At 33.5% G+C, this 66,490-nt stretch overlaps 5 protein-coding genes and 1 non-coding gene across 8 annotated transcripts; all 6 read right to left on the reverse strand.

Annotated features, from left to right (window-relative positions):
- Nucleotides 1-521: 521 nt before the first annotated feature.
- Nucleotides 522-9,041, reverse strand: LOC131661867 (E3 ubiquitin-protein ligase SDIR1-like). 3 transcript variants are annotated; one of them, XM_058931509.1, is made up of 11 exons: nucleotides 8,841-9,041; nucleotides 8,295-8,461; nucleotides 8,121-8,175; nucleotides 7,963-8,015; nucleotides 7,648-7,876; nucleotides 7,365-7,479; nucleotides 5,663-5,708; nucleotides 5,077-5,220; nucleotides 3,145-4,906; nucleotides 2,942-3,060; nucleotides 2,229-2,857 (listed from the first exon to the last, which is right to left on the reverse strand). In XM_058931509.1, exons 2-11 carry the CDS (start codon nucleotides 8,370-8,372, stop codon nucleotides 2,336-2,338), a joined length of 3,123 nt encoding a protein of 1,040 aa, XP_058787492.1. In that variant the 5' UTR covers nucleotides 8,373-8,461; nucleotides 8,841-9,041; the 3' UTR covers nucleotides 2,229-2,335. The 3 variants fall into 3 exon arrangements, with proteins under 3 accessions (XP_058787494.1, XP_058787492.1, XP_058787493.1); XM_058931510.1 differs by lacking the exon at nucleotides 5,077-5,220; XM_058931511.1 differs by lacking the exons at nucleotides 2,229-2,857; nucleotides 2,942-3,060; nucleotides 3,145-4,906; nucleotides 5,077-5,220 and adding exons at nucleotides 522-824; nucleotides 1,579-1,704.
- Nucleotides 9,042-12,825: 3,784 nt separating this feature from the next.
- Nucleotides 12,826-13,993, reverse strand: LOC131658325 (uncharacterized). The gene is made up of 2 exons (XM_058927632.1): nucleotides 13,513-13,993; nucleotides 12,826-13,406 (listed from the first exon to the last, which is right to left on the reverse strand). Exons 1-2 carry the CDS (start codon nucleotides 13,991-13,993, stop codon nucleotides 12,826-12,828), a joined length of 1,062 nt encoding a protein of 353 aa, XP_058783615.1.
- Nucleotides 13,994-14,026: 33 nt separating this feature from the next.
- LOC131658326 (uncharacterized) lies at nucleotides 14,027-16,125 on the reverse strand. The gene is made up of 7 exons (XM_058927633.1): nucleotides 15,985-16,125; nucleotides 15,609-15,900; nucleotides 15,433-15,523; nucleotides 14,727-14,865; nucleotides 14,588-14,646; nucleotides 14,290-14,410; nucleotides 14,027-14,212 (listed from the first exon to the last, which is right to left on the reverse strand). The coding sequence occupies exons 1-7, from the start codon at nucleotides 16,123-16,125 to the stop codon at nucleotides 14,027-14,029; spliced, it is 1,029 nt and encodes a 342-aa protein (XP_058783616.1).
- Nucleotides 16,126-21,637: 5,512 nt separating this feature from the next.
- On the reverse strand, nucleotides 21,638-23,414 carry LOC131661868 (aspartic proteinase PCS1-like). The gene has a single exon (XM_058931512.1). It carries the CDS (start codon nucleotides 23,265-23,267, stop codon nucleotides 21,909-21,911), a length of 1,359 nt encoding a protein of 452 aa, XP_058787495.1. The 5' UTR covers nucleotides 23,268-23,414; the 3' UTR covers nucleotides 21,638-21,908.
- Nucleotides 23,415-41,030: 17,616 nt separating this feature from the next.
- On the reverse strand, nucleotides 41,031-43,223 carry LOC131661869 (probable E3 ubiquitin-protein ligase RHC2A). The gene has a single exon (XM_058931513.1). It carries the CDS (start codon nucleotides 42,834-42,836, stop codon nucleotides 41,529-41,531), a length of 1,308 nt encoding a protein of 435 aa, XP_058787496.1. The 5' UTR covers nucleotides 42,837-43,223; the 3' UTR covers nucleotides 41,031-41,528.
- A 17,032-nt stretch (nucleotides 43,224-60,255) lies between these two features.
- Nucleotides 60,256-60,329, reverse strand: TRNAN-GUU (transfer RNA asparagine (anticodon GUU)). Its single transcript has one exon. It is a non-coding gene; the product is annotated as a tRNA-Asn (tRNA).
- Nucleotides 60,330-66,490: the final 6,161 nt, after the last annotated feature.

Below are 66,490 nucleotides of genomic sequence, written 5' to 3' on the forward strand. Positions count from 1 at the left end.
ATCTTTTTAATCAATCATCTCATCTGGGGCTTAATCTCGGGTCCTATCATAGCCTAGTAATGATCTACATCAAATGCTTGATTTATTTTAATATTGTTTTTATTTATCAGTTTAGTATGAAGACACACTTGCTGATACTTGTGAAGTTCTTGACACTACCCATGAAGATAACATTCTCAGCACATTAATCATAGTCTATTAACTTAGTTTTTCATGTAACAAGATTCCATGGTTTTTTGTCTAATTTTCAAGACACAGATTTGATGACATGATGATTGATTGCATATGGTATTGCAGAACGCTGTCAAGTTGAAAACTAGCAGTTTCATTATTTAGAGAATAATGCTATTTTCACCTCCGAAACATACATCTTTGCGAACTAGGAAATACATTGTGCTAAATTGCAGCTTCCATTTTGAAATACATATTTAGTGCATGCATGAATTTGATTATGTGTGAGAACAAGGCATTAAAAATAAAACTGTAGTTGCAATTTGGTTTTGCATGGCGACACAAGAAACTTGGAAATCTATCGGAAACAAACTGTATATAACTTCTATGGTTGTTACAGGGTATTCTACCATTCCTCACATCTCTACATTAGGGTATTTACAAGAATACAAGTACTACAAACTTTTGATATATGACCAATTACAATTACAATATATTATGAACACAAACTCAACTCAAAATTAGACAGGTATTCAAACCATGTCAGCGATATCATTATGTCCACCGTCATTCCACCCAGATCCTGCTCGAAATTTGCAAACAGGGCACGTCCCTTGTTGCCGCAACCAAGGATCAATGCAATTAGCATGAAACTAGAAAACAAATGAACAGCATCAGTTAAAAAATTGAGATAAAACTATAAACAGAAAGTGTCAACCATGAGATTTTTGTATACTTACGAATAGCTTGACTTCTTAATATAATAGTTAATGTTTGTTTTGGGTGGGGGTGAATATAAAAGGTTTTCAACATACCTAGCTACTAAAATCAGTTTCTAAATTTAAAACTGGAGAATATTCCACAATGATGTTCAACTGCATTACAGATGCCTTTTCAATGGTAAACTCAAGATCATGATGGAACATCCAAAGAAAAATACTTTTCAAAACAAAGGCAATGCTAACAAAAAGTCAATATCCTGCACATCCAATTTCAACTGTAGCTAAAATTTTATAGGATTCCGACTACACTTTTATCATTTAAAATTTTATAGCAGAAAATGAAGATTAAAACATGACATTTTAAAAAGCCTGATCTCCTTTCTATAAAGTTCAAAGTGACTATTGTTTTTTAACTGTGTACGGGCGTGAGAGAGCGCGTGCAAGTCCAATTGTCCACCCTTGGTAAAACCCATATTAGGTGCCAACACTCTCGATTTCTTCTCTCAAACCATCAGTCTCAGAATGAGTGCCAACGCGCGCACACATTATTTGACTTCTCGCATATATTAGTGACTTAGATGAACATTAGCTGAGATGACTAAGTTGAACTGGCAGGGTATATCATCAAACAAATAGAAAACGAACTATTTGTTGAAATGTAACAATGCAGAGCAACTAAACAGACCTGATGAAGGCAGGGCAAGCTACGAAGTAGATCTCCAACATTAACCTGCTCCAAGCATACACTGCAGGTGAGATCATCATCTGAGACTTTGGTGTTTCCAACCAAATTTGAATTATCCTGTGTTTTCTGTCATAGACAAAAAGAAATTAATCATGCAAACCTGCCTTCACTCCAAATGAAAATATAGTAATTTTATAGTAGGGAAAATAGTCGATGTTGTATACTCAATATTTTGTTATTTATCTCTCCTATGGGAAACATCAAGTAGTGGAAAATTCCCCAGACAATGTCAGAGATGGTGGTCTATATATAGCCTAATAGCCATAATGGTCTATAAAAATGATAAAAAGATATTCAAGAAAATAATATAATGGCATATATTTTCAAAGTCCCCAAGCCCAACAACCATAAATGTGCTATTTATTTTAAATTCATCAAACAATATCAGAAAGGATTATCATCAAACAATATCTATTCAAAGTATTAAGCAGAGTTGTTAATCCCGGATAGCGGAGCGGAGCGGCCGACCCCCGGGAATGGGAATAGTGGGAATAGCGGCATCCCGGATAGCGGGACAAATTTTTATATACTAATAATTATATAGAAAATTATAAAACACATCACTCATAAAATATTTATAAAATCTAATGTCAAACAAAGAGCCATGCTTAATAATTCAAAACATAAAGATTCAAAACATATAGATTCAAATTCAAACTTAGTACTATAATATGAAAATTCAAGCAAACATAAAAAATCATGTAGCATCATCAAAATATTCCTCAACATCTTCATCTTCATCTTCTTCTTCTTCTTCTTCTTCTTCAACATTTTCCTCCAATTCTTCATCTTCTTCAACATCTTCCTCCGATTCTTCATCTTCAACATCTTCTTCAACCTCTTCTACCACCACTTGTTGTGCAATTGTTGCTCTTGGTGCAATTGTTGCTCTTGGTGCAATTGTTGCTCTTGGTGGCCTTGATGTTTGTGGGCGTGCCATTGACCTCCTAGTGTAGATTAAAGGCTCATTAGCCCCACTAGCATCGGCAACTTGAGTCCAAGTTAAATCATGATTTGGATCAACCAATTCTTCACCAACATCTCCTACCTTTTCCATCTCTCCCACCAACCATTCGGTGTGGAAATTAATTTCGCTAAATTCCATAGGATCAATTTTATCTCGAATTTCAAACCTCTCTACCAAAGCTTGATTATACTTGATAAACACCAAGTCTTGCAATTTTTGATGTTCCAATTTATTTCTCTTCTTGGAATGAATCTAAAATACAATAATTTGAAGTATTAATTTAATAATACTTGCATGTACGATACTTTAATATCCTAGTATAAAATTAATACTCACATGCTCAAAGATGCTCCAGTTACGCTCACATCCGGAAGCACTGCAACCCAAACTCAACACTTTAATAGCCAACAATTGCAAATGCGGAGTTTCGGCTCCATAAGACTTCCACCACTCAGCTGCAAGTAATTGTAAAAAATCATTCTATATACATAACACAAAGTATATCACATGTAAAACTTCAAAAAATCATTCCATCTTACCTGGAGCTAATGTCGACCTTTGTCTCATTGCCGCTTTTATACCAAAGAGACCTGAAGCACTCCGATATTGTGCCAATTCTACTGAAATCAAATCCTCCACATCTTCACTTTCACTAAGTCTCTCAATGCACCTACGGAGGCCTTTTACCAATCTAGCATCGGACTCAATTTCTGGTTTAGAAAAATAATATTCAGGATTGAGATAGTGGCCTGCAGCATGTAGCGGATGATGAAGTTGACACTCCCATCTTTTATCAATGATTTCAAAAACATCTTTATACTTGCTTGAATTTAAATTGAAAGCTTTTTCAATCGATTCCTTCGCTACCCCCATTGCGGCATATATGTATCCCATTGCGGGTTTCCTTTCATTGTCAACCATTCTTAACACATCTACAAGAGGCGCCATGCACTTAAGAGTGTAGAGAACATCACTCCAAAATGATACATTAAGAATAGTAGTAGCTGCCCTTTTTCCTTTAGGATCTTTGGCACACTTGGAACTTGTCCATTCTTCACAAAGGAACATCTCTCTAAGCTTTCCTCTTAGTTCTTGCATTCTTTGTAGACAAAGGAAATGGGTAGCAAACCTTGTCACTCCTTGTTTAACCAATTCAACATTGCCGGTAGTCTTTCTCATTAAATTCAAAGCAAAAGTATGGTTATAAATGTAGCCCACAACCTTAATCCCTTTTTGTATAACATTTTTCACCTTTGGAATTTTGCCTATGTCTTCTAACATAAGGTCTATACAATGGGCAGCACATGGAGTCCAAAACAAGTGTTTCCTCCCTTCACACAATATTTTACCCGCCGCTACATAGTTGCTTCCATTATCGGTGATCAATTGGACAACATTTTTTTCACCCATTTCCTCAACAAATGTGTCCAACAACTCGGCTAGCTTTTCACCCGTCTTTGCATAGTCGGAAGCATCCACACTCTTCACAAACATGGTCCCCGTCGAGCAATTGACCAAGAAATTGATCAATGTTCTACCTTTTCTATCCGTCCAACCATCCGACATAATTGAACAACCGTATTTGTTTCTTTGCACCTCTTGGTTCTTCAACAAACCTTTCGTATATTCCAACTCATTTTTAAGAAGTGGAACCCTAAGTTCATGATAACTTGGCGGCTTCAAATGAGGACCATAGCTCCCAACGGCTTCCAACATCAACTTAAAAGCTCTTGCATTTGCTACATTAAAAGCAACTCCACACGTATAAAAAAAGCGAGCAACATATTGGATAGTTCTTGCCCTCGCTTCTTTATCACAAGCATCATTGATACTTGTGTCCTTAGCCTTCTTATACACCAAATCTAATGGCCCTTTAGTCCTCTTGATGGCTATTGAAGAGGTCTCATTCTCGGCAATCCTCTTTCCGGTTCTAATCCTACTTATTTCCTCGATATCAAGGGTATCATCCGCATCTATTTGCACCGCAATTTCTTGTATTCCTTTCTTAATTTTCTCTTTCTCAAAAATGTCGGCACGTAATATAGCCTTAACATCCTCCGGTGTTTTCAAACAAGGAATTACATCGCCTTGAATTCCTGCTTGATGCCTTTTTGCTCTACTTATTCCTCCACTACTTGTCATGTTACAGAAATCACATGTGACCTTCTTCCGATTATTCAAATCCTTCAAACCATTATATTTCCATCCTATGTCTTTACTATTGGTTGGTTTGAATATTGCAGCACACGAAGCAACCGACGTAGAAGAATTTGGTGTTGAGGAAGATGCTGCCATATTGTTCTATCGACAAAAAACAGTGACATATACATTTAATAAAACAGTGGAGAAAAAGAATTAACAAAAAGAAGTAAAATAAAAGAAAACAGTGGGAAGAAAAGAAAAGAACGGTGGCTGGAAGTAAAATAGTGTAAAAGAAAAGAAAAGTGAAACGATGAGAAGAGTGAAGTTACCGTGAGAGGACGGTGGCTGGAAGCAGAACGGTGGCTGGTGGTGGCTGAACGGTGGCTGGCGGCGGAAGCGATGAGAAGAGTGAAACGATGAGAACGATGAGAAGAGTGAAACGATGAGAAGAGTGAAGTTTCGGTGGCTACTGGCTAGGGCAGAGTGAAACGAGAGTGAAATGAGATTATCGTGACTGAACTTTGAGGGAAGGATTAAAACGAGGGTAAAAAAGTAATTTTACCCAGAAAAAAATTAAAAAAAAAAGGAAAGGATCCGGATCCGCTCCGCCCGGGAACGATCCGCGATCCGCGATCCGGTTTCCCGGCTGTAGCGCCCGCTACCGCATGTCCGCAACCGCTCCATGTTTCGCGCGCGGGGGGGGGGCCGTTCCGCTCCGGAGCGCCGCTATAGCGGCCATAGCGGCCGGGAATGACATCTCTGGTATTAAGTAATAACATGCATAAAATAAAACCATACTCTCAAAGAATAGTCAGAGTTCTCATGAGATGCAATGTAATTAACCCGTTTAGGCTTAATGGAGGGCACAACTTTGAAAAAATAAAAACTAAAAAAGAACAATGATGCAGATGATACCTCAGCAGAAGTGGATGGGGGTGCTTGTTGCATTGAGGAGCTACTTCTGTAAGCAAAAACAGCTTATTGTCATAATCCGTAATATAACCTTTTAGTGCATGTAGACTTCGTAAATTTATGAATAAAGTAGTAACATTATCTATATGTGTGGGTTTTTGAGGGCAACTTGGCTTCGGTAATACTTTAACATTCCTACACTATTAATATAAACCTTATCATGCATTTTATTTTTCCAAATGTTAATTATAGCTAGTATCTATCCATTGTCTTCATTTTTGCATCAAATATTTAAATGGGATATTATTTTCATATTTTTAATTGTACATGTAACATTAATAATTGACACATATCAGTGCATTAAATTAAATAGTTTTGAATGGTAAAAAGTCATTGAATAGTGTAGAATGTACATGATAGGAATGGATCGGACCCCACAAGTGATGATGGGGATGTGTTAGTTAACAAAGATAATTTGGGGCCTAAACAATGGAGAGTATATGTGAGAAAGAATAAGAAAGGCCCAGTTAATTAGTATTCCCATATAAATAGGAGTTAGTTTAGATTTCTCATATAAATAGGAGTAAGTTTAGATTTCCCATATAAATAGGAGTTACTTTAGATTTCCCATATAAATAGGTGTATGGGGCAGTAGCTAGGTATATTATTATTATTATTACTTTCTGTTTTCAGATTAGGGTTGGGCAGTGAGAGAAGGTCGGACCAATTGATAGAACAGAGGTAAGATAGAATATGATAGAGAAAATTATTTTATTAATAAATGTGAAAACTGAATGAATTTCCAGAGCTACTGCTCCTCAGTCAGAGAAAGAATTCTCTCACTGCCCAACCCTAATCTGAAAACAGAAAGTAATAATAATAATATACCTAGCTACTGCCCCATACACCTATTTATATGGGAAATCTAAAGTAACTCCTATTTATATGGGAAATCTAAACTTACTCCTATTTATATGAGAAATCTAAACTAACTCCTATTTATATGGGAATACTAATTAACTGGGCCTTTCTTATTCTTTCTCACATATACTCTCCATTGTTTAGGCCCCAAATTATCTTTGTTAACTAACACATCCCCATCATCACTTGTGGGGCCCGATCCATTCCTATCAGTACACATACAACATAGAGATATATAGATTTGTTTGGATTAGCTTATGAACAACTATTTTAGGCTAATCTACTAATATAAGCATTTGTCTCACTGTTTGGGAGCTTATGACTTTAAGTTGGTTTTAGCTTATTTCGATAAGGTCTTCAAGATAACTTACAAAGACAACTTGCAACTTATACAAACAGTTTAACCGTATCGCTATAATTAGACATAACCAAGTTATTTATCCAATATATATAAAGCTTCGCATATCAGTCGGACTGATATGTGAAAGCTTAAGAACCTCTTCACATCACAGATAAAATGGCTACCCGACATAGATTAATAATAGACATCACTAAGGCTTTGTTTGAGAGATTTGAGGGGAAGTGAGTAAGGAGAAGGCTTTGAAAAGGGGAAAGGATTCAGTGGAAAAAATTGAGTGATTTGGATGTTAAGAGAGTTTTGGGGGTATATTTTTATTCATAATACAAAAAACACCTAGAAACTACTCTTAGAGATAGAGTTATTTAATGGAATGTCAAAATCCATTTAAAGGGAAGATATAACAATGATCGGACTATCACTTACTTTTGGGGAACAGAAACCTTGTATTTGTGAACTGGAAGAGCGTTTATCTCTTCTTCAGTCATAGAAGGTGCAGTAGAAACATTATCTGAATCCAGAGCTCTTAAAGTTTCATAATCTGAAATTTGAGAAGGAAAATTAAAAAAAATTAGGAATATTATTATATAATACACTTGAAGAGTAGTGAACACATAAATTAACTACAATATTTTTGAATTTCAGAAACTTGTAAAAGTTTTGATGTGAAACAAAGTAAGAATTTATATTATGAAAAGAACAAACAAACCTAGATCATCAAACTCCCGATCAAGAAGTGCCAGCTGAAGTCTGAGACCCTGCAGACGCCCTCGGCTTGCAAGTGCTATCGATGGAGGCATATGCAACCGCAGTTCTGTGTGGCCAAGAAGACCACTGGCTGCTGCTGCATGAGCTTGGGCCTGGGCTTGAAGCTGTTGACATGTTGCATACATCCTTAGCATTGTAGCCATCAAAAAAACACCAAGCACTAGCCAGAGCTACAAACAGAAGACCTCATAAATCATAAATGAGAATAACAATTTAGATTAAATTATATGCTTTGTTTAGATACATATGAACTTACCAGAAAATTTGGTGACATCTGGTGGGAGTTCAGTATCATGAATAACAGGAGAACTGAAATATATACGGATTAAGTTGTGAATGGTACATTGGAGAAGATACAAAAATGAAAATTATCTACACATCAAATTACAAAAGAAACTTAATGTGAGAACATACCTGTTACGAGAAAAGTGAGTGAGTTGGAATTACTAGGTCGTGCTGCATGAACACGCTGAAGAAAAGATTGAAATCAGTACAAAATAATACTTTATTCATCAAAGATAAATCAAAGAAACAATGAAGCATCATATTTGTGCAATATAAATAGTAATTGATGCGGGCAATACATACCAATGCACGCCTCTCGGGTATAAATCCTGGAAACCCATTTTCTATATCACCTCTTGCACCTCGAAAAACAAAACTCATGGCTCTATATATTTGAAAACTTCAACTAAAACTTCATGCGTCGACTAAAGACCCCAGACCAGAATCAACAATTAAAACCTTTCAATATTCTGAAATATCAAATAAAATGGTAGTTAGTAAACAAGAAATCAACACCAAATACATGATTGAGGGTAAAACATTGGTCCTAACATATTTCTGTTATTCTACTCAGCATTGATGAAAAAACTAGGTGCCAAGCTACTTCAAGCATTATAGACAAATAAACAATTTGCAAGATTCGAGAAAATAACATCGATCAAAAATCCCTAATCAAACAAAAACCCTAGCTCAATTTTGACACCGAATTCAATCGAATATCAGAAAGAAACAAATGCATCAGCCAAAAAAGAAAAAATGCATTGGAATAAACGGAGAATTTTGCGGCGATGAAAACGGAATCGGTGCATTGTGCGAGAAAGGATTCACAATGAGGGGATAGAGGCTTACAGAAATTGACGAGGAACAAAAGCTGAATCCGATCGAGGCTGTGACCGGAAATGGTGTTGCGATTTCAATCAAGAAATGAACGATGGTTTGGATCTTCGCTCTCTGGATTCGGTTCGAGGTTGAAGATCACGAGAATCGGTGAAAGTTTTTCTCTTTTTTTCTTTTTCTTTTTTGTTCAACAGCCACGTATATTTCGTAATGTGTTGGTTCGCAAATTGCATGGCTATAAAAAATTGTTCACATAAAATAACATAAATTTTTAATAAATTGAATTAATATGCACAAAAAATTCAATTGTAAATTATAATAATATTGACGTGATACCCGTGCTATCGCACGGGGCCGTTTGGATTTAATATTACGTGGATAATATATATCTTATAAAATTATTCCGTATATATTTAAACAATACACATATTAATTGGATGAATATCTATAATAAATTTAAACATGTAGTATCTTAAATAAAATACAGCAATAAAATATATATACATATATATTGTTTAAAATTATAAGTTTAACATGTATGAATTTGGACATTAAAAACAATGCATATAAGAATAATAATAATTGTTAAATAAATAAAAAAGACCTTTTAATTATTGAAAAAATAATAATTAAAAAATGTAATATTTTTCATAATAAAGAAATTAATATTTTATAACAAATTATACATTGTGGGATATAAGCAATAGATTACAAAATTATTTTATAACACGTATGTATTTTCTATAGATTACAAAGTTATCATATATGGATTTGCTAATTCAAAACAATGCATATAACAATAATAATAATAATAATAATAATAATAATAATAATATATATATATATATATATATATATATATATATATATATATATATATATATATAATCAATATATGGCTTTGTTATGATAAATTATTAACAAATATAATATATTTTAAATCATACGATGTTTGTAATAAATAAATTGATATATATAAAGGGTGGTAGTTATTTTTTAAATAAAATAGGAAACATATAAGAAATCCTTGTTACTAAAAATTTAGTTAAAGATAACATTTATTTTTAAAAGAATATAATTTAGAAAAAAAAATTGATACAATCAATTAACTAAATTTATACTTTGAATAACATATCAATAAAATAATAAAAAGATTATATTACATTATTTAATTAATAGTCATAAGTCAATATTTTATATAGTTAGTCAATTAATAGATTCAATTAAACATTAACGAAATTGGTGGGAGATTATATTAATACAAAGTAAGTTTGAAGCGTTATTTAAATACTGATTGAATAGTTTTTAAACATGGTTGAATATATTTAGGAGATTTCAACAGTTGCACGTTTACCTAATATGTCACTCGTATTTGGAAAAGTGGTGTCAATTAATAACCAATGCAATTATGAAGACGAAGCTGAACGGGTTTCAAGGAGCAAATACATTACGTTTGCAGAAGTTGTATCATTGGGATAAGTGTTGTAGCCTACAAATATATACTCCATAGTGCTTTCCGATAGACAGTAGCGAAAAGATCCATCCTTGGTCGTCTGAAAATGTCACGCTTATCCCAAATAGCCAAAGCATGCAGGTGAAAAATTTGTTTTCGATCAGCAATCTTATTCTTTCTGTTTCTTCTTCAATAGTTTTAATCTGATTTAGACCTCTTTCTACCTATGTAGGAGTTTAAAATACATTGTGGTTCATGATCACTGGGAAAGATTTGCGATCAAAAGGAAGCTCCGACGTTCATCTCAGGATCTCCGTAGGTCATTGAAATGGAAGAAAAATCAGGTGACCAAGTTGTGCGTGCATTTGGGTTTAAGGGTATCGGACAGTGATGCATGCATGTGGGAAAGGGAAAAGAAGTTGAAGAATATCGCAGGTGTGTGGCAACGAAAGATGACTGAAATCAACTGGAGGGGAAAGCATGAGGCAAAGAAGCTTGCTCTAGGGTTTGCTGTAGTTGAAGATGTTCAATCTGTGGCAGATGTTATGATCAGCGCGGGGCTTGATGTGAATCACAGAGTCGTGGATGTGTGTGAAGGACTGTCTATTGTGTATATCGATTTAGAAGATGAAAGGTGTGCCATTATTTTAATTATATATACGAATATTTACATCTTTTCTTAGATTGTGTTGTTCTAAATTCATGTTGTAATTAACTTTGTCGTCTGTATGATAGTGAATGGAAGGTCTGGTCAAAATTGGTTGCCAGCATGAAAAATTGGTATGTGATATGTGTTTCAGTGTAGTTATGGTATAACCCTGCCATTCAAGCCATCGTTAATGTGGTGATATGTAAGAAACTGCCATTTTTTTAACGTTTTTATGGTTGTCCAATGCAGGAATTTTTTATGAGTAAAAAATATCGTGTCAGTGTTTTGTTAGTCCAGCTTTTGAGAATGTTTGAAGGACTGCAGCTTAGCATTCATCTGTTTTCAGGAGATGTTGAATTTTGCATTCTCATTAGTTTATTTCCTTATTTGAAGTTTGTTTTAATTATAATTTAGGATTGGTATTGGACTGTAATGATTTATGGATTTATTGCTACACTATAATGGTGGGTTATATATATGGATTGTGTGATTTCACATATCTAGTATTCTTCTAATTGACATCATGTTTATATTAAATTGAGTTATTTTTTGTTGCTCTTTGCGAATTGTAATGTATTGCTGCTTCAATTGTTCCTCATTTGGTTCCCTTTAACATGTATATAGTGTTGTTGCTTATATACAATGTTTGTATGCTTGAATGTTTTTACACGGTGACCTTTCAAAAAATGATAGCAAATTTGTTGTATAGTTTAATTGAAATAATGCATGACAAAACAGCATATTTGAATTGGTTTTGATTTTAATTGTGAGCTTAGAAAGTATAACAATAAATTGCTTGTATCAAAATAAGATTTTTATATTGTTTCATTGTATCAGAATAATTATGCTCTGCTTGATTATCCCAATTCATTATATTTCCTCATATTACTTCAAAATTGTGGATATCATAATCGTGCACTACTTGATGGTCTCAATGTCATTGTATTTCCTCATATTCCTTCAAAATTGTATGCAATAGGGACAAACTTGATAACTCTGCTCCCTTTATAGGTATCCATCAAGGTGATCAATTTCTCATTATCTTTATGTTATTTGTAAGGATTGTCAGTCCCATATCATAGCTAATTAGTTAGATGCATAATATTGAAAGCCTGTGTATGCAGTGCACTAGGGACCTCATGTTTGTTATCTCATTTATGCAAACGACCTTACTCTTTTACCATATACCAGTATAGAATAGACACATTCTATCAATCTGTTACTGGACCAATTATGTCAAGCATTAGGATAAAAGAAAAACTTAGAGTAAACTACAGTTTATTTCGCAACAAATTCAGTTTTCCCACATCGAAGGAGATTGTGATTCACACATGTTTTAGAGAAGCCCATGTAAGGATTCACAAAAGTGCAGTCAAGCTTCATTGTAAATTACTGACCCCAAAAGCTGTTATTTATAGCCTACTTTTTATCTTCAATGGATATCAACCATCTATTTGGGATATCTAATATAATACAGGGTAAGTTTTTCAAAGCCTTGTTGTATATTAGAGTTTGCCTTTACTTCAATATTTCTTCAATCTCCAGGATACAATCCAAATTTGAGCAATTTCCATATAAGTTCAAGTGCAAGGGCAAAATGATTAAAAAGATACAATGAAGCTAGCTCACAATTGATTAAACAGTACAAAGTCTACAAAAAAACAAATACACCAATGAAATAAACATAATTTTCAATACCATTTAAAAAATACAATAAAAAACCATTTGTTGTAAATCTCGATCGTTGTTGACATCTTTTGTTGACTTCGTCTTGGATCTGAGTAAAATTAATGTAGGTTAATATATAAACAGCATGAGAAAGTAAGTATATATATAACTAAAAATATATATTAAAGAATTGAAAAATAATGGATTAGTAAAATGTGGATTACCAATTAATAAAGTGATAGAAAAACTTCCTTGTACACTACATTTGTAGTGGTCGAGCACGGAACACTGTCGTTGTCATGAATCAATATCTTTAGACCGTTTTTGTTGGTAACTCTCGATATGGAAACATATAATTGACCATGACTAAACACGGGAGTAGGCAAATATAATCCAGCAGTATCAAGGGATTGACCTTGGGATTTATTAATTGTCATGGCATAAGAGACAATTATTGGAAATTGTTGCCTAATCAACTTAAATGGCCACGGAGACTCTGACGGCGACATAGACATTCGAGGAATGTAAAAGAGGTTACCTATATTCTTGCCAGAAATAATTCTTGCCTCAATGACGTGATTGGCTAATCTTGTAACAATAAGTCTTGTGCCATTGCACAATCCTTGAGATTGGTCTAAATTTCTCATCAACATAATTGGTGTACCAACCTTCAATTTGAGAATGTGATTTTGTAGACCGGATGTTCTTAGATTACTCAAGAATTCAGGTGTTAGAACTTCGTAAGCTTCAGTGTAAGTCGCATCAGTTTTATCTATCTTGTCAAAACTGAGATATTCCTTTTCTTCTCCTAAAAAAAGAAACCGATTATTAAAACGTGGATTAATGAACGAAATTTTAGATATATAATTATTTGGCCAATCTGAACATTATTATGATAGGTTAATAATCGGTACCTGGTATTAGATCCAAAATATAATGATTGATTTTGTCAACAACTTCAATTGTTGATGCAAGAATTGCTTTGCCTTGTAAATAATAAAGACGATAATAATTCTGCAACAAATCCGGGTATGTGCTTTCAACGATGGCTTGAATGGGATCTTCAAAATCTGTAATTAATAATTCCCGAGGGATCTCTATATCAACCAATCCATCATTTGGTTCGGATATCCTACCATCGTCGACATCCAATATCCATTTCGAGAACTCTGTTATTTCATTATTGTTGTTATTACCTTTACCATTCTTAAGCCTCATGTTTTTTGTTAGAGTGAGGACCTTGCAGTAGTCCCACACATAAGATGAGAATATTGATGCATGAACAATATCGGAACAGGATGCTCTTGGAACAATAGGAAGAATCTGCCGGAAATCTCCACCGAAAACAATAACTTTCCCTCCAAATATTCTACTCGATAGCCCATTCTGGTTCATGAGGTCTTTAAGGGTTTTGTCTAATGATTCAAATCAATTTCTCATTACCTCTTCTGCCCTAAAATTTTCCTTAACTCTATTACGGGTTTCCTGGTCATCTCTGAAACCAATCACGGAGAGGCGTCCATTTTTGGGCTGGAATACAGCTCTGATAGCCAACTCCCGCTTCAATATTGAATCAAGTTCGTAAGGAAATTCAAGCGGATCATATTCACCAGCCTTGTTTCAAAAAAATAAATGTTAGAATAATTTTTTTGAATTATAGACGGATAGAATGATGAAGCCGTCTCATGTACCTTTTTTAGACCATTTATTATCTCAACAGCGGATTTGCCAACCAACTTAACACAATCGACGTCCCAAAAAATAAACTTTGCCTTGCATTTACCGTCAACAGCCAGTATTTCGAGTTTAAACCTACAACAATTATAATCTCATAAGCCATAATAAAATATACAAAACAAATAAAAACTACAGCAAAATCTTTAACAATACCTGGGCACGGGACGTGGAATTATGTGCTTTGCATAGCACTCAAGCTTTCCATCCCTCAGAGTCACACTTTTTGTGCATTCAACACATCAATCGTAATACCATCCAGCTTGGCCAACATCAAATTTATCCAGCGTCGCAACAGTTACACATGTAGTTTCCTAACAAATAAAACCAATATAGATTTACTGATGAGCGGCACAAAATTAATAATATACATCTAAAGTATGTGATCTCTTGCCTGTTGCAAACTCCCTATTTCTACAAGACTTAATATATCAGCTTTCCATACAAACTTATCGAAGTCTGAGTAGTATGAATTCTGTGATACAGTAACTTGCACACTTGAATCTGACAACTTTGGAAAATCACCTTTAAAACTGCATCAATAATGTGATAATGCAATTTAGAATTATATTTTCTATCAAGCGGTTAATAAGATAAAGGATAATGCACGTTTCAATTTGTTTAAAGTGCATGATGCAAATACCTTTCTTTTAGTTTGGAAACTTGTTCAAAGCTAATATCATTTATGAACAGCTTTGTGCCATTCCACACATTTGATACGTTTAAAGGAAAGTTTCCTACAATTTTATTTTAATTAATATCAGATAATGAAATTTTTTACATATATCGATATCACACTAATTTACAAAAATTTAAAAGCATATACCTTGAGCCTCCTTTATTCGAGCATTATCAGAAGCACAACCATATTCCCATCATCCTTATTATTTGTCCAGTACTCATTGAATTGGATTGCAAACTGACCCCATAACGTACACACAACAATGGATTTGCTGTATTAAAAAAGATGAATGATGAATCCATAAAAACGATAAAAATATTACATATAAGTAATAAGATGTATTGTCCAATATTATATTTAACTATTCTATTATTATTAAACATACATATTTAAAATATTGTGAATATATGGATCTTACCTGTTATTAGTAAATGAAGAAACAACTTTGCTCTTGCTATTATCAGAACTGACATGGGATTGAGTAATCTCTACAACTCCACCAAGAGCATCTGAAATATAACAACGTGCAATATAAGATAAGTAGATATATAAGTAAATACTCATACACGCTTAAATTGAGAGGTTAAAAATTACGAATTAGTCCAAGAAGATTGTTACCAACTAAAATATTTGCATGGAACTTTCCATCCACAATGTCAGCCAAACTAAGAAGATTGAGAAAATTAACAGGAATTTCTGGGTTGTCTGTTTTCTTTACGGAAGTAGATCCACAGAACACCAGCTTGTGTTTATGACCAGTGGACTTAAAAGAGAAGTCATTGGAACCTACTTTAAAATTCTGCATTACGTATGAACAACCATGAGAGAGATATTCCTTGAACTTGGTAACCAAGTACGGGGGTACAACAGCTTGAATCATAGATCCCTACATTAATTTAAAAATATGGAATCAGCATCTGCTTCAAAAAATTAAAAAATAATTTTACAGAAATTGAATAAGGATACAAACCTTGGAATCCACTAGAATCATTTCAATGTGTTCCTTCTTTGAAGCACTTGTGACTGACCAAATATGTTTGCACCTAACAGAAATCTTCCAGAGGTCCTTTGAGTCATTGATATCCCTCACAAACTCAATTGGACGCGCCATAAATATATTTTCACCCTGACCTAATAAGAAAGACGTTAATATACAGACGAAGAAGAGACATTAATATCACTGCGAAAACACAAATAACACCTTGAGTAGTTTTGGAAGAATGATTTTAGAAGGAATGGCATGTAGGTGAGGGTATTTATAGTGGATTTGGGCTTAAGGCAGTATCGAAAGTTGAAAGGTTAGTGTGGTAGGAAGTTGTGTCGTGTTATTGCATGATGATGCATATGGCTGCTAGGGTTTATAATTCCAACAGACATCGATAAATACAAAACAGATCACGTTAGTATCTTTAATCATTATCTTTTGTAATTCTCAATGCATGCAATGTGGAATAATGTGGAACAATAAAAAAAGGAAATTGAAGAGTGGGAAAAATTAATCGTGCAATTTTTTGTAGTGATGCCATGTCAGCAAAATGAAGATTACAATCAACCATATTGCAGTATTTTACAAATAGACTAATTTGCCCTTAATTATTAGATTAGTTTAAGTTAAACTCAATTAGGGTATACGTGGAATTTCCAGGTACTTTAACTTTTATATATTGTTAATAGATTAAGAATCACATGTTTCTAAAAAAAAAAATGAACTATTAGATTTTAAAATAAATTGTGCAGATTATGTGTTAATATTTTTTTCTCTCTCTTCCATTATTAAAATAAATGATGAAATAAAGTGAAAAAAATATTGATATATATATATATATATATATATATATATATATATATATATATATATATATATATATATATATATATATATATATAAGAACTTGTATACTTTATTAATTACAACCACATTGGATAAGTGTGACGCATCTTCTAATTGTGACATCATATTTATCCATTTTTAAAAATGTAAGATTCTGATCACCAGACTTCCTGTTCAAATGAACTAGAAATGAGAGGACAATGAATTTGTATCTTGTTACGATTTATCATTGCTTTCGATGCGTCAAAGAGTGGATTAATCAACAAGATTAGCACTTTAACGCTCAAACCAGTGAGAGAAATAAAAAATAATGTATGTACGAGTGGAAATAGATTTGAATACATGAACCAATACGTCTTACCTTTTTAAACTAAGAGTGGTTGAAATTGCTCGTGTATAATGTGGCGTGTTATGCAAACAATCGTTAGATTAGATAAGACAATGATTGATGTGTTGAAGGGCGAAATTGTATGTTTCATGTTATAATGAAGGTCTACCTACTTTGCGTTGATTGTGTGGTTCTCATTTCCCAATGTGCTAGATTGCATGGTTCCTTGTTTGTGGAAATGCATATAAGAAATTGTTTGACTATTAATCTTCTCTTTTTCATTGCCTTTAAATTTGAGAAACTCTTATTCTTCTTCCTTATTTTTTTATTTCTTCCATTGTTATTAGTTTCTGGCACATGCCTTCATCCTTAATAAAGTTGTGCTCATTCTTTCAATGTGCAGGCTCCTAAATTTGCTCTTTTTTAAGGTAATGCCTAGATTTCCTAGTCTTTAATCTTACTTACTTTATTGTAGTTTTTGGAGAAGAAGACTATGAGGTTTGATAGAGGAGATTATTATCGATTGGTGGTGTAGCGGGGAAAAATTAAGACCAAACCCATTTGATTGACTTGACTCATTATTTTAGTGAAACTCGACACCGTGCTTTATTGTTTCCAAAGAAAAAGGGAAGAGTGAAATAAACCCAAAGAGGTTTTTAAATCAAAATTAATAAAAAGCAAATATCTTAGGTACGGGGGTTGGTTATGCAAGGGGAAGGTGTTAGCACCCCTTACATATGTGATACTCCACAAGAACCTTTTTGTAAATCTGTGTGTTAAAAGAAAATAATTGTGTGCAAAAGAGAGTTTGTTTGATTTTAAAATATTATCGGCAAGATATTACATCTTATGCCTACATACCTCATGTGTACAGTGAAGAATTCAGAGGAATGTAGTTCCACTTAAAAGGGAAACAAAGGATTTTGGTTTAAAACAGGATAGACACTTTTATCATCATAGTAAAGAAAACTCAGTCAATCATTCTTGAACATGTGAACAAATAGATCATTTGCATCACAAATGAAAGAAGGGCTCCAACTTGGATAAATCAACAAGTATGCCACTAGCTCTTTCAAGTGGAAAAAGATCAATCATATCCATCAATATCAGGACTTTTGGGGGATTACATCTCCACTAAAACAATCATCCATGTCTATACTTTGAAATAAGAGCCACTAAGGCAAAAAAAAGTTTTATCAAAGAGTTTTAAAAGAGTTTGCATACATTACAAGGTTTTGAAAAAGTGAGAAGATTTTGAAAATTTAAGAAGATGGGAGGAGATGAAAGGACTATCCTAAAGCATAAAATAAAAGCTAAGGATAAGAACAATATAACCAATAAGAAGCCAACACTTGACATAAAGAAGTCGATGTAGATTTCTCATCCTTTGAATTTACACACCAAGCAAGCATAATACCAAGTACCAGATGAAATAAGCCTCAGATGAATCATAGATCAAGCAAAATCTTCAATGAATATAACATCTTTATATGAGTAGCTTGCAATCAAAACCTTAGAAATGAACCACAAGAACCTAAGACAAAAATTGGCCAGAGTAACAGTTGTATACAGAAGAATTCTCATTCACAATACCTTAGAGTAAACTCCAAAGACTTCAGACAAGGTATGAAACTCAAAATAACCTGCACACAAAGAAAACCAACCCAATGTCTTAGAGTAAACTCCAAGGACTCCAGAATATCAACATAATAAAGCCAAGGTATCAAAGTCTTAGTCCAATAGTCCATCCTCCAAGCTTAGGGTATAGTAACCAAAGTCCAAGTCCACATTAAATTTTTTTATGATTCAAGTTGATTATTAATGTTTTAAGAATAAAATAAAGGTCCAAGTGGCAAGGGAAAAAGTGCATTAGCATAAACATATGTCCAAGTAGACAAAGGGAAAATGAACATAAACATAAACATGGTGATGAATGAGGCATAATAACATAAAGCATAAGATAAAATAAAGCAAAATAATAAAAGAAGCATAAAATAAAGTTAGAAATTAGTAATTAATGGTTAGAAATTGGTTCTCAAAGTTAATGATCAATAATGGTTGAATAATGAACTTAGGTTAAGGTTGATAAAAAAAACTCATCAGAGGATTGATAGAATCAAAACCTCTACACAACAAGTTTTCAAGGGTCTTGAACCAATTGTCAAATAATCAACCATCATTGGGCTTATAAACATAGGTTTAGACCACAAATTATTATTTTTCGATACGGGACAAATTTAGCGCTATGTTAAGCAATTGCCAAGTAACTTATAGAGAAGTCACCCTACAACGAGACCGGTCAATAACAATTTATGTGTTTAAAAACAAATTAGAGAAATAATATGTAAATCATTCTCCTAAAATTTGTAACACATATAAAATAACAAACAAAAACAATAAGGGGATTGATATGAAGAGGGAGGAAAATGGATAAAAAATAAAACCAAGTGTCCAGATGAATTCTTTTAATTTTATGGGACTTCATCTTGATGATCCATCAGAAGAATGATAAAATCATAACCTCGACACAATGGATACCTCAAGACTTACACCCACAAATCAAGAGAATAGAGATTGAGGGAGAGAAAAAAACAAATTAAATATTAAAAAAGTTTAAAAGATTTTTAAAATAGAAAATAAGAAGCAAAAATCAAATCAAACATCTAAACACCAAATAAATTCAAACCAAAGATCACCATAGGTCAAGAACCATCATAGGATCATTTCCAAAATTTTCCAGAATTTTATAATGCTCAAAAACATTTTTAAACCAATTAAGACTCGAGAAAAATGAGAAAAAATATTAAAAATATCAAATGATAGAACAAAAATATGAAAAAATAGTCATAAATCAGAAAAGATTTAAAGTATTTTTTCATAATTTTTTAAAATAAAAATAAAGAGTTATGAATTTTTAAAGTTAAATAAAATAAAATAAAATAAAATGAAAAAGAAATAAAATCATAAATAAGAGGTGTGTTGAATCTGGATCTATTAAATGATGTGGTTAATCCAATGGACCTGTTTTAGCGTTGAACTAGGGGTGCTCAAAACCAAACCAACCCAATAGAAAACCGCAAACCAAACCAAACCAAACCGAAACCGCAAAAAACCGCATTTGGTTCGGATTAGTTTGGGTCATTTTTTAACAAAACCGCACGGTTCGGTTCGGTTTGCGGTTTGTATATTGTAAACCGAACCAAACGAATCAAACCGCATTATGTTACAACCTAAATTTTACTTAACTCACATCCAACCCAAAATTAAACCTATTATACATTAGCCTTATGAATACGAACAATTTTCTCATCCTTACACATATAATTTCAGTCTCGATCTTCTCAAATCTCTAATAACATTATTTCACCTTCTTTGCCACATACATCTTCCCTCTTCTTCTATAATCTTTACTCTCCTATATTATTTCTTTTTCACCTTCTCATTTGTATGTAAATGTTCCGTATTTCAGTTTCATTTTTATCGCACATCTTCTTCTCTAATCTCTCAACACTTTTTCTTTTTCTTTTTCACCTTCACTAATCTTTCATCTCTTCTATTTTTTTGTTTCATTATAATAATTTTATATTGTTTTATGCTATTATTTTATGTTTAATATTCCACTTTTGTCTAATTTAATTTTTACATATTACATGGAAAATTGTTGTCAAAATATGACGAGTTTTGTTGTTATTTGTTAGTGTATGAATGTCTAAATATAAAATTATGTTGTCATATATATGTGTATGTATGGCTCAATAAAATATTTGTAAAAAACCGAACCAAACCGCATTAGTTTGGTTTGGTTTGGTTCGGAATTTTTTTAAAAGTCAACCGAACCAAACCAAATCGCACTATTTTTTCTCTTACGGTTCGGATGATTTTTTTCGTCAAAACCGCCCAAACCGCACCGCGAGCACCCCTATTGAATACCATGAACTTTCACTGAAGCAACACACCAAGCGCAAAATAGACTATCCACTAAAAACATAACAATTGACACGCTCTTATTGGTTGGATGATGACACCTCATCATCTTCAACCTCAAGCTCCAAAGATTTAAAAGATTCTGCAGAAATTAGTGAATCAATCAAACTGTAAAATCAAGTGCTCATAGTGGTATCATTTGATTCGTCTCATCAAGACGATCTCAACCATATCCTTGCGAAATATTTATTCAAACTACAACGTAATGGATTTATAAAAATGAGTCAAGTTAAAATATGAAAATCTTAAGAACAAATGCATTAAATCAGATCAAATGAGTTTCAATGAATCAAGAGTTTCATGTTAGCCGAAATTGATCAATGATCTTTTTTTTTTTCCTCATATCAACACCACATAAGTCGATATAAGAATCCATTTCAATTACAACTTTAATAAAATTATTGTAGTGACCCTAATTCTTAATATTATTATGATCACTATAATTTACTAATACTACGTCACTGTACTTTGTCACCCATCTTCATCATAAACTGTCCAATCGACCAGCACAAGAATAAGAACCTCTCAATAAACATCATCATCATTAACAATAGTACAAAAGAAATATAAAATCATCATCTTCAACACTAACACCCAATCCACAAAACAACAAAAACCAGTACAACTGGTATCAAGTATTTACCTAACCTACCTGCCACAAAACTTAATCTCCACAGTTGTAGTAGGCCAAACATGTCCCAAAGAATCCAAAAAAAACCAAATACTAAAAAACACAAACCTACTCCATCTTCTAAGGAACCATGCCTAATCGTTGACTTGCAAGCTCACAACTAGTATCAGCAAATCCAACTCTAGAGTTGACCAAATCAAACTCCATCCACACGTTCATTTGATGATAATGTCCAATTACGTATGCCTCAATTCCCAACAAGTCAGAGTTCCCAAACGTGAAACAATACACCAAATCATTCTTCCATTTTGCCACGTCATCACTTACTCTATACAATAGCCTCTCCCCTGAAACACTCATCTCCGCTCCTTCAAACATAAGCGTAACCGCCGGTAACACCGGAAGACCCACCCGACCCGGTTTTTGACCCGACCCGAGATTGTAACACAAATCTATAGCTCCCTGGAAGACGAAATTCGTGTCGTTCAAAAGGGTCATTGACCCTTTTGTTTGAGCAATGAATTCTTCTCGTAATGCGGTGTAAACCGGTCCTAAAAGGAAGGTAAACTGTGTACCCGAATCCACCATTGTTTGACCCGCTCCGGTGTGATCCGGTGCGAAGATTGTTTTTGGTACCTGAAGTAATTTCTTCCCGACGCGTATTCCCTCGAGTCGCACCGTGTATGCGACTCGATCAAAATACGGTAATGGAATTGACATTTTGACCATGGGTGTGTATTTTAATGGTCCAAGCCAGTTAAAGTTTGCTTCGCCGAAAAGTAACACGCCGGTGGAGTCTTTGCCGGAGATACAGTACGAGAATTTAGGTAACCCCATTTGGGTTACAAACGAGAGAGAGCCACGGTTCATACCCATTAACCCGGTTGTTTTGGAGTCTTCGTTTGTGTTGGAGCTGAACCCGGAGTCCATACACCCGAATATGGTACCGGGTTGTGCTGACCCGCCGGCGAAGAAAGTCTCGGTGGCGAGGTTGCCTTCGATGTAGGAGGCGTCGGCGTAGGAGATTGTGGCGTGGCAGAGTTTTTTGGTATCGCATGAAACGGGTACGGGGAAGTCTCGGGTTCGGGTTTTACAAACGGGTGAGGTGCAGGGGGTGGGGGTGTATGTTGAAGAGAGGAGGGGGTTGAAAATGGAGTTTAAGTTTGGAAGCTTTTTACAGTGTAGCCATGAGAGTTCACTCCCTGTGTCGAGGACCATGGTAACATTCTGTGGGGGTGAGCCTAATGTAAGGGAGACTGTTAAGGTTACATTGTGTTGGAAAGAGAGTTTACGTGAAGAAGGGGTTGGAAGTGAAAGTGAGCCATGTGGGAGTGTTTGGAGTTTTAGTGGTAATATGAAAGGTTTTTGTGGGGGAGGTGAAAGAGAAGAAAAAGAAGTACTTGTTTGGATTTGAAGGAACATGATGAAAATGAAAACTCTAAGAAGAAGGAGAACATGGGGAGAGGTTGGCATGTTCATTGGATCAGTTGTTATTTGTTTGATATGGTTTGGTTTGGTTTGTGTTGGAAGTTTTGAATTTGAATGGAAAATAAAAGGGGAGAGAGAAGAGAAGTGTGTTGAATGGTCTAATCCAATGAGACAGTGAGAGAGTATGATGGTGAAGTGTACTATATGTCTCTAAATTCTTATATAGAAGGTGGTTTGAACTTTAATCATTTCATGACATGGGGGGAAGATGTGTTAGTATCACTTTGTTTCCTAATTTCTAGCCGACTTGGACTATAGAGGAATCTTTTACACTATAATGTTTATTCTTGTCATATGGTACTTGCACCCATAGACCTAGACTTGTATGTGGCTTCAAAATAGATTGATTATATTCACACTCATTGTATTGTTTGATATTGGAATTCAAATGTACACCTATGTGGAAAATTTGAAAATCATGATGGAAAATTAAGATAGGACTGAAGTTATACATATAAATTTTTCTAAAGTACGGTGAAAAAGACTTTAAATTTGCAATAAAATAATGAATTAATGGTTATCAAACATATGATAAGTTCTATTAGACTAGTGAATTATTTGTCTTTTTCATTTCTATATTTCTATGACGTGCGTATATATAGGTTTGAGTAGCACATGTGATTATGATTGATTTTGTGTTATCTAAGTGTTTCAAACTTCTTAATGTATGTTTGGTATAACCTTTTTTAGTGCCGCCGCATGTTTAGACAACAATTTACCATGAAAAAGAGAAGCTACAAAGTGTAACTTTTGGACTAGACATGCATCTATTTGTTTTTCACGGTAGAACCAAACATGTCATTAATGAATGAGTTATTATATCTATGTTAGTGGATTTCTTAGTTTAAGGTCGTACCGACCATGAAATTAACGGAGCTCGCTCTAGTTCTTTGAGTTCTTTCAACTTTGTTTAAAATCGTTCTAAACATTTCATTTTTTTTCAAGATATTTTGCCTAAACTCCTCTTTATAGGATTGGTTTTCCTTACCCCCAAATGTCACTATGTTAAAAATAGATATACGGGTACATATAAAAACAATGTGAACTGAATCAAATTTAAAAGATAGATATTCTTGAGCAGAAAGTGTACTCTTATTGAATGCTCTTAACCAACTCATATTAGCAGTAATGATCATTAGTTAATTCTCTTAATGAAATGATTAGTATGAAAGGTGAGAGCTAAAGGAAAAGAAGGAAGACAAAGTTTGATACTACCAACGCATCCTTCGGGAAAAAGGTCACTGTCTAGACGGTACAACCAAAACACATAAAGTGATGAGTTTTAATAAAATGGAGGGAAAAGTTACTATAGGTTTGGAAACAATAATAAACTCTCTTTCTTTATTATCCTTGACTCTTCAGCATTAAAAATTAATGCATGGTAATATGTAAGTGAGTGAGAGCCATATCAATTTAGGATACATGCTTTCAAACTTATAGTCAATACAATAAAATATGAAAAATTTCAACTTGATTTGTATTACTATTATTCGTTGAATTTGTATGAACTTTGACTTAACTGCCTTGAATATGATTAATTAATAATTTTAATTACAATGCCAGCTTTTGAAAGTAGAATTGCATTCATTCAACCTTTTCCAACACAGGGTTAGTACATTTTATTTTAGTGCCTTTTATTAGAGGTAATGGTTGTGAGAGAATAAAGTGGAAGATGGGTCTTGTTACATTCTTTTCTTTCACAAGAAACTTTGCATGATTATTTATTTGAAAAGCCTTTGTATAGGCTAATGAGTAATGATCATTCTGAAGCCACTGCTACACTTCAATAAATGAGGTTTCAAATGTAATTAACTTCTGAAGTGAACCAAATTAGGAAAGAAAGAAAAATAGGCACTGATTATTTAGAGAAAAGATGTGTATTGACTTTTCTCTCATTTTCTTTTAATTCTTGTGGGTGAACTAAGATCTTAAGAAGACTTTCTGATACTACTATACTACATACATAAATCTCTTTAGGTGGGTTCAAAATAAAATTGATTAGTACTTTATTTTTGTCAATAAAATGTAAGCAAAATAATTTTAAAAAAGTGAAAAAGTTTATTAAAATTATTTTCAAAATATAAATTCTAATATTTTAGAACTTCAAATATGCGTACATTAATATTGTAAAATATTTTAAAAATTATCCAAATTTAGTAAAATGAATTAAAAAAATAGCCATTAGTAGCAATAAGATTTGTCTTTAATTTGATGTTTTAATAGGAATGGGGACCATTAATATTTAATACCAATCAATCAAACTTCAGTTAGAAGAGACCCAAATTTGCTCTCTTTTGAAAATAGCATGTAATGACACACCGCTAATATACAGGTGTCGTAGACGAATCAAAGTCAGTACGATTTTACGGTGCTATCTAATTTGTTTCTTTGCAACATTGGGACAAGGATTTGGTATTAATAGTCTAATGACTTTTGTTCTATCACTTCTTTTTCCAATTCAAAATAATGCTTATTATCTTGCTTATATTAATTGGTCGGTTAAATTTGTTGATATCATTATTCTTGTAATAATAAACTAAAAGAAAAAAAAACCAAAGATTTGAATATTTTTCTTCGGTTGAGAATTAGAAATAGAAAATGAAAGTGGTAGAGTTGTGTTTTATTGAGGGGGAGTCATATATCTGATATGATAGAGTGGATGAACTTGCACGATTAGAATTTCAACACTTAAGTCAGCGAGAGATTAAGAAGTAATGTGAGAGTGAAAATAAATTTGAATATTTGAAATGACGTGTGTTCTCCATATATATCAAGAGCATTTGAAATCCTTCGCGCGTGATGTAGCTTGCTATGCGGACAATTGTCCGATTGAATTGGACGGTGATTGATGCGTTAGAGAGAAGAATTGTATTTTTTTCTGATTAGAGCGAAGGCCTACCTTTTCCGTGCACCTTTCTACAAGGAATTCGCTATTGGGTCTTTTGCCATGGCCTTGCAAACGACCCAAAACATTTGTCCTATAAACCCTTGTTCCTATTATGTAGAATGGGGTTTTCGCCATGCACACCTTCAGGTTGGTTGTTAACAGAAACAAGTGAAGAGTAGGACATCACTAGTATTGAGAACAAATGTATCAAATGTATTTCTCTTGATCGATAATGTTTCATAAGGAAGTCCTTATGATTGTCCTTACGTCTAATGATAGTGATATTCTCTCTATCTTATGATACTCAAGTACTCTGAACAAGTCACCTTTGTTGAGACACACACATATATAGAGTTCTTGAACTACTAATTTCTCTTTCTTTGCCATTTGTGAATTTCTAAACTCTTCTTCTCTTCCACCTACAATATTTTCTCTTGGGAGGTACTCTCCCATGGGGAAGGTAAGAGGATATGCAGTTAATATGATTGGTATGTCATTCCTATTCATGAATGCCTATTTTCTTTGATAGGTTTTCACATTCCTTTCAACTACTTTGAGGTTGACATTCTTAATCATTTATTAATTGCTCATTCACAATTGCATTCGTTAAGATGGACTTACGTCAAAGTCTTTCAATATTGGTGCAAATACAAGAAAGGAGTGATGACTGTAATGCTTCTCTTCCATCTCTTTAAAGCCTAACACATTTCCATCGATTCAACGCGAGGTCAAGGCCTGATATCTCTCGGGAAGGTTATTAAGATGTTTGACATTTACTTAAAGAGTGTGAAGCATTTCAAAGACAAGTACTCTGTGGTTCCTCCTTTCACCGAGACAACTCATGCTAACCTATGTACCATAAAACCCGTGTCACCTTATTAATGTTTGGATAAATTCTCCAAGTTCTTGCATTAGAGCCATTTTTTCACGGACTCTGAAACTTGGTCTATAAGATGGATGCGATGTACCTTGGAGGGGTTCTTTTCTCTTGGAAGACCACTAGCAATGGATGTCATGTACTGATGCTTTCCTTTCTGATCTTCCTATTCTTTGTTGCTACAACCTTTTTCCATGGCTCAAGTCACAAACTCAATAACTTTCTTGGGGGATGATTTATGCCTGTGAGGGGACCATTTCTTCCTTGGTGATTCTTCTCACACTCTACACTTTCTCTTCTTCTCCTGGCCACCTTTACAATCACCTTTTCGTGTATACTCGGTAAGTCATCCCTTTTTAATCATTTCTTCTATTGCATTCTTTAGATGAATGCACTCATTGGTATTATGGTCGTGACTTTTATGGGCATTCTTCAGATTAATCACCTTTCTTCTTTTTATATGTGACCCTACTGAGTACGACCATGATTTTGGGTTGCCACTTTTAGGCGGTGGATTAGGCAGTGAAGGAGTCACATAGATCCTTCCATGAATCTATACTCCTACCTATAAATCTTTTTAACCATGTCATCACAACTCTAGTGAAGGCCAGTGCGAATAACTTTCACTTCACGACCTTGTGGGTATGGTATTAATCTAGACTGTTATCTACATGTTTAACATGTTAGTCCGGATCTCTATTTATGACATAAATTTTTAGCTTTAAATATTTCTATAGAGATCTTAGGATTTTTTTCGAGGATGCAGACAAATAACAAGTTATTTTTTCACTCTAGAGGTGGCACATATGTGTCAGGTCTTTCCCTTCTTCAGGAAATGATGTGCAGGTGAACGACGAGGATGACGAACTTAGGGAAGAGTATGGCTACCACTCCTCCATTCAGAACTGGGCGGAGGAGTCATGTGTCCTCGGTGTTGGTTGTGAGCTGATGATCTCGGGCCCTATCCTTATGGCATTACTGTGCCAGCGGAGGCTAGGTCTGCTATGGCGGCTTGTTTGCCCCCGAGAGGCTTCCTCCTGTATAGTATTATCCTTTGGTGGGGCGTATTGTAGATCTCTTTAATTCTGAGTATCTTGCTGGCCAAGAATTTTGAGTTTTTTTGGTGTACTAGGTTGTAGAAAGTATTCAACAAGTCGATGGCTCCTTGCATTCCAAGATTTGCTTGTAGTAGCTAAAAGCTTGGGATAATTTATTATCCAAGTACAACATGTTGTGAGGGAAGTCAATGTGATGGTTATCCTTGGCAATGAGGTTGTATAGGTTTGAAGAATGGGAGAGCTTGAAATGTTCCTTAACAAACTCTTGGAGGATTTAAATCTTTTTGCATAGGGCCGGATGGAGATGCCACCAGAATTAAACCATTTTCCGTTGGAGAACGGGGGGAGAGGTGGAGCTTTGGAAACTTCAATGGCAACATTAACATCTTGTTGTTGGGCGGAAGATTAAGTGACTTTGGATGTCATCATTCTCAATGAGTTTGATAATAGATCTGTTTATGAAAGAGATTGAAGCTTCAAGAAATGAGAACAGTGATTTGGATCTTTGGTGGAGAAAAATGGGTTTTCATGAAACTTATCAAGAATCAGAAGTCGTTTCCCATAGAAGACGATACTGATCGGTTAGGAACTAAAAATGGAAGATAATGTTATGGAGTTGTGTCTCACTTGTTGGACAAGTTAATCCAAACACAAGAGGGTGGGGTGGATGAATTGTGAGGGTTTGAAAAATGGTGTCCTAGTTAAAATATTTCATAAAATCAGAGTTTGAAATAGGTTTGTAAAACAAATTATGTAAAAGTAGTGGAATAAAGTAAATTATAACGGAAAGAAAGAAAAATGGAGGAAGTAAATAAATGACAAAAAAAAAGTAAAGAGATAAGTTAATAGATGAAAGCGCCAAAGCTTTATAGAGGTTTGGTCTAACTATGTGACCTACTCCTGTCCCTAAGAATTCCTTCTTAAGAATATCCACTATGATCTTGTTTGAGCTTTACAAATGTTTTTCCCAGGAACCTACTTACTAAAGGACTGGATTTTTAGACAGGTTATCCTCCTAACCAAACACTCTCCCAACCAACAAGATATTTTGCCGCCTGAACAATCTCGAACCAAGAAAGAGAGCTTTTACCATCCGGATGAGCTCACAAACCAATCAGAGTTTTAACTACGAAAACCTCCCAACTTAACACAAGATTTTGATAGGCTAATATCAGAAATCAATTAGAGGTTTTACCAAGTTCACATCAACAACCAAACAAGAGATTTTAAAATGTTTTATCTCACAACCAAATACAATATTCTCACAAGAGAGATATTACAACAATGCCCTACACCAGAACCAAATACCTCACAAGATAAAATATTTACTCTCAAAAACACTAAGGCAAAAGTATATATATATATATATATATATATATATATATATATATATATATATATATATATAGAGAGAGAGAGAGAGAGAGAGAGAGAGAGAGAGAGAGAGAGAGAGAGAGAGAGAGAGAGACATAGATAGGGAGAGAGGGGGGAGAAGGTATTTAAAACATATATTCTGGTCTATATTGAAATGAGGGGAAACCCTTTATTTATAGAAGAAGGTGTGGCTCAAATGGAAACAATCCATGGGCTTTCAATGTTCCTAATCGATAATGCAAATCGTATGATAAATATGTAGTACAAAAATTGAAGGTTTTTAAATGGCACCTTCTCTAATTGATAATAAGCCTTAATAATATACTATGAGGCATTACATAAAATATAATCGATTAAGCATACAACTCGCATTGGTTATTTAGTATAAACTACACTCATAAAGGGTTATTTAACCTAGTAATCAACTAGTCATTTACACAAAATATTTTTTTGATGATTTTCACGAAGCATAGAGGCTTTCCAATCATTCGAAAGTGCGTGTCTTATTTTCCTTAGTAAATTTAAGAGCTAATCTTATACCTTTAACGATATAGATCACTTAACACAAAAACAAGGAGCTTTCACAACTTTCCCTCTTTCACATCTACGAGTGTTTAGGATCTCTTGCTAGATTCAATAATGATTCAACACTTCATTTGAGACTTGACTCCAGTTCTATCTGACGAGGCTTGATAAGAATTCTTGATAGATACCATAATCATATAGATTGCATGACTGGGATCTTCACCGACTCTACCGAACACCGTTTGACATTTGGTGTTGTCCCTCAAGATAGACTTTGGCGTATTGATCTCTAAGAAATACAACTTTATCACCACATCTTATGAATAATTCACATCATAACCGTGTCATCATCAAAAATCAAAAAGACTTGATCATCACTTCAGATGAGGACTTTACACCATACTGTTTCCATCATCAAAACCAGATAGGCTATTTGTTTTCTACCTTCATTATACATGCAAGCACATAAATCCTCATTCTCTTCCTTTTTGTTGATCACAATGCATCTTTCAGCGAGGTAGACAAAAATAGAAAATAAAGGTGATTGATTGGAGAAGTTAAACTTCCCAACAAATATAGAGAGTATATCATACTCCTTCTAAGAGTATACTTCTCCTCTTGATGACTTGTACTTAAAAACTTGCATGGGTCTTCAAGGTAATATTGGAATATGTTCTAACAACATTGAAGGATTTCTCCCATTATTTTAATGCTTCTATCCCACAAGAACCAAATTCTCCCAACATCTTGTTTGTATTCATAATGTTTGTATTTTCTTTCTTAAATGCAATGCCATCATCCTCTAGGTATTCCATGTTCCCTTTTTCACCTCACAATAACAACATTTTGTCACTAAGTTCACTTCTGCACCACATTCGATTAACACTTTGTTTATTTTCATGTCATCAACTTCAAATTGAATGACCAAAGGCTTCAAATGACTTCTCATTTGATCGTTTGGCCAATGAAAAGACACATAATTCAACACCGGATTTTGGATTACTCTAAGAACATAAGTTATCATGCATTAATGTGTCCACAACAAGAACCAGGTAACATAAATGTTTGTCTAACTAACTCTTAAAGTCCAAATACCCTATTAATATATTCTACTAGAAGGACTTAAATGACATTCTCACTATATATGTCTTGTAAATCATCAAAAGTGTTTTTTCATAGTTTTTCTAAACTTCTTTGTTATTTTCATATTCTACGAGTTTTAAGTTACCCACCTTGTTTTCATATATTTTGTAAAGTATCAATAATTAGTATCATTTTGATATATAATTTTACAATCCCCTTTTGCTTGAAGGTGACGGTCATGAGTTTGTTGTAAATTTCAAAATTCTAATACACCTCATTTTGAGGGTGTTGAGCCTTTTGAGTTTAAGCTTGAAACAAATTCCTTGTCTATTCTAGTTTGGGTGTCTATAGATATAAGGCACTTTATCTTTTTGATAGGATAACTGAATTGGTGCTTTTATGAATTTGAAGAACTTCCTTGGAAATTTAGTTATCTAAGAACCTCCCATTAAGAATGAATGCCTGCTCCTAATGTGTCTATCTCCTTTGAACAATTATCCTATAAGAACACTACAGGGAGGCGTGGAAATGATTCTATCCTTGAGATGTAAATAAGTCCTTGTATTATTAGGAAGCTCATAGTTCTTTCTCGAATTTTGGTACTTTCTTTGATAATATCTTGAATGGAAATTGTTTCTTCCTCTATTCACTTCCTTTTTAGCCCATTTCTATTTGAAGGATTTTTTTTTTTTTTCCTTTCAGATCTCTCACATGATTAAGCGACAACTTTGTCAAATACCTAATTACAACAGGGACATAACATAACCTATTTATTGGTATTTCACTTCTTCTACAAAAAAATTCCAATAGCAACTCATCAATCTTGAGATAAACCTTGTTAAATGTTTCCTCTTAGAACTATTATATCACAACATCAACGATTTTGTTCTCTATGAACACATATTCTATGACAGTGATGTTTAACTCAAGTTTATCATAATATGTAACCACATGGAAACTTTCTTCATATATTTTCATTGGTGCTTTTATTTTGCCACAGGACATAATTCTACCATATTCTTTGGCCTTTAGAACTATATCCCTGAATCAAATATTTGAATTAGTATGATGACCAAATGTGCTATGAATTTTGCTGCACCCCTCAACAATTTTCTTTCTTTTTAATATATATAATTAGTGTTATATTAATAATATTAAATTAAAATAAGTATATTATTTAGATTTAGTTAATAAGTTAAACATAAAGAAAATATATATGAGTTTGTCCTTTAAATCATGCATAATAGTACAAATTGTGTATTTTTTTAAGTAATATTTATAAAATATTAATTTTTATTGTTATAATATTATTAATAAATTAATTGTATATTATTTTAAAGTGATGCAACAAACGGAAAAATATGTAAATTATATTATATATAATATTTTAAATTATAATATTTTAGTTAGTTCTTATAGGTGGTTAGATTTAATTTTATGAAACCATTCATATTACATTGGATTTTGAATCAACTTTTTTAATTCGATCTAAACGACCGAATAAAACCACATACATATATTTTAATTTGATACAATGCATTAATTTATTATTAGTTAATATTTATTTTGTGTTAATACTATTTATTAGTCATGTTTATATTTTAAAATTTAATATTTAATTTGTTTCAAAGTATAATCGGTCTTTTCAATAACTAATAAGAAAAATATAATTTATAATTTGAACATCTAAAAATCAATTTAAACTAAACTGCATGAAATTAGATTGAATCAAATGAATTTTTTTAATTAATCATTCAAAATCGAATCAAAAATAATTTATTTTGAATTAAATGATTTTTTTTTCAAAACTTATCTAAACAGTATCATGAACACCCTTAGTATTTACTGTTCCCTTTAATATTTTGGGAAGGATCCCCCACTACTGCATAAAATATTTTGTTTTAGGGTTAATAGTAATTCACCCCCGTAATATTAGCGAATTTTGCTTTTCCCCCTCCCTACCTTTTGGCAACGATTTTTTCAAAAAAACTGTTGCCAAAACCTGCATTTGGCAACGGTAGGTGAGAAAATTGAAACACGCTCATATTACAAAGGAGTAAACTACTATTAACCCTTTGTTTTATATTCTTCAAATATTTATAAGGTATTCTTCGTGTAAATATAAGTAGGAGCTGTGGACTCGGCTAATAAATATTGTTTTTTCATCAATATCCCTCAATAAGACTCCCTCGCGCAATGCACGACGTACGGTTGTAATTTAGTTTATTTATTTTTTATTGAATTTTAAATATATATTTTTGACAAAATATAATTATTAAGTTTATATTATGATAATTTATTGTGAATTATAATTGAATATATAAAAGAAATTATTATGAATTAATTATATATAAAAGATATATTTTATTTAAAAGAAAATATATGTTTATAAATTGAGAGTTACATATTTAATTATTTTTGCAAACTTAAATAATTATAAAGTGGTTTTTTGTCTTGTCATGATTCTTATGTCTTTTTGGTACTTATCTTGAATATAGATATTTAATTTTAAGTTGTTAAAGATATTTTGTCAAAAAAAATAAAGTTGCAAAAAATATGTATTTATTTCTAGTATTAAATAAAATTAAAATTTTATTTGCAATTATTTTCAAATCAAACTTTTAATATCTTTATCAATTCTATGTCTATTTTTTCGAATTTTAGATATTTTATAAGTAAAGGGTTGAAAATGCTAATTTTTATATTGTCTTAATTGTTTTTTAATTAATTATTTTGATTTTTTTAATGAGATTATAAAAAAATGTATTTGATTTTGTCATTAATATCAATTGAAATATATGAGTGTTCTTTTTTTAAGAGAGTTATTATGGTTGTTTTTACTATATAATCTCTATGGACATCATAATAAAAGAAAAAGTAAACTATAATTCATTTAGGCTCTGTTTGGTAAGCCATGTTTTCGACTTATAGCTTATGTCTTATGTCTTATAAGCTCATATGATAATTTAGACCCGTTTGGTAACAGTCTTTTCATCACGAGCTTATAGCTTATTTTACTAACTTATAGCTTATTTTTCAGACGCTATTTCAAATAGCGTTTTAGCTTATGTCTTATAGCTTATCATTTTTTCTTCTTTTTTATCCTTATTATTTTAATTAAAATCCATTTTTAACCCTTATAATTTATTTTAATTTAAAATAAAATAAATATATATTAAATATCTTTTATGTCATTTTACATTTATAAGTTAATTGAACCGCTAATTTTATCAAACACTTCAATTAGCTTATAAACTATCAGTCTCAACCATCCGCTATAAGCTATAAGTCATCAGTCATCAGCCATCAGTCATAAGCTATAAGCTATCAGTTAGCTTAATAGTCAACCGCTATTTTTACCAAACAAACCCTTAGAAAAATTCTATTTTCCCATATATGGAAAATAAAAAATCTTGTTCTCTGTCTTTAGCTTATTATTTGATATTATATAAAAAATATAAAATTAAAGTATATAGACACGATAAAAAGTGTTGCATACTTAATTATATTTTAAAATCACCGTTACTTTTAAATTTCTTGTAAGAACTACTTTAAAATTAAAAATATTTGTTTCAAAGGTTACTACAGTATAAATATAAAAAGAAAAAAAAATTGTGTTTTAGATTCACACATCTCTTATTTAAGAAATTTAGGGGAATATTTTTAGTTGAAGTTACTATTAGAATAATATAAATAGTTGAAGTTCTTGATTGACTATTTTATTTAAAATAAGGTTTTTTTGTCTTTGCGAAGGTTCGAATTTATCACCTCCAATATAGTAAAAGTATTACATTTAATTTTTAAAAAAATTAAAAGGTTTAAATGCAATTTTGTTCCCTCTATTTATATATTTGTTTCAATTTTAGTCCCTTCATTTTAAAATCGGTATTATTAGTCATTTTTTAAAGATTATTTCAGAATTTTAGTCCCGCTTTCATTTTGAGACCAAAATTTAATGACATGCCACATTTTAAAAATTTAAATCCATGTCATTTTCTTTAATAATAATAATAATGTTATTTACTAAAAATACTTTATTATTATTAAAAATCCAAAAATAATAAAAATAATAATAATAATAATAATAATAAATTTTAATTGAATTAAAAAATTATAATTAAAAAGGATAATTGTAGAACATTAAATCACCAAAATAAACTATTAAAAAAAATTAGATCCCTAAAAACTACCATCTTCATCGTCAACTATTATTATATCAAAACTCCAAAATTAATTTTTTAAACCTAAAACTTTTTTTTTTTGATGAATGTGTCTTAAAATGCTCTCCAAATTTTGAATCCTTCTCCACCACTTCTTTCAAAAGCCCTTTCTTCAACAATCACAACCACTCATAGTTTGAGTTATGTTCTCGGCCATTCCCTTTTCTTGTCTTCTGGGTGATTCCAACATACTTAAAAGTTGAAACTAAATCCAAATATTTGTTAAGCATTCCCTATTCTCAGCCATTCCCTTTTATTTTCTTTCGGGTTATTTCTTCAATAATTTGATTTGTTTTGATTTTTGGTAGAGTGGGATTATTAATTTGATTTAATTATTCTCATCCATTAATTAATATTTTAGATTCAACATTTAATTAAGTTGGATTTGATTTATGTATAGACTATTTAATTAAATCAATTTGTTTTATTGAGTAACCATTATGAATTGGTCTTGAGTTTTCCAGATCTACTTTTCCCACAGCCAACAACAAAACTATAATTTATTTTTTCAAAAAGAAAGTAATTGAAAAACATGGGTTATTGAAATAGCGTGGTGGTTGTCAATGTTTATGCGTTACTGGTTCTTCATTTCCATTTACATGAAGAAGTAAAGATTGATTGATAGATGGATTTACTCCTTTCATTCTTCATCGGAGATGAACTAGCCACTTTAGGTTTGGGTTTTTACTTATGGTATCTTTTCTTTTGGTATCTTTTCTTCCAGATCAAAAACTTTACTATTAAGCTTTGAATAGATTTCGTTGTTTCATAGGTTTTAATTTAGAAATTGGAATGAATAAATTTATAATTTTGTTGATCATATTTTTTTGGGTTTTTTAGTTTTAATTTAGAGACGAGAATGAACAGGTTTAATCTGATCATATTTTTCTGGGTTTTTTAGTTTCAATTTAGGGATTGATATGAATAAATTTAAATATTATTAATTGATTTTTGTATTTTTAATAATAATAAATTATTTTTAATTAAATAACATAATTGTTATTATTAATAAAAATGACATGATATAAATTTGGTAAATATGACCCTGACACATCATCATTTTAGTGCCATGTCATTAAATTTTGATCTCAAATTAGAAGGGGGACTAAAATCATGAAATAATTTTTAAAAAGGGACTAAAAACACAGATTTTAAAATGAAGGGACTAAAATCAAAATAAAAGATAAAAAAAGGATGGAAATTGCATTTAAGTCAAACTAAAATAAAGTATTACATAAAATTCTGAAATGATGATACAAACGGAGTAAAAGTGTTAGCATGAGAATACGTGCCTCTATTGGAGTAGTATATTATAATGGATTTTTTATTCAAAACTTTTTAAATTTAGGCTGTCAAAACGGGTCCGGTCTTGGATATGTCTGTTTACGGTGATTTCCGGTAAATAACCGCTAGTCTTCCAAACTATAATAAATATGATTTGGTTACTCGCAGGATCGACTAGATTGATCCTAGGACATAGTCAAAAAGGTTGTTATTCATGATAGTTCGAATTATGTCTATGATTGATGTGTCTCGAAATAAGAAACACTTGAACAAAGAAATAAAGATTAGCAATCACCTTGTTATACACGTAAATATAACACCAGTAAAAAGTGAGTTAAAGACAAAATATAAGACAAAACTGTAAAGGTGCAAGAATCTTAAAGTGCAGAAAAGTTAAATGCTTCGAAGATAAATGACATGAAAATAAAGAGTGCGGGAATGTAAATGACAGAAAGTAAATGAAACGCAGTAATATCGAAAGATACTTGAATAAAGGAAAATACACATGTATTTAAAATGGTGTTGGTGTCATACGTACATTTCTCAGCGAACTCTTTCTCTTAACACTTGATACTTGAGCAATATGTGAGTAATTTGTACAAAATGAACACACGGAATCCTAATACTAAGACCCTTATTTATACTAGTTTCGACCCTAACGGCCCTACACTAATCTAATGCCACGTTGCCCGCAGAAAATCCAGGGACGCCATCTGTCTTCGTGCGGTTACATAAACCATTTTGAAATTCAAATCATCCCGCCTGAATCACCCTTCGACGCGTGACAACATAATCAGAGTCGAGAATGCCACGAAACCACGCTAAGCTTCAGTACTTCGCATATTTCGCAAAAACGTCTAAGTCCCAAAGACTATTCTTTTCGAATTTAACTTCAGTGCTAACTATCTTTGTTCCAACTTAAACATCATTCTCGAAGCATGGCCATCAGTAGCCATTTTTATCTTCAAAGATGATCATCAGTAACCATCTTCCTTTGAATTCCAAATCTTCGAAGGACATTCTTCTCAAACGAAATCTTCAGCTAACAATGTCCATCTTGTTAGCATTTTTGAGCAGGACAGATCAAAGTTTTAAGTCCTCACCCTCTAGTTTGACCGTTCCGTTCCACCCTGTTTTTTAGGCGGGCACATGCACTAACATAAATTTTGTATTTTTTGACTTAAAAAGTGTAGTGTCCACACGCTTATTCCACCCTGCCCTCCTTTTTTTACGAGGGGCAACCAAAATTTTAGACTCACACCTCAACTATGACAGCTCCACCCCGTTTTCTTGCGGATTTTTACGAGACGGATTTAAACAAAGCGGACATGTCTGTTTGTCACTCTTACAATATTATATGCATTTATCTATGATAGAATCGTGAGTAATGTAAAAATAAGATATTTTTTTTTTGCCATTTTCAAATTTTTAAATTATGTATTAAAAATCTGGTTATCTTACAGAGGACCGTCATGTTACAAGAAAAAAAATGAATATTTTTTATTAAATTTAAAATTTAAGAAAAAAAATTAGACTCTAAGAACTCGTTCAAGAGTTTATAAGTTTTTGGTTTTTGGTTTTAAAATTCATTTTTTAAATAAAAGTCAGTTCAACAAAAAAATAAATTTGATATTTACTTAATTAAAAATAAATTAAATTACTATTTTTATTTTAAAGTTAAAACAGTCGATCACTATTCCAACAATAACTATGACCACCGTTGACGGGAACCACCGACCTCCACTCCAATCATTAATTCAATCACTACTATGGCCATCATTACGACATCTTTGACCATCGCCAACTACTTTTGACCATCGTCTTTAAACGCTTCTAATCACTATTTATCCACCTTTGATCTTTAATCTAACTGCCACTCTAATCATTGTTACCCTTTACTCTAATCACCACCAACCACCTCTTTGATCGCCACCAACGATCATGTTGCCCACTGTCAGCCACTATGTTGACCACCGTCAACCACCATGTTGACCACTCTCGATCACCTTTTTGGCTTCTAGCCACTATTATCAACTACGATTCTATCCATCTACTCCAAACAACTACAAATCTACCACCTCTCTGACGACCAACAATCAACATTTGTACAGGTTTCAACCGACAATCACAAATATAAACTTTTATATTACAATTTAATTTTTTTTATATTTATAATATTTTAATTATTTTCAAATTTGATAATATAATTTTTTTTGGATCAGATATGTTTATCATATATATTAATTTTTATGTTTAAGTTTAAAATTCATTTTGTTGTTTGAAAGTTTCATAATCAAAAGAAAAATTAATTTTGATTTTTGAAAATTTTAAAATTCAAACCAAAATAAAAAAAATTAAAATAACAAACAAAAGCTACATAAAGCAAAATCTAAATAAATAAACCGTTGCTATTTTGACACTGCTTTTATGTGCACCAATATTCTACACTGTATAAAATAACAAAACCAACATTAAATAAATTTAAAAAAAAATTTGATAAGTTAACGTGTCTACCAATCAGTTACTCGGACACTATCAAACTCGAGACCTCAAGGGGAACAAACTCTTGGGACCGCCCCTTTCCGCTGGACCAACCATCTCAGGTTAATAATACTCTTTCTGATTTAATATATATAAAAAATTATTTTAAATTTAGATAATATATAACTCAAATACATTGTTTATTCAATAAACTAAAACCTATATTATTTATTCAAAAAATTAAAAAATAAGATAAGAATATTAGTGATTAAGAAAGATAACCTACTTCTTACAAATATCTATCAATATCGAATCGAATCAATGTGATAAATTTATTCCCTATACTAAAAACAAATGCTAAAAATGTGAATAAATTTTGGTGCCAAAACATCTTTGATAGGCATTTGCATTGTGAGCCACCCCTTTTTTCGACATTGAGACAACTATTTGACTGGTGGTAACAACCGGCTTAAGACGGTGACAGATCAGATACATTGTACCATGTTGTCTTTACTCAAATTTGTAGATATACCAAATTTAAATTAAATTGGGAACATCACTACCTAAACTTTAGTTTTGTCAAAATATCAATTTTTGAATGATGGTATTCTTATATCAAACGTGGCAAGATATTTTCCTCAAAAGAAAGGAGGCAATTTTAAATTATAATTCACACATACTGTTGATATTTAATTATTTTTTCTAACTAATGCATGGCTAATCTTTTTAAAGAGAAAATCGTTATATTGTAATACTAATTAAATGAGACAATTGAAATCAGTAATTAATTTTGCATTATAAAAATAAAAATAATAGTATTTAATTTTTAGTAGTTAAAATATCATTCTTTTATAAAAAAAAAAAAAAGAGGATGGAGAATCTGTTATTTATGAGCAAATAGATAGTTTTGAAAAACTAAATTCTTGAGTGGAAAATGAACTAATAAGGATCCATTCATTCAGCACTACACGTGCAATTATTTTCTTCTTCTTACTAACATCGAACTCAACTTCTTCCTAGCTGTCTACACTTTTGGTTCCATACGCCAAAGTGCCAAACAGTTAGGCCACCACAACTGAACTATCTCTCCAAATAATAGTGCTTATCCAAACGTATACAACTCAGGAATTCAGATAAACTCTTTTTTTATCAAGCTTAAACTAGTAATATAACATGTCATACGAATGGCACTTAATCCATGGCACATTTTTATATTTTTAGTTTGCTTACAATCATATCATGTTTGCAAGTTGTAATCTTACCAGAAACTCAGAGAAATAAAATAGTATAATCTTTGATGAATTCTAGTAATACAAAACTATGACAGTTATTATTATATTAACTTGAAGATTCTAAAATGCTCAAAATATGTAGAGTCGACTAATCATAGATATAAAATACTACCTATTCTTGAAGCAAGTTGATCCCTAAAAGTCTTCTATGAAGCGAAATCAAAATGCAAATTTGTTCAATATTGTTATTGTTGTATGATGCTCTCCAAGGCTATGATTGGATATTGCAGAATTGACCGAACGAACTAGAATGTAACAGAGCGGAACAGATCAGAATAAAATGTCATTCCATTGTTTGAGTATTTCATAATAGAATAAAACAATTTTCTCATTGTACTCGAATCAGAGGGTACAAAAAATAAAGAAAAGTGATACAATGATATGGAATTCCTTCATATTCTACTCCATTTCATCTTTCTTTTTTTTTTTAACTAATCCAAACAATGAAACATAGTTTTATACCATCTCATCCCCTCCATTCTATCAATCGATTCAATGTTCATTAGTTCTTCAACACAATTCGAATAAATAAAGCGCGAACTAAAGCAGATAATAAAAGAGACAAATGAAATTGATCAACAAAATTTGTTTGACTTGAACTAACAGAAAAAACAAGCAATGTACTTATATGCTTCTTGAACTTATGCTCTTGAAGGAATCAAAAACAAATAACCAATGAACCATAATTTGAGGTACAATAAAACTGAAGCTAGATGAAATTTATCAATGATAATAATGAACACAATAATAAACAATGCTTATGTGATTCAGCTGAATCAGTTCATTATCAAAGTAAAAACAAGGTACTGATAATCATTCTCCCCACCCCTTTCCCCCCACAAAAGATAGACAAATACCGCACAGGTGGTTATCATCATTCTACTAAGTTCTCCTTCATTGATTTCTGACTTTTCTTCCATCGATGCTGCTTTGCTTCACATGTCCATTGTCAATTGTCAATTGCCAACTCAGAATGAGGAAACATAGAACTGAAATTCACCACCCGACATTACAAAATTATCTGCAGCAGAAAATGTCATGATGGTTGCATTGTACACTTTGAATTCAATCGTGTTCATATTATGTACTTCGACTTTGACCAATTAATATGAAGGAAGCTAAAAACTAAGTTACAATTTTTAGCTTCCCCAATATATGATCAATCTGGAATCTACCATGATCTCATTCCACTGTTTACATCCATAGACCAAGTCCTACGCGACCGTGGAGACGGATCCATACTCGAAGAATGAGATGAATTAGTCCTCAAAGATCTCGTCTCTCTACTCGAAAGACTCGAAACAGTGCGCCGATTCTCAACTCCACCGCCGCCAAAACAACCCAAGAAACTCCCAAAAAACCTTCTCAAACCACCACCTCTCTCCCTCCCTCTACTCCCAATAGAAGACCAAGAAATCCTCCTAGGTTCACCACCATTGTTAAACCCACCATCCATTTCAGTATAAACAACAGGAAGTTCCCTCTCAGCACCTCTTCTTCCACCCGAAAATCTCCCCACAGCAAAACCACCACCCGGTAATCTCCATATAGTTAACCCAACATTACTCTCTTCCTCATTCAAACCAAGTGATTGCGACTGTGTTAGTGTTTGTGATTGTGTTTGTGGCAGTGGTTGCGATTGTGATTGTGGTTGAACATTTACATTTGTTCCAGCATCCGAATCCGAAGGTAACTCATGACGACAAACCGGGCAAGAATTATGAAGTGCAAGCCAAGGCAAAATACAGTCAGGATGATAAATATGCTTACAAGGCATTTCTCTAACAACATTAGTTAACTCAAAAGCTTCTTTGCAAACCGCACAGTGCGATTCCATTTCCAAATGAGTATCATCAATTTCAATCGTCGGTAAAGAATCAATAGCCGATTTTGTCGCCGGAGGATGTTCATATCTCGAAATCCCATTGATTTCAATCTGAGAAAGCTGCTCCAGCAATCTATCAAATCCAGATCCAAGAAGAAACTCTGACATACTCGGAGGCAAAGGCCTTAATCCCGAACCAGCACCGTCATCATAGAAAAGCTCAAAACCACGGCTCTCTCCACCTCCACCACCTCCTCCAATACCAACACCAACACCAACACCACCAACACCGCCGTTGTTATTGTTATTGTTACCTCCTTCTGTTACCTCCATCGATCCACCACCGCGAAGGACAATAACCGGATTGAAAGGAGATCGTTCGCCACCGTTGCGGCGAGTTCTATGTAGAGAAGATGGACGGAAACTATGAAAATGATCGGAACCGGAACCAGAACCAGGACGTTGACCGATCATGTACATGGCGGCGGCCGGAAAACGTCGGCGGCGGGAGTCTACATGGAGAGAGCGCGACGGTTGATCAACTTCCTCGAGAAACCCGCTGTCACAATCAGGGCAAACCACCGTTTCTTGTCTCCCTAATCTCACAAAACGACTGCATCGGTAACACCAATAAGAAACCGTTTCTGTAGACATAATAATCCAGATCTCAAATAATCAAAATCAGATTCAAACCTAATAACCCAAAAATCATAAGCACTTTTCAAAAAATCAAAAGCACTTTAAGAAAAATGAAGGAAAAAAAAAAAGGAGATTATGATTATTGTTGATTTTCTAGGTTGGGAGGGTTTCCATGGGGAGAGGGGTGGAACGAAGATAACAGAGAAACCGCCTTGTAGTTTTTCTTTTCTTTCTCTTTAGCGTGTTTGGAACGCATTTATTATGTGACACGTGGCTTTATGTGGTTGGATGGTATCAAAACGACAGCTTGTTACAGATGAAACGGTTTCCCGTTTCAGCCGAATGAATGAGCCGTTGTGTGAGAGAAGTTAATGAAGCAAGCCAGCCACAGGGTAGAAGCGACTCTGTATCTTTTTCTCTTCACCCTAGTAACCTATTTAAATTGAATTGATAGACCGAAAAAGGTAATTAAATTGAGTTTGATTTGTAACTGATTTACTTACCGTATATGTAAAAATTTAATTTATTTAAATTGTATAATTAATAAAATGATATAAAATACATTAAAAATATGATATGCATTAACTTTAGTTGGAAAGTGAATATGCTTTAATTGAAAAATGATACTAGTTTTGGATACTTGGAATGAAAAATGGGAAATCTTTTACCGACATTACGACATACTATTCTTTTCGAATTTATTCCAAAAATACAATTTTTATATTCATAATTCTTAATACCATATTTTCAAATGTATTTTCCTATCAAATTTCTACCAATTACATGAGGGATCTTTGAAAAATGAAAATTGTATTGAAAGTACCCGCTAATTGCTTTAGATGGTCTTTTATAAACTTTTTTATTTTGAATTTAGTTTTTATTTATATTAATTTTATAAAATTATAATATTATATTAACTCTTCTTTCAGAAAAAATGTAAAAATAATTTTGAAATTTTTTAATAATTAAATTTAAAGAAAGTAAATATGTTATAAGATAGATTAAATAAATATTTATTTATTAAATGATAGCAAAATTATATAACAAAAAAATTAGCTAACGTCAATGTTGAATGGGTTGTTCAAAGTGATCGTCGATTCCATATTGAGTAGATGCTCTCTATCGTCCAATCCTTCAAAGTGCTCATTGGTTCTTAGCATTATTGGGTGGCCACTACAATTCTACTAGGATACTTACAGTTTGTGACAATTTCATCGAATAACGAGTCATTAATCGTCGCATTTGCATATTTTAATTTGTTTCTTGTTAAATTCTAGTATGATTGGTTAGTATTATAGGTTAACGTTTCAAAGAAGGGCATGTAGTGTGGTTGTGATGGATTCAAGTGATTGGTTGTGATGGATTCAAGTGATTTGGGGTTTAGGTGTTTGGAAGTTGTTGTTTTGTTGAGGGATGTGTTCGCTGCATGAGTATGGGTTAGAATGGGTGGTGTATGATGTTTGCTGTTGGGAGTAAGGGTTAAGTTATGGGTTTTGTTGTTTTGGTAGTGTTGATTTGGGGTGTTGGGTTGTAAGGTGAAGGTAGAGAAAAACACAAGAAAGGGAGGTTTGAATTGGATTTTCTAAAAAACTTTTCTTCTTAGAAAAACTATTCACAATAGTCAATGAGATAGTTAAGAGGGAAAAGAAAAATAACATGTTCGGTTATACAAGATCCTCTTAGAAAAGGCTAATCCTGTCCACCCGCCAAGGTGATTTCTCCTTAGAAAAGTACTTAATCCACTAATTTTGAAAGATTACAAATAGCCTCTAAGAGTCTAGAAAGACACCTTAGTCCTCTCAAGTATACAGACTAACAACCTAGTCACTTAAGGAATATAAATCTCAACAAATTTACAAATGATAATGTTTACAAGATATTGCTTCTTAACAAGCATATTGAAACATAAACTCTTAAACACAAATGTTAACACAATTTAATGAGCAACAACTCTTGTGTTCTAGAGATTCTTAGAAATAAGATTTCTCACAATGAAGTGTTTAGTACAGTTTCTCTAAGATATTTCTTTCTCCTTTTCTCTTTGAAGTTTTATTTGCTGAGTTTGAAATATAGCTTGAATAGCGTTGTGGTTTGGCAACTTCTTCAAATGAGAGTGTCTCATATATATAGTCCCGTGGAGAAGGTGAGTGTTGAGAGAGGACAATACGTAGTTTTCCTTGATGTAACGAATTCAAAAAAATCGTGGGGGACAAAGAGCACACCAAAGACAAAATCGTACAATATGTGTTGCAATAGTGGAAAAGGTGATGTACTGTTGCACCATATTGCTTTTATTGCAAGGTTCTGATCATTCTTCTTTTGAGATGTACTTCTTATTTGAAGTAGAGAAAGCATGAAAGAGATCATGTAACATAGGCGTTTCAAGAGAAAATATTCTTCAGAGCCAGAAGGAAGTCTTTAGAGTCAAAACCAGCAGCTTATCTGAACGACGTATTTTGTTTTTCTGAGCTACAAGCAAATGCGTATCTGAGCTGAATTCTGATCTTGAAGACTAGCTTAGCTTCTAATGTGTGATGACGCTGATTTTGATGATTTTTTGGACAACAATCCTAATCAATCAAATTAGTGAATCTGCACACTTAGGAAACTATGAGAGTACAAAATTGTTACATAACAAATATATGTATTGTTATCATAAAAAATTAAAAATTGAATGTAGAATCAAAACTTGTTCTAACAATTCCCCCCTTTTTGATGATGACAAAACCATGTATTTTGATGAACAATTTTACAAGGTAATATCACAAAAATAAACAAATCAGAGTTTAGATAGAGGAAACTCCCCCTAAGATGTACAAGCTCCCCCCCGAATCAAAGACTTACTGATTTTAGTAGGAAGGGATATCTGAGCATTGTTTGAAAGACTCCACATGAGTTAAACAATCTCCCCCTGAATTTAAAATTTAATACTTTTTCAGAAATGTATGGTTTTCTGAGCTTTGTTCCCATTTTCATCTGATGTTATTATAAGTATTCACTTAATCAAAGCATCATATATCACAACACTTAGATCTTTAAATATCAGAGCTCATGAATTTTCATAAGTCATAGTACATATTTCTTATGTAACTCAGAACTTGACGAACCAGATTAGAGCATGATAGTTTCAGACCATGTGATTTGTAGTATTAGAGCACTGCTGATTAACTAGTATCAGAGCATTTGAAAAAGTGGTATCAGAGTGTTTATGGATAAATAGTATCAGAGTCATTGAGACTTGTGAACTAGATATTTCTGAACATCAGAGCATGTGTCATCAGATATTTTTCTTATCAAATATTTCTAACTGACCATCAAAAGTTTTCTCATCTTTATCAGGATATAATTCATTAATCGGAACTAGTGTATTCCTGAATCTTGAATTCATAAATCTCATTTTTTAATGAAAATGTAAGCAACGAGATTTGTTAAGAATTAGATATAGATCAAAATCATCATTATATTTCTCCTATTTTTTTCAAAATCAAAAAGTGTAAGACAATATTAATTGATTTTAAATTTGATTAAGCACAATTAAAAAGAATAGAGAGAGAAAAATAAAGACACAAACTTCATTTGATTGAAAGATGAATTACATAATTTGAACCTCAAATGAAACACAAGAAGAACTCAGACAGAATCAAAACCTAAGAGAGTAAATAAAAAAGAGTAAAAGACAAAATGAAATTTCATTCAGATCTTGCTATCAGAATAATTTCTATTTGTATTAATACACCCTTCCACTAGCTCCCACAATGGTAGGCCAACCTTCATCATCTGAATCAACATGAAATCTGAAGGAACTTGTCTTCAAAGACATAATCTTGGATACAAAGACTTTTCCAGTTTTTAAAGTGCCAGTGGTAGATCCGATTATGAGCAAACTTTTCGAAGGACCAGAATTGGGTAAGGAGCACTGTTTAGAAGAACTCAGATAACTAATAGAATTATGTAATTTAATTTTCTTTTCATGAGAAGATGTTTATGACGCCATGATAGAAAAGAAAACGAGAGGATAAGATAACACTGAAGAATTGATGAAGGGATAAAAACAAATGAAACAACAAGGACCCTCGTAGGAGGGGAGAAAACGTAACTGACAAGGGAATTGATTTGTTATGAAACATCTCAATCTTGAAAAACTTAAAGTAGTTAAAACAGATTTTGAAACAAGAGAGAATAAAAGGACAATCATTTCCAAGACAATTATCAAAGAAAGAAATACAAAACGATAAAAGAAGTAGGAAAATAGATGGTCGTGCTTAACCAGGTTCATTTTCAATTAAAGCTTGTCTCAACAATTCCATTCATAAACATATAGGGTAGGAATAGAGATAATTTTTAACTATTCTCAAAGATAATTCCCACTGCTTAAGGTTATGTTCAAATAAATTGATATGATACAAGTGACATAAGTCAAATCATACACTTTTATTTGAGAACCTGTGACTTAATGTTCTCATAGTCAAGAATACCACCAGGTTTTTGACTAAAGATGTTTCTGATTAAGATATCTTCTAACTTGTAGAAGTATCTTTGACAAAAAAACAGCTTACATAAGATCAATATCTCATTTTCCCCAGAAGTATATAGCACATATAGTTAAGACTCATTCTAGATAAAACTCCATTTTTAGGTGTTTTATAATTAACTTGGATTTACCCATGTTAAAAAATTTTAATACCTCACATCATTACACCTGCACAGGAATGATTAAATTTTCTTTACCAGAAATTTGATGTAAAAATCAGTATGAGGTATAAGTGCCACCAAATTTCTAGAAAACTTTTGGAAGCCATTTTATTTAATATTTATTAGGAAAGATAAAAATAAAATTTATTATATTAGAGTTCTCAAAATCAAACATTGGATCCACCGGTATTGACCTATTCGAGTAGCAGATTAACCTTAATTTTCAGATTTTCCAGATTCATGACTTCCAAACCTTCCAACGTTGGTTAGATCTAAAGTTACTCATTTTTTTGCCTTACAAAAAGCTATTGCTACTACTGTTGCGCTTAAGTGTCAAAATACTCAATTACCTCCTCATCCTTCTCAAGGTATTATAGACAATATGTTGAATCCAAATCTACTCCAACATCTTGAGATCACAGGTTCTACTCCACCACCTCCGCTCAAATCACTAGTTGTTAGAACAAGATTTGTTCTGATCAATATTCTTAGTTTTGATGATAACAAGGATATGAATTTTGTATGAGATAATGTGGTACTCTAATACACTGCAATTTCCCTTTCAGGAAATATATAAAGAGTATGCACAAATCAGCGCTCAGAAGCTTTGACTCAGAAGGTTCAGCATGCAACATCAGAATATGGTCTGGCAAGACATCAGAAGATGGTCAAAGCAGAATCAGAACATGGGTCTATGGAAGCATCAGAAGAACTTGAGATCAGAAGCAGAAGCACTGAAGTGCTCATGGTATCACGCTCAGAAGCACTTCAAGGTCAGAAGACAAGAAGATGCTCTGCACCAAGCTGTTTGACTCTGATGATATTCAAACGTTGTATACACAAACGTCAGATCAGAAGCAAGTACAAGATGGCAGGCTACGCTGAATGACAAAAGGAACGTTAGAAGCTATTAAAGGCAACTTCAGTAGACACAGCGTAAACAAGGCTCGAGGTAGTTGATAAAAGAGTGAAACATTAAATGCAATGCTGTACGGAATACGCAAAGCATTAAATGCTCCCAACGGTCATCTTCTCAAGTGCCTATAAATATGAAGTTCTGATGAGAAGCAAAGTTAACCGATTCTGACGAATTCTGTGAATACTAACTTGCTGAAACGCTGTTCAAATCAAAGCTCACAAACTTCATCTTCATCAAAGCTCACTACATTGCTGTTGTAATATATTAGTGAGATTAAGCTTAAACTTTAAAAGAAATATCACTGTTGTGATTATAGCTTTTCAGAAGCATTGTAATACTCTTAGAATTTGATTACATTAATTTGTAAGTAACTAGAGTGATCAAGTGTGATCAGGATACTCTAGGAAGTCTTAGCTTGTGTCTAAGCAGTTGTAACTAGAGTGATCACGTGGTGGTCAGGATACTCTAGAAAGTCTTAGCTTGTGTCTAAGCAATTATTCCTGGAGTGATCAGGTTGTGATCAGGATACTCTAGAAGACTTAGTCGCGGACTAAGTGGAAAACCATTGTAATCTGTTGAGATTAGTGGATTAAATCCTAAGGTGAGGTAAATCACTCCAAGGGGGTGGACTGGAGTAGTTTAGTTAACAATGAACCAGGATAAAAATAATTGTGCAAATTGTTTTTATCGTTCAAGTTTTTAGACTACACTTATTCAAACCCCCCCTTTCTAAGTGTTTTTCTATCCTTCAATTGGCATCAGAGCGCCGGTTCTAAGGTGCAAGCACTTAACCGTGTTTAGAAAAGATTCAGGAAGAGAAAAACGCTTCAGTAAAAGATGGCTGGTGAAATTCCAACAGACCCACCTGCATCTACATCTGGATCTGCTGAGCAATACAATGGTAACAATGGTTATACTAGACCACCAGTATTTGATGGTGAAAACTTTGAATACTGGAAAGATAAACTGGAAAGTTACTTTCTTGGTCTAGATGGTGAACTATCGGATCTTCTGATGGATGGTTACAAACATCCAGTGAAAGCCAGTGGTGTAAGGCTTACAAGGCAAGAAATGGATGATGATCAGAAGAAGCTTTTCAAGAATCATCATAAATGTAGGACTGTTTTGCTGAATGCTATCTCTCATGCTGAGTATGAGAAGATATCTAACAGGGAAACGGCCTATGATATATATGAGTCATTGAAAATGACCCATGAGGGAAATGCTCAAGTCAAGGAGACTAAAGCTCTTGCTCTAATCCAAAGATATGAAGCCTTCAAGATGGAGGATGATGAAAACATTGAGAAGATGTTCTCGAGATTTCAAACGTTAACTGCTGGATTAAGAGTTCTGGATAAAGGCTACACCAAGGCTGATCATGTAAAGAAGATTATCAGAAGCTTACCCAGAAGATGGGGTCCAATGGTAACAGCATTCAAGATTGCAAAGAATCTGAATGAAGTTTCTTTGGAAGAGCTTATCAGTGCCTTGAGAAGCCATAAAATAGAGCTGGATGCAAACGAGCCTCAAAAGAAAGGTAAGTCTATTGCATTAAAATCTAATTTTAAAAAATGCACTAACGCTTTTCAGGCCAAAGAAGAAGATCCTGAAGAATCAGAATCTGAAGAAGAAGATGAACTGTCCATGATCTCCAAAAGGGTAAACCAACTCTGGAAGAGCAAGCAAAGGAAGTTCAGAGGCTTCAGAAGTTCAAAGAGATTTGAACGAGGAGAATCTTCTAGTGACAGAAGATCTGACAAGAAGAAGGCTGTCTGCTATGAGTGCAATGAGCCTGGACACTTCAAGAATGAATGTCCAAAACTTCAGAAGGAGAATCCCAAGAAGAAGTTTCATAAGAAGAAAGGTCTTATGGCAACATGGGATGATTCTGAATCAGAATCAGAATCAGACTCTGAAGGAGAGCAAGCCAACTTCGCGCTGATGGCTACAGAAGATGATGGATCAGAATCTACATCAGAATCAGATTCTGAAGAGGTATTTTCTGAACTATCTAGAGAAGAGTTAGTTTCCAGTTTAACAGAACTTCTGGAACTCAAGGCTCATCTTAGTATCAGATACAAAAAGCTGAAGAAGCAGTTTGAATTTGAAACTAAGAAGCTGGAAGTGGAAAACTCTAAACTGAAGGAAAAAGTTTTAAATCTATCCAAAGATAGTGGATCTCCTTCTGAAACAGAAAAATCCATTCCGAGTCTCAATCATATTCTGAAAGAATATGACTCGAGCTTCAGAAAGTTCTTATCTAGAAGTATTGGCAGAAGTCATCTTGCTTCTATGATATATGGTGTTTCTGGAAACAGAAGGTTTGGTTTTGGCTATGAGGGTGATACCTCACATAAATTTGAACCTATTGATGATCTGAAGATCACATACAAGCCATTGTATGATCAGTTCAAATATGGCCATGCACATGATATTAGGTTACTTCACATGCACAGAGTTTTAACACTGTTCACACCAAGAAGCATGTGACACACCCTAAGAAATATCATGCTGACAAACCTAAAGAATATCATGATGTTCCTCCTGTTAAATATTATGCTAAACCCAAGTTCAATCAGAACTTGAGGATAACTAACAAGAAAGGACCCAAGAAAATGTGGGTACTTAAGGAAAAGATTATTCCTATTGCAGATATCCTTGGCTGCAAAGAGGACAAAGCACAACATGTCATGGTACCTGGACTCTGGATGCTCGCGACATATGACAGGAAGAAGGTCTACATTCCAAGACCTGGTGCTTAAACCAGGTGGAGAAGTCAAGTTTGGAGGAGATCAGAAGGGCAAAATCATTGGCTCTGGAACCATAAGTCTTGGTAACTCTCCTTCCATAACTAATGTACTTCTTGTAGAAGGATTAACGCATAACTTATTGTCCATAAGTCAATTAAGTGATAATGGTTATGATATAATCTTCAATAAAAAGTCTTGCAAGGCTGTAAGTCAGGAGGATGGCTCAATCCTATTTACAGGCAAGAGAAAGAACAACTTTATAAGATTGATCTTTCAGATCTTGAGAAGCAGAAGGTGACATGCCTTATGTCTGTTTCTGAAGAGCAATGGGTCTGGCACATAAGATTATGACATGCTAGTTTGAGAAAGATTTCTCAGATTAACAAACTAAATCTGGTCAGAGGACTCCCAAATCTGAAATACAAATCAAATGCTCTTTGTGAAGCATGTCAGAAGGGCAAGTTCTCCAAACCTGCATTCAAGTCTAAGAATGTTGTGTCTACCTCAAGGCCGTTAGAACTCTTGCACATTGATCTGTTTGGCCCAGTCAAAACAGCATATGTCAGAGGGAAGAAATATGGATTAGTCATCATAGATGATTATAGCCGCTGGACATGGGTAAAGTTCTTAAAACACAAGGATGAGTCTCATTCAGTGTTCTTTGAATTCTGCACTCAGATCCAATCTGAGAAGGAGTGCAAGATCATTAAGGTCAGAAGTGATCATGGTGGTGAATTTGAGAACAGATTCTTTGAGGAGTTCTTCAAAGAAAATGGTATTGCCCATGATTTCTCTTGTCCTAGAACTCCACAGCAAAATGGAGTTGTAGAGCGAAAGAATAGGACTCTACAAGAAATGGCCAGAACCATGAAACCAATATGGCTAAGCATTTCTGGGCAGAAGCAATAAACACTGCATGTTACATTCAGAATAGAATCTCTATCAGACCTATTCTAAATAAGACTCCTTATGAATTGTGGAAGAACACAAAGCCCAACATTTCATATTTCCATCCTTTTGGATGTGTATGTTTTATTCTGAATACTAAAGATCATCTTGGTAAGTTTGATTCTAAAGCGCAAAAGTGTTTCCTTCTTGGATATTCTGAACGCTCTAAAGGCTACAGAGTATACAATACTGAAACATTGATTGTAGAAGAATCAATCAATATCAGGTTTGATGATAAGCTTGGTCTTGAAAAACCAAAGGAGTTTGAGAATTTTGCAGATTTTGATATTGATATATCAGAAGCAGTAGAACCAAGAAGCAAAGCTGCAGAAGCTGATAGTCTCAGAAGCAATGGATCAGAAGATCAAGTTGCTGCATCTTTAGAGAATCTCAGGATTTCTGAAGAGCCAACAGTCAGAAGATCACCCAGACTTGCATCAGCTCATTCAGAAGATGCGATTCTTGGGAAGAAAGATGATCCTATCAGAACAAGATCATTTCTAAAGAATGACTATCAGAAGTAGTGATCAGAATCAGAAGATGTACAGTCTTTTCAAAACAACACAGTTGTCATCTATGAGTATCTGAAAATGAACGCGTGTCCGTACGGTCAGTACAAAGCGTGCAGTTGAAAAGACGCCGATCTAGGTAACTGTGTTAAATCATTTCTTTTACCACGTTCTCCCACCTAACGTCATTCATCATTTAATGCAATTGATTTCCTTTGATTCTGTAACTGTTCAATCTCAAAAATTTTATTGCATTTTTTTTAAAAATCCGTCTCTATAAATTCTTTTCAAATCATATTGTTTATCCTTTTCGCTCCCATTCTCTCTTTCTTCTTGCATTTTTTTTAAACCCTAAACAAAAACCCATAATTTGTTCTTCTTATTTGTTCGTTCTGCTTCAATGGCTGCTTCTTCATCTCAAAATGTTGGTTCATCTGCTCCTCGCCATCTTCAAGAAGAAGAAAATCAGCAACTCACTCCGGTTGTTGTGTGCTCCATTGCTAAGGATGAATTGGAAGTTCTATGTGAACTCATGGTTGATTTTGATAACATTGAAGAACACCAATATCATCTTAAAGAAGATATCATCTTTCAAAGATGGACTTCACTGTTCGCTGAGTTCTGTGGACCAGTCTATCCAGATCTTGTCAAGGAATTCTGGGTGCATGCAGTTGTCGCCCCTAAATCCATCTTGTCTTTCGTCCATGGAAAGCTTGTGGTAGTTACTGAGGACATTCTAAGAATGATGTTTGATCTGAGAAAAGCCGAGGGGGCTTTAGAAATTGATCAAAGGGCTGACTGGCAAGTTGTGTTGTCTACTCTCTACACCAACGCAAGTAAAACAAAGCATGTCAAGGACATGAGACATCTCTACAAAATCTGGACCAAGATTCTTCTTGGGTGTTTCTATCACAGGAAGAGTACGCATGCTGCAGACTTAGTCAACAATGAGCAAAAATACATTCTGTATTGCATTGCCACTAAGAAGAAGGTTGATGCTATCTACATTATCTTCAACCATATGTGGAAGGCTGTGAGGGATTCCAGAAATGCCTTCAGAGAAAAAAGCTGTACCACTATTCCTTTTGGTAGAATCATCACAAATCTTCTGGTTCATTCCAAGATTGTTGAGAACCTGGAAACTGAAGGTATTATCAAAGACCTTGCTGTCACCTCTGGGAGTTGCCTGAATGCTCTCACTTTAAAGAAGATGAAGGTGATTGATACTATCATCAAAACTCCCCAACCTCTTGATGGAACAAGAATCAGAAGAGAACCCGTTCTAGCTGAATTTGAAACCTTCTTCAATAGTGAGGTACCAGGAGTCAGAACTAGGTATCTGAAGTCACTAAAAGAAGATGAAGGTGTTAAAGGTCAAGAGAAAGGTGCTCCTGCTAAAGTAAACCGCAAGAAGGAAGGAAGTACCAAAAGAAAATTTGATCATCCTTCTGTTAATCAGGTGAAGGTAGTTCAGAAAGTTGCTACTACCATTGAGAAAGAAGTGGTTCCAGAAGAAGTCATTGCAAACGTTGTCAAGGCTGTCTCTGTTGATTTTGAAAAGAATAAGAAGGAGGCTGAGAAGAAGAAGAAGTCAAATAACAATGCTGAGATTGTTAAAGTTGTTGAGAAGGAGAAAATCAGAAAAAGGAAGCTAATAATTCATGACTCCGATGAAGAAGAGGCTGTTCAAGAGGCTGTGAATCAGCAGGAAGCTATGGAGACCGTCAGAAGGAGAGAAATCTCTCGCGGCAAAACAAAGGTTGTTGAAGAGCCGAAGGGTAAGAAGCAGAAGAAGCTTGAGGCTGTGGTCGAAGCTGTTTAGAAGGTATCCAAAGGTATACATATCTCTGAACCTGATTCTACTCCTTCTTTACGTTAAGAAGTTGCATCAATAGCGGTTGCCCCTATCCCTGAACCAGAAAAAGCCCCATCAGAATCACCTATAAACATCCATGTTCTTACACCTCCATCTTCTCCTGTAACCATTCCTTCTTCTCCACCCACCATCAATCCTGTTTTGGATATACCACCCCTTCAAACTCTTTTTCCGCCTCACACAAATATCTCCATCTCTCAACCTCCTCCATGTGCAAACTTTGAATCCATTCCTTCCACCTCTCAAAACAACCAAAGTGGTTCTGATCTTCCAAACTCTGCATCACATGAGCAACTGCTCCGTGACTGCAACTACACTCCAAAGCCTCGTCCTGAAGCTGAACTGGTTGTGTTAGAGTCTGATAATGAAGCAGAATCTTCTTATAGGTTGGATAGAGAGCCTCAACCCTATTCTGTCCCTAACCCTATTTCTTCTCGAACCATTATAAAATCCTGCCTAGTCTACCCTATTGGTGTAATTTTTGAAAAGGTAAAAAGGAATCTCAGAAGTATCTTTGATACCCTCAGAATTGCTGAAGGTTCTGGCTTGAATAACGTTGCTATGCGGAAGTTCTGGAGAATCTTTCGCAGAGAAACAAATGCTTACTTTATAGAACTTCAGGAAGCTTGCGTAGAAGCTGCTCCACGGCCTTGTGGAATTCTGAGAAGTTATGAAGACTTCTGGTTTGCTCGTCTCGGAGGGAGATATACCTTGGAAGAAAAGCAGTTTGTGGATGAATTGGAAGAAGTAAGACTTGCTGCTGCAATGGAAGCTAACCCTTGCAGGGAAATTGTGGTCTGGAGACCTCAGTATCCTGTTCTGCTCGGAGACTTCAAGACTCTCTTTGACTTTATGAGGGAAAACCCTTCTAAGAAAGACCCAAGCTTGGTCATTCCAGAAGTTGTTGACCCACCAGAAGTTGAAGGTCCTTCTGCCCCTAGGAATCTAGCTGCCATTCTTCAGGCACTTGAGAATGGAGATTCTGAGATTCCGGCTGCAGAATATGAAGATGCTTCTATGCAAGAAGCAGATGTAGAAGATCATGTTGCTGAAACAGTTCCTGTTGAGGAAAACCCTGCAAATGATCTATCAATGGAAGCTACGGATCACATTGCCATCCCTGTGGATAGAAGTTGTGAAGCTTCTTCTGATGAACCTTCCTGTCTTGCAAGGACTCTGGAAGTTATTCAGAAGAACCAGGATGAGCAAAGCTCAATCAATGCTGAGTTTAGAGATTTCATGGAAAGGCAGAATGAGCACAACAATGGGGTTCAAGATATGCTGGCCAAGATCTTGTCGAAGCTATGGTCATCTTAGATTGAGTCTTAGTTGTTTTGTTTTCGTTTTTTGCTTTGCTGCATCTGTTCTGTGCATCTTCTTTTGCTTATCCTCTTGTACTTCTGTACTTCTGTCTTCTTGAGCCTAAATGAAAGTTATCTTTTTCTTCCATCTGTTTCCTTTTGTTTTTCATCTGAATCTTTTATGTTTTTGATGTTATGACAAAAAGGGGGAGAAAATGTGATAAATGATCTGATTAATATTATCAGTTACCAAGTAAAAAGGGCCCCACATTTCTAACAGAACTTGCAAAGTTCTATGGTTTTTTAAGTGTTGACTTGCAGGAAATTGAAGATTCTCTTTAAAAGCTCAACATAAGAAGCAACGAGATTAGGAGAAGCAATTCTAAAGAATCAAGCTCTTGGATTCTTGAAGCAAGCTGAGTGCTATGAAGCTTCAGAATCAGAAGCAAGAAGCAAGAAGGAAGAATGTTCAGATATTCTGATGATAGAATATGCTCTGAAACATTATGTCCATTCGTTCTGATACATATTATATGGCTCTGATACATATTATGTGTTCTGACTCATTCATGCTGACTTTTGTCGTTTAGCGTTGTTCTGTAACATTTCAGGATGTAGAGATGCTCTGATGATGCTCTGGTACATTCAACAATGTTCTGATACAATCTAGCATGAAGTGATGTAAGAAGAAATTCAAGCTCTGAAGCTGTCCTGATGGAAGCAAGAATCAGAAGCTGTGAATGTTCTGAAGATCAAAGAAATTCAAGTTCTGAAGCTGTCCGATGGAAGCAAGAATCAAAAGTTGTGAATGTTCTGAAGATCAAAGAAATTCAAGTTCTGAAGCTGTCCGATGGAAGCAAGAATCAGAAGCTGTGAATGTTCTGAAGATCAAAGAAATTCAAGTTCTGAAGCTGTCCTATGGAAGCAAGAATCAGAAGTCATGAATGTTCTGAAGATCAAGCATATGTGAACGTCTCTACTGAAATACTCAGGGAAGTCTTTTATTATTAAAATTCTTCTAGTATTTATTTCAGGGGGAGATTATCTATCTCAGGGGGAGATTATAAATCTCAGGGGGAGACATATTCACATGCTTATGCTTTAGCTGTGTAATTTTCTTTAGCCGTCTGCTCTTTCTGATCGCAAATTCATATCATTTATATATGTTTTTGTCATCATCAAAAAGGGGGAGATTGTTAGAACAAGATTTGTTCTGATCAATATTCTTAGTTTTGATGATAACAAGGATATGAATTTTGTATTAGATAATGTGGTACTCTAATACACTGCAATTTCCCTTTCAGGAAATATATAAAGAGTATGCACAAATCAGCGCTCAGAAGCTTTGACTCTGAAGGTTCAGCATGCAACATCAGAACATGGTCTGGCAAGATATCAGAAGATGGTCAAAGCAGAATCAGAACATGGGTCTATGGAAGCATCAGAAGAACTTGAGATCAGAAGCAGAAGCACTGAAGTGCCCATGGTATCACGCTTAGAAGCACTTCAAGGTCAGAAGACAAGAAGATGCTCTGCACCAAGCTGTTTGACTCTGATGATATTCAAACGTTGTATACACAAACGTCAGATCAGAAGCAAGTACAAGATGGCAGGCTACACTGACTGACAAAAGGAACGTTAGAAGCTATTAAAGGCAACGTTAGTAGACACAACATAAACAAGGCTCAAGGTAGTTGACAAAAGAGTGAAACATTAAATGCAATGCTGTACGGAATACGCAAAGCATTAACTGCTCCCAACGGTCATCTTCTCAAGTGCCTATAAATATGAAGTTCTGATGAGAAGCAAGGTTAACCGATTCTGACGAATTCTGTGAATACTAACTTGCTGAAACGCTGTTCAAATCAAAGCTCACAAACTTCATCTTCATCAAAGCTCACTACATTGCTGTTGTAATATATTAGTGAGATTAGGCTTAAACTTTAAGAGAAATATCACTGTTGTGATTATAGCTTTTCAGAAGCATTGTAATACTCTTAGAATTTGATTACATTAATTTGTAAGTAACTAGAGTGATCAAGTGTGATCAGGATACTCTAGGAAGTCTTAGCTTGTGTCTAAGCAGTTGTAACTAGAGTGATCACGTGGTGGTCAGGATACTCTAGAAAGTCTTAGCTTGTGTCTAAGCAATTGTTCCTGGAGTGATCAGGTTGTGATCAGGATACTCTAGAAGACTTAGTCGCGGACTAAGTGGAAAACCATTGTAATCTGTTGAGATTAGTGGATTAAATCCTAAGGTGATGTAAATCACTCCAAGGGGGTGGACTGGAGTAGTTTAGTTAACAACGAACCAGGATAAAAATAACTGTGCAAATTGTTTTTATCGTTCAAGTTTTTAGACTACACTTATTCAACCCCCCCCTTTCTAAGTGTTTTTCTATCCTTCACTAGTACCCCCCACCAATCTCATGACCCACAACATTGCTTGGTTTCCAACTACTTCAAGTTAATCTCATAATACAAAGGTTCTAATGATTTGCTAAATAACATATATAACATCGTTCGTCAACACAATACACAAACAATAGAAGAAAGATTGCAATGCCTTGAAGAAAGCCTATGCAACACGCCTCCAAGGGGAAACACCATGAACAAAGCCCTTTCAAAGAGAAGCTAAGTAGTTGTTCCTGAGTCGTCCACATCAATAAAAATGAAGCTCTAAAAACGTAGGATCACTTGAAGAGCAAGAAGCGTCAAACTCTCACTCAGAGCCCAATGGGAGACCGATGTAGCCATGCTCCTCTGTAAGATCAGGTAGTGATACCACCTGAGAAAAACCCGCAGAAACATCCTCTTTGCCTCCATATTTTGGACAATAAGATACTGAAGTCATTAAAGAAGCCTCGTAAGCTGAACAAGTATAACAAGAAAGAATATCCCGACGACCAAATCTGAAGTTTGGATCTGTCGTCGTTCATTGAAACCATTGATGATCAATTTTGGTTCCCTAACGGAATAAAAAGATTTTGAATTAATATTTATATAAATTAAAAGACTAATTTTGACATTCAATAACATAAATATACATCATTAAAGATTAAAACATAAGCACATACTTTTTTAATAATGTATATCTAAAGAATGATTTTTATGAAAAGCTATTCAAAATAGCTTCAAATTTAAGTGATTTTTTTTTAAAATTTTGTTCTCGAAAAAAATTATAGTAAAATGTTTAAATGCCTAAAATAAAACTTTATGAAAAATTATTTAAGCCAATTTTTCATTTGAATTTATTTTTTATAAATTATAAATTTGTTTTAAACAAAAATATATAACACAATAAAAATAATTTTTAAAAAGTTGAAATAAATGGGCCTCTCGTGAAATTCAAACAAATTTCAACCACTAAAATTTAGTGTATTAAAATACGTGTTATGTATTATATTTAAAAATAATTCTTTGGTTGAATTAAAAAAATCAAAATTATTTGTTTATATCATGTAAGCGCAAACTATAGCCTTAATGTAGGTCTGCCATTAATATGATTAGTTTTGAAACGTGTGATTTTTTTCGTTCAACTCGTTATTGTTAAAAAGTTTGTCATTTACAATACAGAGACAACACCTTAATAATAGAAGACAAATGGTGGGGGAATATTAGGACAATTAAAGCGAATTTACTCCTTTTCGAGTTGATGTCGGGTCTAAAAGTGAATTTCCATAAGATATTCCCAGTGGGTATCAACATATGTAATTGTTGGGTCCAAGGGGGAGTAAAAACTCTAAATTGCGAGATCGGAGTTATCTCGTTTGTTCATCTTGGTATCCCAATTGGAGAGAACTCAAGGTGTGAGAAGACGTGGAAACCATTAATTCAAGCAGTGAGATCCAGACTTTCAAATGGGAAACATAAATATTTGCTCATCAGTGGACACGTGATCGAGGATTTGATCTAGAGAGGAAAATTGTAAAGGTTTAAACTACAGGACAAAACAATGACGAAGGAGTGCAATTTTAGAGAAAAGTCTCGTCCATTTAAAAGAATATAAAAGCTCTTGGGTCCCAAAAGGGAGAAAGTGTCCTTATAAAAATATATATAAAAATTATAAACTACTTAATACCTAATAATGTTATTTATACTCTTCCTCCAATCGATAAACGATGATTGTTCCACCTAGAAATCATATTTTTCAAAGAGTCCATTATCGACCTCCAAATTCATAATCTTCTATGATTAACTCCCACCTACAATCCTAAAATTTTAAAAAGTACTTTATTAACAATACATAATTAAAAGTTGATGTTACCTTAAAAAAGAATATCCCAAGTCCCTCCATCCAACAAGATAATATCACTTGTAAATTTTAAAAACGGGATGATTTATTTTTGTTGTTTATGCTAAAAAAAGGAATTCACCACGTTAGAAAAATCCAAATATTTATGAAATTCCTCTAAAATAAATATAAAATTTATAATAGACGCTAGAAGGAGGGGTTGAACCTCCGACCTTGTGGTTAACAGCCACACGCTCTAACCAACTGAGCTATTCCAGCATGTTATGCATATTTTGTTTCCTTTAAATAATTGTATACAGTATTTTATGAAGAGGACGTGTCATATTTCTTGTAGGCCAAACTCATTCTTCAACTTTCAAGTTTTCCTCTCAAAATATTTCAAGATTTAAACTTCAATATTTTTTCTCCAGTTCCATGATCATCAAATACCTACTCATTTTCTCATTTCAACATTCACAACCCAACTATTATAATTTTGATGGACAAATAGGAGCATCTTCAAAGGAAAGATATCAAGTAAATGTATAATAGTGTTCAACTATCATATGTCACAAGTATTTATATGTGTGCTATGGTATTATTATTGATATGTGATTTATTTTACATGAGTACTATGGTAATAAGAGTAGTATCATAGTAATAATATCATATTTTTTGTATATCAATAATAGGCACAAATGGGATATTTACATACAAGATTTGATGAGTGTAGAGCATTGATACAAAACCAAGAGCAGATAAAATGGATAGAAAGATATCATTAGCTAACTAATATTTATGCCAAAAAGGGATAAACAAATATCAAGTAAATTCATCATCCCCTTATGGAGATATACAAATTGAATAGAAGAGTTAATATTCATTTACCATTTTGAATTTTGTCATGAATGGGATGTCAATCTCTTTCAATATACTTGGTTCTTTAATGAAAACTAGGATTTTCTAAAGTATGTACTCCCTCCGTCCCATATTATAAGCAAATTTCACATTTTCAGATTCGTTGAATAATTAATGTATTTGGTCTATATAGACCAAATACATTAACTATTCAACGAATATGAAAATGTGAAATTTGCTTATAATATGGGACGGAGGGAGTACCAAGAAAGACTATCACATTAAATAGGTACATGTGTTTCTATTGGAGTGTAAAAATCTTTTAAAAGGTATAAATTCCATTAAATGTATGAAGTTGTATGAGGAAGGGTGTCATATTATGTAACTTATTCTTCCTCAGATGTTAATAATGTTACACTCGCTTTTTTCTTGCTATGCTACGAGCAAGCGAGTTTCCAAGTAAGTTACACGTATCGCTGACACTTTTTCGATCTAATTTACAACCAGCAAAATCAAAATACCCAACTAAGGCACAATCTTCTCCTTTGGGGTACCATAAAACAATTTATGGTGTGCTAGTGATATATCTCATAATGCATTTTACCGAAATGATATGTGATTCTTTAGGGTTTGCTTTAAGACAAGCACAGAAACATTCAACAAACATGATATCAAGATGATATGCATTAAGATAAAGAAGAAAGCTGATCATACCTCTTTATTTTCTCTCTTCAATTGGATTTCCTTCCTCGTCTTTATCCAAGCGAAATTGAGTACTCATTTGAGTTAAGATTAACTTGGATTTACCCATGCTAAATTTTTTTGTAGCTCTTTACCGTAGATAGGTTGAAATTTTTTACCTAATATCTCATGAGGTGTACCTCACATCATTACACATGCGCTGGAATGATTAAATTTTCTTTACCAGAAATTTGATATAAATATCAGTATGAGGTATAGGTGCCACCAAATTTCTAGAAAACTTTTGGAAGCCATTTTATTTATTATTTATTAGGAAAGATAAAAACAACATTTATTATATTAGAGTTCTCAAAATCAAACATAGGATCCACCTGTATTGACATATTCGAGTAGCAGATTAACCTTAATTTTCAGATTTTCCAAATTCATGACTTACAAACCTTCCAACGTTGGTTAGATCTAAAGTTACTCATTTTTTTGCCTTACACAAAGCTATTGCTACTACCGTTACGCTTAAGTGTCAAAATACTCAATTACCTCCTCATCCTTTTCAAGGTACCAATATGTTGAATCCAAATCTACTCCAACACCCTGAGATCGCGGGATCTACTCCACCACCTTCGCTCAAATCTTTAGTACCCCCACCAATCTCATGACCCGCAACATTGCTTGGTTTCCAACTGCTGCAAGTTAATCTCATAATACAAGGTTCTAATGAGTTGCTAAATAACATATATAACATTGTTCGTCAACACAATACACAAACAATAGAAGAAAGATTGCCATGCCTTGAAGAAAGCCTACGCAACGCGCCTCCAAGGGGAAACACCATGCATAAAGCCCTTCCAAAGAGAAGCTAAGTAGTTGTTCTTGAGCCGTCCATATCAATAAAAATGAAGCTCTAAAAACGTAGGATCACTTGAAGAGCAAGAAGCGTCAAACTCTCCCTCAGATCCCCATGGGAGACCGAGGTAGCCATGCTCCTCTGTAAGATCAGGTAGTGATACCATCTGAGAAAACCCCGCAGAAACATCCTCTTTGCCTCCATATTTTGGACAACAAGATACTGAAGTCATTGGACAAGCCTCGTAAGCTGAACGAGTATAACAAGAAAGAAGATCCCGACGAGCACATCTGAAGTTTGGATCTGTCGTTGTTCGTTTAAACCATTGATTCTCTGATCAATTTTGGTTCCCTAACGGAACAAAAAGATTTTTAATTAATATTTTTATAAATTAAAAGACTAATTTTGACATTCAATAACATAAATATACATCACTAAAGATTAAAACATAAGCACATACTTTTTCGATAAAGTATATCTAAAGAATGATTTTTATGAAAAGCTATTCAAAATAACTTCAAATTTAAGTGATTTTTTTTAAATTTTGTTCTCGAAAAAAATTATAGTAAAATGTTGAAATGCCTAAAATAAAATTTTATAAAAATTATTTAAACCAAATTTTCATTTGGAATTTTTTTTTAAAAAAATTATAAATTTTCTTTAAACAAAAATATATTACACGATAAAAATAATTTTAAAAAAGATGAAACAAATGGGTCTCTAGTGAAATTCAAACAAATTTCAACTACTAAAATTTAGTGTATTAAAATACGTGTTATGTATTATATTTAAAAATATTTCTTTGGTTGAATTAAAAAAATCACAATTATTTGTTTAAATTATGTAAGCGCAAACTATGGCCTTAATGTAGGTCTGCCATTAATATGATTAGTTTTGAAATGTGTGATTTTTTTCATTCAACTCTTTATTGTTCAAAAGTTTCTCATTTATAATACGGAGACAACACCTTAATAATAGAAGACAAAGGGTGGGGGAATATTAGGACAATTAAAGCGAATTTACTCATTTTCGAGTTGATGTCGGGTCTAAAAGTGAATTTCCATAAGATATTCCCAGTGGGTATCAACATATGTAATTGTTGGATCCAAGGGGGAGTAAAAACTCTAAATTGCGAGATCGGAGTTATCTCGTTTGTTCATCTTGGTATCCCAATTGGAGAGAACTCAAGGTGTGAGAAGACGTGGAAACCATTAATTCAAGCAGTGAGATCCAGACTTTCAAATGGGAAACATAAATATTTGCTCATCAGTGGACATGTGATCGAGGATTTGATCTAGAGAGGAAAATTGTAAAGGTTCAAACTACAGGACAAAACAATGACGAAGGAGTGCAATTTTAGAGAAAAGTCTCGTCTATTTAAAAGAATGTCTAAAAGCTCTTAGGTCTAAAAAAGGGAGAAAGTGTCCTTATAAAAATATATAAAAAAATTATAAACTACTTGTTATACCCCAAAATTTGCCCGCATCTTTTTTCAAGAAAACTCTAATCTGAAAATTAAGAGTCTCATATAATCATGGATTTTCATTTCAACAAATATCCTGACATATGAAATATTTAGTTTTTAGAATTTTTCTTATACAGTAATTTGGCTTGCAGTTGAATTTATTCTTACGCAAACGCCAAATACTGTTTATTACTTCACACATGCTATTTATTTATTTACAGATAAATAGTACTGACACAATTGGTACAGAGTTAAATCTTTTTGCAGGCGCAGAATCAGGAAACTCAGACTGTACTGGTAACAAGTAGATTATTATTATCTTTTGTTTCCCACTAATTTTTGTACTATATTCCATTATTTTCAAAAATCTTTTCAAATCTCTTTTTCAAAAATCAAATCCTAACTTTATTCTCTACATCTCTCTTTTTCCCAACACTATCATACACTTTCTTTCAAATCTTATTTCCACTCAAATTTTCCTTTTGTACGGAATCACATCATTCCCCAACGTCTCTATCCTTCTTTCCATTCTATAAATACCTCTCATTTTCTCATAAAAATCTCACATCAAATTCTAATTCATCTCTCAAATTTCTACTTCATAATCCATCCTTTCTTCTTCCCCGACAAAATGGCAAAGCGGTGGGAAACGTGTTTTCTTATGGTCATCACCATTGCTACGGTGATCATGTCTTTCTTCTGTCTACATAGCCCGGAACACTGTGGACCTGGGATGCTTATGCTCCCAATCATCTACATGTTACTATTTGTAGCATGGGTTATCAATCGTCATTCTTAAAATTTGCCGTATTTCTTATTTCTTAAATGTACCGTTTATTCGTCGTACTGTTCAATATAGTATGTAATATTTGTACTGTCAGTATTAAATGTTGTACTATTTGTCATAATATTGCTTAATTACTCAGATAATATTTTATGTGTTTTCTGCCAGTCAAATATTCATTTTTCTGTGCATTAAATGATTTTCAGGGTTATTATCGGTAATTTTGCTCGCGTACAGTAAATATTAGTTATTTATTATGTCTGTGTTTTTTTAACAAGTCATGTAAATAAACTTTCATTTTTCACATAAAACAAAAACAACAAAAAAGAAAATTAACTTTGACTGTTGATTTTTCACTCTAACTGCTACGTCAATACCTGAACAGTCAGTTGACAGCCAAACTGCTGGCAGTACAATTCTCAGTGTTTTGTACCATCAATCAAATCAATCTTTTACAATTCAAAATTCCAAGATTTTTGTTCTAAAAGTCTTCTGAATATCACGCGATTAGCAGAGACTCAACACTGCACAAAAATCAGGTACGCTTAACTATCTCCTACACAAACAGTCCCTGACTAGGGTTTTCTTGTTTTTACAGGAGAAACAAGTTTTTGAGACCTCAAATGGATTTCATGCACATCCATATATCTCAAAGTACCATCATACAAATTTTCAAACTTCAATTCACTCAGACGCACCGTCAGCAGCTCAAACAGTCAACAGACGACCCGTTTGACCAAAAAGTCAACAGACAGTCAAAAATGAATTTTTTTGTCAAAGTCCATATTTTGTCAAAGGATTCATCATTTGATCATTGGATGATCATAATTCATCAAGGAAAGATCAAAAATCAACAAAACCCTAAGATTCAAAATTAGGGTTTTTGCCTGAAAAGTCAACTCAACTTTGACTGGTCATAACTCTCTCATCCTTCATCCAAAAAATTCAAACCAAAGCTCATTTTGAAGGAAATTCAATTATCTTTCAAATGCAATTGATCCCATGGTCATTGCATTCACCATTTGAAAAATATGACCAAAGACATTACAGGTCATTTTCAAAGTCAACAAAAAGACACTTTTTTCAAAAGGACACACAAGGAGCATCAAAAATCATTTTGACATGAGACCAAAGACATTGGTTATAGGACTCTTTGAGGTTTCCAAAAAGTGCAAGATCTCCTTCATATGACAAAAATTGAGGGATTTACACCTTGTTGAAGTTGGCTAAATTTTGGGAAAATACATGAAATCAACATTGCTCAAAAATGTATTTTTTCCAAATGGGGTCAAGTTTTCATGGTTCAAACATCATTTCCATAATATAATGGGCCTCCCACGACCAAGACAAAGCCCACATCATTTTTATCCATTTTTGATTTAATTTTATCACATATAAGATTAAATTTAAAAAGGAAAATGGAAGGATAATGCATAGCTTGAATTCCAAGCATGACTCATTAAGAGAATCTTTCAACTCTGTCCCAAGCCAAAGTACAGCAGAGGGAGAGAAGAAAATCAAGCCATAGTGGCTTAAATGCCAAGCTACACATGTGGAAAAAGTCAAAAATTCAACAAAGCACTTATTGCTTTCTAGCTTAGATTTTAAGCACTTCAATGCTTATATATAGGCTAGCATACTTCAGTAATGAAGGGAGACAAGTTCAGAAACAAAACCTTGCTTGTAACACACTTGTAATCACTTGAAACTTTTCAAAGAAATCTCAAATTCGAATTTTGAATTCCAGTCACTTTCCATACAAACTAAACATTCTAATACCTTCCTCA

The sequence above is a fragment of the Vicia villosa genome, linkage group LG3 (genome assembly GCF_029867415.1).
Source record: "Vicia villosa cultivar HV-30 ecotype Madison, WI linkage group LG3, Vvil1.0, whole genome shotgun sequence".
Taxonomy (NCBI): Eukaryota; Viridiplantae; Streptophyta; class Magnoliopsida; order Fabales; family Fabaceae; genus Vicia; species Vicia villosa.

Coding starts and splice junctions, on each gene's coding strand:
- LOC131661867 (XM_058931509.1), bottom strand. CDS start 8,372: ATGAGTTTTGTTTTTCGAGGTGCAAGAGGTGATATAGAAAATGGGTTT. Junction 5,221..5,662: donor CCCCATCCACTTCTGCTGAG/GTATCATCTGCA, acceptor ACTCTGCCCTAG/CCAGTAGCCACCGAAACTTC. Junction 3,061..3,144: donor AAGGTCGACATTAGCTCCAG/GTAAGATGGAAT, acceptor AATTACTTGCAG/CTGAGTGGTGGAAGTCTTAT.
- LOC131658325 (XM_058927632.1), bottom strand. CDS start 13,993: ATGAACCAGAATGGGCTATCGAGTAGAATATTTGGAGGGAAAGTTATT. Junction 13,407..13,512: donor TATTTTGGATCTAATACCAG/GTACCGATTATT, acceptor TTCTTTTTTTAG/GAGAAGAAAAGGAATATCTC.
- LOC131658326 (XM_058927633.1), bottom strand. CDS start 16,125: ATGGCGCGTCCAATTGAGTTTGTGAGGGATATCAATGACTCAAAGGAC. Junction 14,411..14,587: donor GATGTTGGCCAAGCTGGATG/GTATTACGATTG, acceptor TAATTGTTGTAG/GTTTAAACTCGAAATACTGG. Junction 14,213..14,289: donor TAATAAATGGTCTAAAAAAG/GTACATGAGACG, acceptor TTTTGAAACAAG/GCTGGTGAATATGATCCGCT.
- LOC131661868 (XM_058931512.1), bottom strand. CDS start 23,267: ATGAACATGCCAACCTCTCCCCATGTTCTCCTTCTTCTTAGAGTTTTC.
- LOC131661869 (XM_058931513.1), bottom strand. CDS start 42,836: ATGTCTACAGAAACGGTTTCTTATTGGTGTTACCGATGCAGTCGTTTT.